The 71,661-nt window shown below is 34.6% G+C and overlaps 2 protein-coding genes across 2 annotated transcripts; both read right to left on the bottom strand.

The window, feature by feature from the left end:
* Window positions 1–880: 880 nt before the first annotated feature.
* LOC128554740 (uncharacterized) lies at window positions 881–3,551 on the bottom strand. Its single transcript, XM_053536054.1, has 3 exons — window positions 3,414–3,551; window positions 2,557–2,780; window positions 881–1,619 (listed from the first exon to the last, which is right to left on the bottom strand). The coding sequence occupies exons 1-3, from the start codon at window positions 3,529–3,531 to the stop codon at window positions 1,437–1,439; spliced, it is 525 nt and encodes a 174-aa protein (XP_053392029.1). The 5' UTR covers window positions 3,532–3,551; the 3' UTR covers window positions 881–1,436.
* A 29,407-nt stretch (window positions 3,552–32,958) lies between these two features.
* Window positions 32,959–64,934, bottom strand: LOC128554739 (uncharacterized). The gene is made up of 5 exons (XM_053536053.1): window positions 64,848–64,934; window positions 56,814–56,911; window positions 50,086–50,131; window positions 38,188–38,451; window positions 32,959–34,593 (listed from the first exon to the last, which is right to left on the bottom strand). The coding sequence occupies exons 2-5, from the start codon at window positions 56,814–56,816 to the stop codon at window positions 34,169–34,171; spliced, it is 738 nt and encodes a 245-aa protein (XP_053392028.1). The 5' UTR covers window positions 56,817–56,911; window positions 64,848–64,934; the 3' UTR covers window positions 32,959–34,168.
* Window positions 64,935–71,661: the final 6,727 nt, after the last annotated feature.

Below are 71,661 nucleotides of genomic sequence, written 5' to 3'. Positions count from 1 at the left end.
CTTATGCTTAATTTTCATAATTCGCAAATTATTATTTGGAGTACATTGCTGCTAATTTTACGTTATATTTTTTTAATTATTTATCATCAAAACCTATCAAGTTTCAATACAAAAAAAAAAACTCTGAAGAAACAATAATGCTACCCGTATAACGCATATTATGCTACAATATTATTCTAAGCTTTCCGCACAAATGTCGTTATGCCGTCACTTCCGGTGATCTACCAAAAGATAAGGATATGGTACTTCAGTATTTCCTTTGTCGCAACCTACTGTTATGAAGTGTCTTTGCATTCCCTTCGGAAATTGAAAAGTTATTACCCTAATCTTGTTTAGAAAAATATAACAAAAGGAGGAATAATTTGAAAACTATTCAAAATGGGTTTGGTCTCTCTGTCACTGCCATCTAGCAAAACCCCTCGGGCTATTATCCCCTTACCAGGGCAATTATCACTCCGGAGCACCACTCTCTTACATATTAACGTATACGTAATAACATTTCGACGTTGACGTCGTGATGTAATAAAAGGAATCTTACATTATTTGTGCCTTACCACATAGAATTTATCAAATCGTTAAATAAAAACGATAAAATGCTACATATGGCCACTCATGTTAATATTTCATTCAACCCCTTTAATTAATTCAATGAATAAGACACTCGTTTAATTAAGATCATTTATATCTGAATCCCGCTAGCACGGCGATGGAAATTTAACAAAATTCGTGTTGCATTGTACAATTGATAATGCTCGTTACTTACTTTAAAATATCCCGTCGCAGATTTTCTGGGACTTTTACTGGCACGTCCTCAATGTCTATCTGGTTTTCTGAAATTACAGCAAACTGTTTCAAATAACCATTTATCTCGAAAATCAGTCGCCGTATCGTCATTGAAAGACGTCTCATAGCCGAAAGTTTCCCGTCTGTCATTTCGAAAACCGATTTCATATCCGATTGAAGCGGATATAACAGGAAGTCGAATGAGTAGCGTTTGCTGGTATCATTTAGTTTGCGTAAGTGATGGCGTGTGCTTTTCGACACCGATAAACTTAAAGCCTCCTCGAATTGTATTTCATGCAAAAATGCATTACATATCCCCGGTCGAAGGTTGTGTTTCTTTGCTAATTGATTAACAGCTGCACTTTTAATGGCACGACACAAATGTTTAATGACTTCCTCTAGAAATCTTTCACTGTCTTTCTCTTCATGTATCATGAAGCTGATTTCACTGTTTGTATAAGGATTCCGTAAAAAGTCACGGATCGCGTTTACAACCACGTCAGTCTCTAAAATGTTATCTTTCTCCGATGAGCTTTCTTTGTCGTCCAGATCAAAGGACTGTAGGTACGCACTGATTTTCTGAAATCCTGCTATGATTATTTTTTCAAGTTCGTCTGATATCTTTGTCTTTAGACAGCTTTTTTCAGGTCCAATCAAGATATTTTCAGGCCGTATCGCCAATCGTTTAGCATTATCTGTAACGACTGACTTGAAATCTTCAATCTCTTTGTCACTAAAACCTTTTTCGATTCCACACGATATATATATATGACATTTTCCTTTCTTGAGTCGGCTGGAAAGTTGTCTGTCAGTGTGTGAAGCAAAGCGTTTATGTCCTGAAAATTGAGATTCAAATGTCATGTTGACACAATTGCACTAACTGATAGCAATACAACAATAGTTTCAAGATTTACTGTACTATTAATGAAGCATACATTGTCATTAATCATATAATCTCATATGATTTGAAACGGTACGAACTGAGTTCAATGAAATGCAATTAAGAGTAACGTTACAGTTTTTAAACATCTTTAAGATGATAAATAATCGTAGCCTGCAGATACGGGCAAAAGGATGTAGTAAATCTGCATTGCAATACAAAGTATATACTACTAGTATACAGTATTGCAGTGTCAATAGTGACTAAAACTATAAACACTTTTTAAACGACAATGATGTGCCCTAAATAGTTATTAGCAGAGAACAACTAAATCGGTTTTGATATGAATAATTACTAATGAACTGTTTCAAACTTAAACATAATAACAAGTCCTTAATAATCGTTTAATTTATTCAATCACATACCCTTATTAAATAGCAATAGAGGGCCTGGTGGTTAGCACGACTAAATCTATATTGCACGAGGGTGTAGTCCTAGTACCAACATAGGCTTAGGAGTGTCAATAAACAAGTAAAGAACGTCATTGCCGTTTAAACAAGAATTCTTGCATAAAAACTACTTTTTCACTGGATCTTCGAAAAGGGCGGGGGACAATTCATTATAAACCTAGTAAACACTATATGTTTTGGATTGTTTGAGTCAGTTCATCATATAAAATATTGACACTTATTATTAACATAACCTGACCTGAAAATCTACTGACACTCTACAAAAATATAGGGAGTCATCATATGTGTAATTCTGAAAGTTCATAAGACATAAACAGGTAAGTCCGTAAGATGTGCAAACATTGCGTAATTATATGATAGGTACGTTCTTGAATTATTCCGCGTTTTATGAAAACATTACTGAATCACGTTATTCCTTCTTACCTCAAGTCCTTCGAGATCAAGGGTTCGAATGTCAGTATGACATATGAAGACTACAACCCTGGGAGATCCACTTGAAACACTTTTGTCTGGTATAGAGAACACTAAATCTTTCAAACCCACTTCTTTTCCAATCACGTTCAACCTAACACCGCTGTCGAAATAATCCCGTATTTTGTCAAGTTCAGAGACTATCCTGTCGTCATGTAAACATTTTGGAAGCAACCCTGATCAAAAAGAAGACAAAAGGAATAAGAATTAATACTCCTTGTAACTTCCAGCAGGGAAACACTTTTGGGAGATTTTTCACAGCCATCATATTTATACTAAAAGAATTATCCTTTGCAACAGGGGGAGAATGGCTCGGAGATAATTATCGATTATTAAGAATTAAACCTATATAAAACATGTAAACACAATGATAGTTTATTAACAATAACTATAATAAACAAATAAATAAATAGTCATCAGCATTTAATATACCTCTCCCACCACCATTGCATCTATATATAGACAGGCGGGGGCAGGGGGAGCTCCGTGGCCGAGTGGTTAAGGTCGCTGACTTCAAATCACTTGCCCCTCATCGGTGTGGGTTCGAGCCTCACTCTGGGCGTTGAATTCTTCATGTGAGGAAGTCATCCAGCTGGCTTACGGAAGGTCGGTGGTTCTACCCAGGTGCCCGCTCGTGATGAAATAATGCACGGAGGGGCACCTGGGGTCTTCCTCCACCATCAAAGCTGGAAAGTCGCCATATGACCTATAAATGTGTCAGTGCGACGTTAAACCCAACAAAATAAATAAATATATAGACAGTGACATTTTAAAAGTGTATCTTTGCAATATTTTCAAAATTACATTACCTGTTACTCTTTTGTATCTCGTCAAAAGATCTGTGTATCGTCTGTAGAAATAATGTATCCTAGGATACACTTCCCAGGAGGGACACTCGTACACATGTGTTGAAACACTCGAGCTCATCTAAATACAGACACAGACATATGTAGACATTCATAGCTATTATAAACATTATATAAACATTTAACAAAAGTAGACACACAATTTGTGTTGGAATATATATTAGTTTGGTATTGATTGCTGTTTACATTATAAGATGTAAATTAACGTCGTATAGCTTTATGTATTGATTGCTTTTTACAAGGCGTAAATTAACAGAAGTCAATCAGACTTGTTTGGATTATGAATCTGTAAATAAATAATATGGCCCTAGATTCATACAGTTCGATTACTAGGTCATACTTGTTTACCCGTTTTCAAACCAAAATTTCTTTACTTACAAAATGACCTAAAGTTCTAGGGGCAATCCGGGTAAGTACGGACAAATTTTACAACGGGAGATCAAGATCTAGCTACACGCAAGTAAATGAAAAGGATGATTACAAACTCTTTTCCGGTTCATTCGGAAATATATTCACGCGCGTTTTACCGTTTACTCCTTCCATTTGGTTGGTCCAAGATATAGAATATGACGTCTTAAAGTAAAGTGGCAAAAACGGCAAAGTACGGACACGGCAGGGAAAGTTCGGACACAAAAAAGAAAAACTACGGACACCATTAAATAGTACGGAAAGTACGGACACTTCGAGCTTTTTAAAAAGGCGTTGAACAATTTTATTTTCACCTTAACAATAAATACATTGAAGATCTATTTCATTCGTTACAGATATTATTTCATGTAATTCATAAGAAAATTTAATTGTAATTTCAATTTACGAACATGATAATTAAACAAATAAACAATTATATCATAATAATGATCTTTTGTTAAGAAATTACATGTCTGTTGAAACATATTTTTACAACACAGCTTTAAAACTTTTCTAGTTAATTTATGAAGAATTTGTAATCAGTATGAGATGTTTTTATAAAGTACTTTGTCTTTACTTCTCTCTATATATATGAAACTAACTCTATATAACTTTGAACATTAACCCATTTGCATTTAAAATCTTAGAAGCATCTTGTATGCGACCATCATTGCAGAAAAAGCCAATGTTACATCTTTGGGAAGGACCAACTCCTTTTTTGTACGTCGGTTCAAATTTAGGCTTCAACATCAATGGTGATTGTACAAAGTTTTTTCGAATAAGTTCTGCAATAGCAACTGCATCTGATCGACGTAAGTATGCTACAGTGTCCTTGGAATCAGGGTACTGCAATATTGCTATAGCGTTTTTATCATAACGATTATCTGGTTCCGGTTTTGCAATATAGCCTTCGCCAACAGTCAATGCCCGGTTTCCATGGTGATGCATTCCTACAGCTTGAACGGCATAAATTATGACTTTCCTCATCAACTAGGATAAATCGTAAACAGTTATAGAAACGTTATCAAAGAATTTACACCGAAACACTGCTACAACTATGCACTATATGTAGCCCAATTTACTTTCAAGACAATGAAATTCAGTTTAGTTACTAGCTAGCTGTGCTATGTTTTTCATATTCTACTTCATTTAACAACATATGTATGCAGACTATGTTTCCTTTTCCTTTTTAACCCTCTTAGTAGGTAGCCTACTTTTTTCTTTCCTCTCTTTTTTTCTTTTTTCTTTTTCAGTTTTTTCGTTTTCTATACGTAATTTTTCATTAATAACATCTGCACTGGTCAGCAAGCGATGGTGAGTAATAGATTTTCTATTTTTATTCTTTTTTACTGGAATGCTAACTGGTCGTGGGACGTAGGTTTCCTCTATTTCTTCAAATAAGCTTTTTTCTTTCTTTTCAGGGTAACTACTGGCTTCACCACAGAAACTGCTGTGTACGAAAAACTCATCTCCGTTTATATCTGTGAGCGGATCAGTCACTATATTACCGTCTGATATCAGCTGTAATAGTTGAGCCGGGTCGCTTATATCAAGAACTTCATCTGCACACGCTTCATCGTTCTCTGCCCGGATAGACTTTGTACCGTTTTCGTTTGTTATACATTCAAATGATACAGATGGAGTTTCAATAAATGCCACAGAAAGAAAAGGGTCAGATGTTATCTTTGTAGAGTCATCAGGCAATGGAATAGCGGAGGCAGTGAACATCTCTTTTGATGCTTCTTCAGTCGGGCCGTGGGAAGTTTCCGTATCCAATAACTGGTTCTTTAGTTGTAATTCCGAGATAGAAACTTCAGATTTCCCTGTTTTCCGACCTTTCAGCTGATCTAGCTTGTCAGACACCGAAATGCTGGTTTGCTTAATGTCAGTCAGTGGTTTGTCAGTTGGTTCACTTGGACCGAACATTTGATCGGGGATAGCATTTCTGTTTAAAGGAAATATGCCACATGATCTGAAACCACTCTGGATATTTGAACTGGTTACTGCTTTATCCCATGATGTAGAAAACAATGCTGGAAAAGTCCACTTATTTATCTGGTTCAATGGACTTTCCTGTAGGAAACTTGAACACACGTCATTATACGCTCTATTAAGCGGACCAAAAACAGCCTTATCTTTATTTTGTTTTGTTTTAGCTTGAGCTCACGTTTTTCTTATACAAGACACACTAAAATATGGAACACTGTGTTAAGGTTACAAAACGCAATCTTTAATGTTTACAAACATAATGTTTACGAAAACGAACTGTACCAAACAATCTTTTTAGTATAAACTCAATATGAAACTGGTAAATAAATAACAGAACTTGGCTCAAAACAGCCAGCTCACCGAAATAAGAAACGAAAATGATTCAACGCCAAGACGAGAGTAAAGATTATTTATATTAATTAGTGCTTGATACATCGATCTGTATTGTACGGTAGTCTCAATTTTTCGACTGCATGACAGACCGATTTTACTGTACTCAGTATGTCTGCCTCTATAGGACAGATAGTGAGATACTGACCTGTGCAAAAATTATTACAATATCTATTGCGACTCGAGTACAATTTAATTAATTGGACAATATTGACCATATACTAATCATGTACCCATTTTGGTATTGTATCAGTTAGTCCAACTAATTTGACGCGATCCTAGGAAATATTGAGATATTTTTTTTCATATGGCCAATATCCCCACTCGTTTAGATTGCCCGTCACAAATATAAAACAAATTCTATCTGAACGTCGAATTATTTTGACTAATTGTATCAGTGTGCCAAAATTAGAAAATCTAATTCTCCATATTTAACATAGATATCTATACATGCATATCTTACATCGTCATGTAGACTGGTTCTGCTTATAAAATAAGTGAAAATATCACATACCTTTGTGTTCCTCTAGCTAATTCCCATTTCATTTCACCTAAGCATATGACGTTGTATTGTACGCTATGCTCGTTTAGAAATACGGTCATCTAAAATTAGTAACGGTTGTGTAAAAACCAATCTATATTTAAACAAATACGTATTAACATTATAAGGGAGGTAAACCAAACATGACTTCGCCGAGGCGAAATACACTGGCGTAGAGGCGATTCAAAGTTGGGGCGGGTAGCGGTGCAGAAAAGACTTGAACTATTCTTACCACCAAAATAATGTATTATGTCCCGGTTATCATTGACAAATAGTGTGAAATTCTTACGTGTGTATCTAAACTCTCTTAAGGATGTAAAAGCGAATTTTTTCTAACGTTAAGAATTTTTTTCATACTCTGTGAGCTTGAAGAACATTAGTTTCTAAGACAAACAAAAGAAGAAAAAACACAGGTCATCGAACTAGTTTTATTTTTATAGGGCATTTTCTTCACCCACTGTTTAAGCATTTCTGAAATTTTGTAAAATTGAAAAAATGGTGGTACTTTATAAAACATACAATATCCCATTTAATGTTATAGGGATTTAATGTCTTACCGGTTAATATGAATACAAGGTGATGTCAGTATCATATAAGCATAAATGTCACAAACAAATCTCTTTCATTTTTACATGTTGACATAATTACTCCACCCGCTTTATTTTCAATGGAAAAAAATGTATTTAGATCTACAAAAAAAATTTCGACTGTAAGATTTTCAAAATATTTTGCAGTTTTAATGACGCACAAAAATGCTTCAAAATGGAAAGAAAAAAGATCGGGGTCACCGTGCATCTAAGAGATTTATTAAGAAAAAACTGTTAAAATCTTGTGAATTTTGATATTTTTTGTTCTTTTTGTTTTAATATATATTTTCTAGATAAAATAAAGTACTATCTTGAAAACTTTTATTTCAATTATAGCTTATTGTTATATGTATCAATCAGGAAAATATCAAAATCAAGAATGATCTACTTTCATAGATATTTGAAATTACCTACCCCTGTCCCATTGTAAATCTTACGTCATCTTTCGGCAAATGTCAGCCAAAAATAAGGGTGAACATTTTCTTTTCGCCAAAAGTAGAATCTTTGTGGTTAAATGGTACATTATTGGTCATATTTTGATTATTTAGCGTTAATTTTTGGCAAAACTTTTGTTAGAAAGCAATAATAGAAGAAACATTTTTCAAAATGGCAGATATCCTGAAAAAGACGCTCGTACGTCCTTAAATAGGCTTATTTCTGTGCATAATCACTGTTTTTAACAAACAGCGCGGAGAGTGGGGGAGTTTGGGGATCGTAACAAAAACGTGTGTAATAAAAAGAAATAACACAATATCATACCCATTTACATAGATCTATTGTCAATAAGTTTTGGAAAATATCATAAAATGAATTACACACAGAAGGCGTGAAAACGGCGAACGCCACACGTTACTGACGTTATTGACGTCAGAAAACGACATTTCTTTCAATACGTAAGGGCAAATTTAAAATGAAACAAACCCTGAAAATTTTATTAACTCGTGTAACCAGATTTAAATTAAAATGCAATTAGATATAATACAGCTATTTATTTTATTGGTGATGATAGAACCTATTATGAATAGCAGGCAGTATGCTTAGTAATAGAGAGATAGCGACATCATGCGCATGAGCACACAAAATGTGAATTAAATTTCCACATTTACACATAATATTCAGCGTTTGCCAAAAACTATCAGATAATCGACTTGTACATTTACATTTTAATGTGAATAATTTTTACTTTTCTGATTTTGTCGCATGAGATTCTCTTTGAACCCACAAGCACAAGTACAAACTCGCAACCTCTCAATTACAAAAATATACAGCCAAACCTCTAATAAGCAGCCCACTAAGGAATTAATCTATGCGGCTGCCAAAGGCAGGTGGTTGCCCAAGTCTTGATGCAAGGACGAACTTAAGAGTGGTTACGACCAAGGTAGAACAAACAGAGATTTTAGGTTCACTTTATCTCTGACAGCCGTCGCAAGACGTCAGTAAAAATATTCTAAAACTTCATAAGTTAGCAATCACAAAACAACAAACACAAAGAGCTAGACTTTACTTCTTTGATATTATGTAGCATGTTAAAATTAATAGAAATGAATATAAACAGAAGAAAATTCACTAGATAAATTGCTTAGCAATTTACAGGCAACGCAAAGATGCAGAAGCCCATGTTATAAACGGACAATGAAGAAACTGGCAAAATACAGAGGTTTCTGCATTAATAGCTGATGAGAAAGCGAGGCAAATTATTCATTGATTGCGTTAAGTTATAAAATGCTATATATGCCATACCGAAATGCACATGCGGTCGCATGTGTATTGAGGGCCACTAAATATTTTATAATATATAATTCGTCAAATGAGCACACAGAATGTTGTTTATTTGTTGATTTTCAAGCTCTTTATCAAAATTATGTTATTTAAAATTATATGAACTCAAAAGTATATAGAAGGAATAACTCACCTTCACTGAATCAAGACTTAAACATGACACTTTTTATTACCATATAAAATGAAATTCCATCTGTAATCTTTCGAACAGTAACGGACACCTTTATATTTATGGCTGAAACTAGACTGATCGTCCGCCTTAGGTGTGATAGGTCCCGGCAGGCATGAATGTTTCAGCATGTTGCAAATATTTCAACCGGAGATATATGAATATTTGACTAAAGCTCCAGGAGAGGTCTATATTCATATTTGATTCATATTAATTCATTATACTGAAAACTTTTAAAGAATTAATATTTACAGGAAAATGAAAACTATTAGTTTAAAGATTTATTGAATAGACAATTAACACCATATACAATAAAAACAGTAAGAGTCTTTTCTAAAGAGCCACCAAAATTGTGGCGAATTTTCGTTAGCAATAGTGATAGGTCACATAATCTAAAAGTCCATACATTTTAGCTGGTTGCGCCAGAGCAGAAACCAACATCAGTAACATTCGAAAAAAAATCAGCAGTAACTTCTTACTTTTTAAACAAAACGTATGTGTGATCTTTCATTTTCTTATTTTATTATTATTTTCTATCCGATGATCATACTTTCGATCACAATTTGATAAGTTGTTCTCAAATGATGTTTTGTTTTAATTTCTTTTTTTCATTTTGCAGGGAGAGCATACCATTAAAAATAAAATAAAATGACAGGGTTGAAACATGCATGGATGCTAGTGTCAGAATAATTTGTATATCCGGTATATTGATAACGTAACACATAAGCACAGATAGTTCTTGACTCCCTTTTCATGGAGCCATTGCTATAATTATTGTTGAATTGCTGTTTATAATAGGGTTTAGGTCATTTCTGGCTAATTTGGGTTCATTATGTTGATAGCTGGATCCCGACCCCAGCATCAAACACTAGGTTATATACAACAGTTAAATGGAAGCAGATATTTTTTAGAGCAAGTACTCGTTGTAAAATACTATGTATAAATAGCACCAATCAGAAACAAGTTCTATAAATAGCACGTCTGCTGATGGATGACAGAGAGGGCATTCGGTATCCAGCGATAGAAGAAGACACATCGCGAATTCAACTAATAATTTATCCCAGTACCTTGATAAGGAGGTTATTGCAACTACCCTGTCGGGGCGGTTAAATTATTGAAAAGAAGACGTTTGAAGTTCATAGACTAAAGAAGAGTTGCAGAATTTCAACAAGGTTTCGAGCTATAGGACCAGCGCATATGAGTTTTATTCTAAGGGTGGTTCAGTGCTATAGACGATAGCAAATATAGGCTGAGCATCGAAAAGCTGAGACAGAGAACCAAAGGTAATTTACTGAGATAGTAGACGGGTTTCACCTTATAGACGATTCAGCGTTATTGGCGAAGTACAGCCGAGGCATAGGGGATATATAGGACTCGTATGTTGTTGATTCAAAGACATTTTCTGACGGAAACTTCATCAAAAAGACCAGTCAAGTGTAGAGGCTCCAGTCTATAGAAGTTTGAGCCTATTACTGTTAGTTTGAAACATTTAGTGAATATAGAGAATCCATCATTGGTGTTCGGTTAAGATAAAAAAACCCCAACCGAGGGCGCACCCCCAAGTTTTAAAAACGGGGAGCCGAGTTTAAGACTTGAGCGGTGCGCCCAGGGTTGGGATTTCCGACTTCCCCAAAACCCCCAATGAGGATTTTTTTTCCCCCTTCCCAACAGAAACGTAAAAACAAGCATAAAAATAGGAACTACTTAAAACGGGGGAAATTGACTCCTAAGCAGAAGGGACGTCTGACATTTCAGTGCGACAATAACAATTTTCCGTTTTAGTTTTATCGTTTGTAGCAAACGGTTCGTTCTTTCATAACTTTTTTGCAGATCAAATTTCCCCCCCTTTCGTCTTTTCTTAAATCGATAAACTTGTACCTTTCAGCGATGCTGGACTTTTTTTTAGGGAAATCCTGTTCGTGCCACTTAAATTGTCGCCTCTCCAACACCGACAACGCGATAATTATCGCTTGTCGCCTTGTCCGAAAACAACTTACATGGACATTTAACAACCTCGCGGGGTTAAGGGGGCGACAATTATCGTTTTAAATTGCGTTGTTTTTTTTTAAACCTCGCATCGTAAAAATTGAAACCCAATAGACATATTGCGAGAATTAGAAAAACCCCTCGCTTTATCGCTTGTCGCACTGTCGTTGGGGATTATTTCTGGACAAATTGTCGATTAATTCTTTTTTGGGGGTATTATTTATCAATCACCGAAAAAAATTTCAATGACAGCTTGCGGCTGAACCCACTAAACCCGACTGTACTTTATTTACACAAAAAAAAGTTTTCGACATTTTAGCTATCAGATTTTCAGAGATTATCGCTATTATTAATATCTGAACTTTTGGACAAAAAAGACAACATCTGTTCGTCCGTATGTAGTAATTTAGGGTAAAAGCTGTTTTTTGTACTTTCCATACGGAAAAAGTTGTATTTTTCATTAATTTAAAATAATTGTAGAAGTTCCAACCAAGAAATTTAAATAAATATCTTTTTAAAATAAATTTAAACATGGTCTAAGCAGATATGTAATTATAGTTTTTTACCCCCAAAAGGTTTCTTGGGGGACCGTCTAAAAAGGTACCATTTTTGGTAAAAAAATTGCATTTTCTTCATATACAAAATGGGGATGGGCCTTGAGAGAATATATCTTCTAAATTGATGTCTGATTTTTAAAAAATGCAAAGGCAAAGCCAGCCCCTCGAGGAAACGGGCCAAGTCAGGTTCGAAACCGTCGGTTTGGGGTCAAAGCATGGGTCAAAGTTCGGTAATTTTCTAAAAATATGAAGTTTTTACGGGCATAAGGCACCCTAAAAACGAAATAAATCTTCACTAATCCAACAACCCCCATTGGAACAATTCTCTGGGCCCCCCCGGCGGGCCCCGCTTGTCTTGGTCTGAAACCCTACGCATATAACATTTTGGGAAATTTTTTGATACCTGTCCTGAGCTTGATGGATCATTTTGACTTGTAAGTACTTAGACAACTACCAACATTCCATATATGGTTAGGTAGGTACCCAGGATGTAGAACTCGAACTCCCCCCCAAACCAGCGGCTACCCAGGTACTCGTACATGCATCAATCGATGAGGACTTTTTAAAAAACCTTTTCCCGCGTGGTCAAAATAAGCGATTTTAAAAGTTCGAACATGCGGTGACCTTTAAAACCTCCCTGACTTTTGGGGTTACACTAGGTCCTAAATGGGTCTAAATCTTTCGGGGACCATACCTACCGAGCATGTTAAATTTGTACATTTTAGGGTCACGGGGTTCAAACCGGTTAAAGCCGTAAGCATGATCAAATTTGAGTATTTCCAAATTTTTCAACATACGGTGACCTTATAGGCCCCCCCTGCCTTTATGGGTATGTCAAATATAAAACTTGATATATTCGATAAAAGGAAAAATTACTATCTTTGATATAAATAGAGATTTTCCGGGTCACGGGCAAAAACCGGGTTGAAAACCGCCCAATATTGTAAAAATAATGCGTTTTGACTCCAAATTTCCCCATAATTTTATTTATGTCCTGACCTCAGGGGTATCCAGTTCCCCAAATTGGATTTTGAACAGTAGCTATGATCCTAAAAGTCGATCATATGTAGTAAGGGTATATGTATGACACGGACCGAACCGGGGTTAAATTTGTTCAAGTTGGTTAAAAATGATGTTTCATTGTTTTTGCTGTAGTTATTTCCTTTTTCTTCCTGTGACCTCTAGCGGTTTATCCTTGCACTTCAACCTCCCTTTAAAAATTAGATATGTTATTTAGGTACAATTTAAGTCCCATTTATGTGAAAAGGGGGCTTTTCCCTTTCCCTCAGATGAAATTAATCAAAATAGGCCCGTTTTTATATTTCCTTTCCCGGAAAATCCATTTTTTTTTTTTTTCTGCCCCCCCTTGTGCGCGTGAAGTTAGCACCCAGCAGTCTAGGGGCCCTAGTAGCCTATACATTTCTTGTCCACTTTTTAAGACATGCGCATCAGAGATGTATAAAAAAATCTTCTGGATTTAGATCAGGCTGCACGACTGTTATCTATGTTTCAAAAAATTTTTTTTTTTTTAGAACATGTATAGGTTAGTTTGTGTAATTGATTGGGCCGCCCTTTGGGAACTTTTTTGGAATTTTTTTTGGGTGTTTTTTTTTTACATTTGAATATTTTTCCTGTAAATATACTAGATATATCTCCCCCTATTATTTCGATAATTCAGGGAAAAATTATGAAATTTAAAAAGAGTTTAAGTTATGAATTTTTTTATTTCACTTTACTTTTTGTCCTTTGTTTTTAATGAAGTGTTTACCTTATTTTTGGCTTTGTTGTAAATTTCTGCGGAGGGGGTTTGGGGGAGTGGGGGGGGGGTGCGGTGTGGGGTGAATATTGGAATTCTAGATGTTTTAAACCCACTGAAAATATGGTTGTGGGTTTCCTCGTTTTTTTGTTTGCAAGCTTATTTATAGTCGCCACTGGATATCTCTCCAGAAGATGTTCAAATTTTGTGGGGGATAGTGCAAACCCCATTCCAGAATTTTTGGGCAAATTGCGTGTTTAAATTTTTACATATGCTAAAATAATTCTATCGGGCTGCACAATGGGGATTCAGACAAATCAATTTTTGAGGAATACCTTAAAAAAAAAATATGACATGTATAAGTTGGCCCCGTTATTGTCGCAACCGTTATCGTTAATTTTTTTAAAAAATGGCATACTGTTCTGGAACACATTTTTTGCTTTTCAATGGTCTACACTATACATACGTTATTGATTGAATATTTACAGGGTTGAGCCTCGACGTGGTTGCGCGACAGAACTTAAATTTTTTAAGGCCCCTTACTAGGGAGTTCTTTTCGGAAATAGGACATTGGGTGTTTGCAACCCTCTATGTAGATGGGTTCTAAAAAAAAAAAACGAAACCCTTGTATAAGTTGAAAATACTTTAATGTCTTTTTATATGGGGGTATTTTGGGGCCCCTTTTTTGTTTAAGTTATCTCGGCACTCGACATAATATGTCGTGCGCACGAGATAAGTTTTTCGCGCGTCGAAAAAAGATGTCGTGCTCTCGAGATAAACTGTCTTTGCGATCGAAAAAAGTGTGCACTCGAGTTGTTTTGAGCCCCAGAGATAAGATCCCATTTCGAGCGTTCGAGTTATTTTTCGAAAACAATGGGGTCATGTGGTCTCTGATGATCACCTGAGTTTCCCGCCGCGTTTTACTACACACGCATGTTCAGAAAGTACGGCCACCCGGCCTCATTTTTACAAATCTAGGTAACTTTTCCCCTGAATATGTTTTCGTTAAATTTTTTTTGACAAGGCTTTTAGAGAAAAAAATTCTAGCGCCTTTTTTACCATTAAATGTGCCATAAAAAACGTATATAAAATTGAGGGGTCGAATGGGGTTTTTCCCCCCTCATGTAGAGAAATATTCCTAGCGCTAAAGGCCTTGTAACTTCCGGCGAATGTTTCAAATTCATCACTGTGAAAAAATACTTCACGTTCCCGAAAGTTGGTTCTAAGCAGGTCTTCGGGCTAACTCTTTCAGCTCGCTGAAAAACCTGGCTCCGCTTTGAGCTAGGGGGTTAAAATTTTGATAAACAATGATCAAGTTACCTCGGGAACGCTATCAAATGTTTTTGCTTTTACATACGTCACAGAACAAAAGGAGAAATAACCCACCATAAATATTTTGTATTTTATTTTTTATATGTTTTGTTATTAAATACGTAGCCCCGCAAAGCGGGGCAATTACGTTGATTAAAAGGAGGGGGGAAGAAAAAGTAAAATTTAAAAAAAACAGGGGCCCGTCGGTTTGCAGACAGACTCGAGTGAATGTACATGTTGAGGGGGGTTTTCCCCGTTTAGATTGTTCTTTCATAAAAATTTGAGAAGTACTAAGGCTTAAATTTTAATTTCCCCAATTACCTTGGATACATGGACTAGGTTCAATTTGATTTTGAAAAACAGAAAGAGGGATGTTTTAAATACAATTTACTTTGGGAAACACTAATTCATGTTGCAGACTCCCGTTAACCATTTAAATTTTTTATAGGTGGGGGAGGACAAAGAATGTTAATTGTCCTTTTTTTTCTTGACATTTCCCAAATGATATGGATTCTTTGCTTGCCTTATAGTAGTGTTATGATATCGAAAAACATCAAAAAAGCGGCATCGGAAATTATTAAATTTCCCAGTCTCCTTCATTTAATATCATTCGTGTTATTTTCACATGAATAAAATTAGTCTTTTAATTTTGTTTTAATGAATAATATTTCATGTTTCAGACTTATGTGTGCGATTACAAAAAAGTCCTACCTATGTAGAGTAGATGTAAAGGGTATGTACGGGGTTTTTGATAAAAAAATTACTTACCGTTACGTATGTAACTTTTCTAAGGGCCCCATGAAACTTGATTATAAGTAAATATTTCGAAAAAAGGAATGTCTCAAATAAATATTTTAAAAGGGAAAAAGCCAACCTTTTAAAAAATTCCATACAGCATTACATGTAGAAAATACATGTTGATGAGTTTGATGCGTTTCAAAAAAAAGAAAAGGGATCTTTGTACCTTTTAAATAGTTTTTTTAATAATAAACTTTTTGTTAAACATATAACTTCAAGTGTTATCACGTTTTAATTACGAAAATTTTCGTAACGGGCCCTCTTGCTTAAATTATTAAAAAGGGAAAAAAAAGGAAAAAAATCAGGTGTTATGTATGCTACATGGCAAATTTTTGCGAAAAGCATTGACATTTTAAATTTTATTTACCCAGAAAAAACGCATACTTGCAGGAACTTTAGAAAACACACGAAGTTTTCACATTTTTATTTTTTAAATCAAAATATGTTATCTTAAAATAAATTTAAAGGTTAATTTTTGTAACATATTTTAAAGGGGTTTTTTGCATAAAGGAACCAGGAAAGTAGAAAAATATTTTAAAAACTAAGAAACATTGTTTTTTACATATTTTGATCAGTTATGAATAAAAACTCTGTTGATAAACTCTTTAGAATTAAGGTATTGAAAGTGAAAACATTTTTAAACTACGTGATGAAAAATTCTACAGTACCTTTTTATGAAAGGTCATTTTCATAAAAAAAGATTCAAAGAAATATACCATATTTTCCTTACATTTTTTTATCAGCGAATCTTTAAAATTTAGTGTCATGTTAAATGCTTGTTTAGATCATTTTTTTACACAGTAGACAGAGAACTGCAATAAAACCCTGTATATCCCCTACTGCAAGGTTCGGCTCTTTTTTGTTATTCAAAAGGACTACTGTAATTTTTTCTCCGGACCAAAATAAAAGGACCTACTTTTTGGGGTGGGAGTCAGAGGGGGTGCATGTGACATTTTGTGTTTTGAGTGGCGGCGGTGATGGTGTGTTTTTTTGTTTGTGTGGGGGGGGGGGACTAAAAGTATAGTGAGGGATTTGGGGTGGGTTGCACACGCGTAAATCATCTTTTTTTTACCTATCTATTCCGAAGTTAAAAGTCAATACCTTGAATAGTTTTTAAGTTGTGATCGAACAAAATACAAAGGGGCAGCTTTGCCTTTAACTAGTTTGGACATTGAAAATTGACCTACCAGTATGTTTTTGGGCCCCCCCCCTAATCATCTCCCTCGCCTCCCCATTCATATGCCCAGTTTTAAGTCATATTTTGAACCCGGGGGTTTGAAGTTATGCTTGGACTCAAATATAACAGATTGCCTCTTGGGCGGTAACCCCGGGGAACCCCGTTACTGCCCGGGTGCTAGGTTCCCCCGGGACGGTATTTCTATCCCATTAGTAAAAACATGAAGATTTATATTCGGGATTTTCCCCGGGGTGGAAAACTCCGTCTCCGTGCAGTAAATGAGTATTATAAAAATACTCTGTACAGAAGATTTGGTGTAGTAATAATATGTTTTACGTAAAAATCAAAACCTTGATAGTTTTTCGTTTTTCCTTATAACATATTTCTCCCTTCAAAAATGTCCTTTTTTACGGAAAAAACATAAAGTTTTATTGCAGTGATAAACTAAAACGGAACTATTTTGTTGTTTTCGGTTTGTAAAGTCATGACGTATTCCCGTTTTTTGACGTAAAGTTCCGGCTTTGTTAAAACGCTACTATAAGAAAAAAATGCTATAAAAATAAATGTTTGAATTTATTTTTTCTACTATTTGTTGAGTGTGCATGCAAGAAAAAAATTCAATCAGGTGGTAGGGGCGAGGGAAAATCCGGTCTTAGGTAACTGATTAAGCGGTAACTCGCAAAAGCCCCGTTATCGCCCGAAACACTTACCCTCGAGCCGGTTTCCCCTCTGCACCCAACCATGAAAGAACTTTATATAAAAAAAACCAATCGTATGATTAAAATAATAAAATAAAAAAAAAAAGGGAAATTTGCAGTTAAATGTTAAAAGTGAAAGTCATTGTTTTCATACCCCCCCCGTTTTTCAACTAAATTCTTACCCTTTTTTAAACGCTGTTTTTTGTGCTGTTTAAAACAGACTCTGAGCGGTCACGTGCGGGGACCCGGGTTCTAAATTTTGCTAAAAATTTGGAAACGGCACCCATACATATCAACCCAGTTATTATATCATCCGGATTTGTTTCAACTAAAATTTAAAATGACAGGATTTAGCATCTTTTTCAGCATAATATTCACTTTTTCGAATTTGAAAAAAAAAAAATCACAACTGATAAAAAAGGTGGGGAAATTTCTACCTGAGTGTTCAATTAAACGGTCAAAAGCTAGATGGCGCTTTCCCTTCGGTTCAACATTTTCGCAGATGAGATTTTTACGTAACGTTAACTAAAACATTAAAACACCTTTTAAGTCCCCTTTTGGGGTCAAACGTTTTAAAAAATTATGTATGTTATTATTTTTGTATGTTTGTTTTTGTTATTCAATGTCTTGTCGTCTATTCTAAAAGTCTTATGGTTTTTCTATATTTTTCGGTTTTTATTGTATTTTGATATTGTATTCAATGTCGTGTATTCATTTCGAAGTCTTACCATTGTTTTTTTATATGTCGTTATTTTTTTGTTGTTCGATTTCTTATGGGAAAAGCCCTTATTTTTATTCTTATTTTCGTTATTCTTTTGTTCTTTGTATTTTTTTCAATTCGTGTCATTCATTTCTAAAAATTACCATTGTTTTGTTATGTCGTTATTCTTTTTGTATTTTGATTTATTTTGATAAAAGTCATCATTGTTGTTTTAAATCCGTTTCTATTTCAAAACGTGTCATTCTTATTTTATGTTATGTGATTGTTTTGTATAGCGTCGCTTTTCTTTTATACGCGGGGGAAACGCACATACAATAGAATATCAAGCTTTTAAAAAAATAATGTAACAACAAAAATAACGTCTTTTTCAATAAAAATTGTAAAATTGTTAGTAAATTTGATGTTATCAAAAAAAGTTTGGCCTTCTAGTGCATAAAAGTTTGCTTCTTTTTTAATTTTAGCCAGGTTTTTCCCAAAACAGTTTCTTTAATTTTTTTCATCTACCCCTTTCCTTTTTGGGGCCAATTTATGTATTTGATTTTTAAAATCACCCTTTTTTAAATAAATAGAGAGTTAGGGTTAAAAAAAGGGGTAATTCGGACGTTTGGGGGAACGCCAAAAAGTTACGATCGCAAAGTCCGACATTACGTTTATAAAGCTGGTGGGGAAGAGCGATGCAGGAGGGGGATACACCGACATTTGTTTTTTTATTTTCGGGTGGATAAACTTGGTGGTTAAGCACTATATATGCTGGTATGTGCAACTTTTCTATATGCAATGGGTACATTTAAGAATTTTTAAAGGGATTTCAAAATTCATATAATTTTTTAAAACAGCTGATGGGATAAATTTTTTTTTATATTTGATATTTTTTAAATTGTGTTACATAAACCTAGAATTTCAAGCGCATTTTCATAAAAAACATGAAAAATTTTGAAACATTTTATGTTTGTGTTTGTTTTTTATTGTAGGTAGTAATTATATATGACAATTTAACTGTTTTGTTTCCGAATTCGGAACTCCCCACCGGTATTAACTTGCTCAACTTTGTTATGACAAAACTCAAAAGTAACAAAAGCGGGGACTTCAGTTGTCCCCTGTTCAAAAACGAAAATTTAGGGTGGGGGGGGGGGGGGGGGAACATAAAAAGAAAATCATTTCATATTGTAACATTCTCTAGCAAAAAAAATCGTTACCCCCATTCACCCCTTTAAATTTATTAATAACACATCTTCTTAAAATATGTCCCAACATTTTATGCAGGAATAAAATTTCGGCTTTCATTTACCGCGGAATTGCCCCAATTTTAAGTAAGTAACTTGAAAAATTTCCACATATTTTCACGTGATAAAAACAACTATGAAATGTAATGTTTGTAAATACAAGAATGAAAGTTGTTCAGAAAGTATTGGATTTTTTTAAAGCGGGTTGGGTAAATAAATTTTTTGCAAACAGCATTCGCCGTTTTTGTAATAAGCGTTTGCTTAACGTCAGAAAAAAGCGGGAAAATGCGCAACGCCAAACGCCCTCCGTCGCCATTGAGACTTTTTATTTTTTTTGAGGGCTTGTGATCGCAAATAAAGTCGGTAGTCAAGGACTTTATTCGTATTTTGCTGAAAAATGCCTTTTAAATAATTGGTTTTTTTTTAATCTATGGCCCCTCATCATGCTCCCCAATTTTTACAAAAAAGTCACTTTCCCTAGAGTTCAGATTTGGAACAAACCTGGGAAATTTTTTGGCTACAACCTTTTAATCGAAAAGGGTCAGACTCAAAATTATCGTTTAAAAAACTCTGTGCAATCAATGCGTATGGGCTAAAAAAATTTTTGGTAAAAATGTTTTCATTGATTTTCAAATGATTTTTTTATGTCTTTTTTTTTCAGAAAAATGCAAGAAAAAAAGGGGGGGTAGGGGGAAAAATTTTGAAATACTGCCAAAAACGAAGTCGGTGACCCCTATTTTTTTTTGCCATTTTACAGTAAAAAAAAATTTGTAAGATATTGTTGTTTCGCTCATTTTCGTAAAAAGGTGCTTGACCTTTTTAATAATAATTGTAATCGGGTGAAGTCAACTTTGCGTTATTTACGTATGTTTTTCAACTTGCAACTTTTTTTTGAAAAACCCCCTCATTACCCTTCTTATCTTTAAATTGGGCTTTTTGGGAGTACCCAAAATTTATTTTCAAATTTTTGTACATCTTTCAAGTATCCAAATTTTATTTCTTTTTTTATGTCGAGCAAAAACAAAATTTTCTCCCCCCTTTAAATGGACGGTATCTGTTTCGTGCTCCAGTTTTTTTTGCGTGTACACAGGGGTTTTTTTAGAGGCATTTTACGCGTTATGGTTTGCGCGAGTCTTTTTACGACATTTCCGTATTTTGTTGTTTGAGTTACTTTATTTTTATTATTTAAGAAAGAAAGATTTTTTTTTCGGGGTTCAGCGAAATGAACGACAGAAAAGGATCGGCAAATCCATGTTTAATTTGCCGATTTATTCCCTCGTTCATTTCGTATGACACCGAAAAAAAAGTTCATTTTTTATTTCATTTTATTTCATTTCCCTTTGTAGCAAGTAAATTATAAATTGCACATTTTTGTGGGATTTAACATTAAAATCAGCTTCCCGGCCCTTTTGTTCACCAACGGAACAAACCCCGACGTCATCTAAGGAAATTTCCCCCTTTTAAACCGGGCTCGTAAAGAAAAAAGCGACAAAAAGATAGATAACGCGATATACGATAACGGAAAAGGTAAAAGCGCAGTACGATGGTGAAAAACGCGTATCACCATGTAGTATCGTATTATCGCGTTATCATCATGTGTTTTGCGTTTTGTTATCGAGTTTGGTGATTTTGCGTTTTAAAAAATCGTACTACCCGTATCGCATTTTTCAGTCAAAAATTCAAAGGCGTGGCCCTAAAGGAATTCTAAATTTTTTTCAATAAGGATTCGGTGGCTTTTTGTATGATTTACTAAGGTTTAGAATTCAAATTTCTTTAGCGTAGGCTTTTAAAAATTTTATTCTTTTTTTACCCATTTTTAAGTTTAAACTGCATCGGAAAAACCGGATATGGCGTTTTATTCGATGACGGTTGACAACGCTGGCGATAAACGCCGTGCATCTGATTTAATCTATGTTTGTTATATATTCCCAGTCCAATGACTTCAATAATGTACAAAATAATGTATAGGTGCTAGGCCGCAACTTACGCTGCTAGCCGCCGGGGTGCTGACCCCCAACTTCACGCTGCTAAACTGTAACTTTTTTCCTGTGACCTCATTTCGTGTTAGTTCATTTTGTAGTACGCATTTATTACTTATATTTTTAATTATAATGAAAGTCTGCGCCTGGACTTAAAAAAAATAAAACCGACCGAATTTGATTTTTTCCCCCCCGATTTTTTTTATATTTTTAAAAGGGCAAAGGGCACTTTTGTTGAGGGCCCAAAATATTCCATCATTTTGTTTTAAAGTTTGTGCCTAGCACCACTAATAATATTTTTTTTTAACCAAATTTATTTTCGATTTTTTTTAAAGGTTTTTTTTTTAAATACCCCCCCAAAAAACATTTAAATCCCCCCCCACCTCCCCCGAAAATTGTTTGGGTAAATATTTTTTTTTTGAAAGGGAGTTCCGTCGATGAAATAGATTAAACTGTTTTCTTGCAAAAAAAGAAAAACAACAAAAAACGGAGACAAAAAAAATTTTTTTCGAAAAAATTTAACAAAGGGACACTTTTAAAAAAAAAAAAAATTTTCCGTTTTTTTCCCCGGAAATCAAGTTTTAATCCCTTGATTGAGACATGTTAAAGTACTTGGGGAGCCCTATGGTAGGGGAGGTGTTCTGGAAAACGGTATTGTTTTTAAAAGACACTAGGTTGATTTTAACCGCTTTCGAGACTCTTAATCCGGGTAAACTACCTATACCTTAATTTTAATGTTTGGGGGTTTAAGCTTTACATTTAAGCTACTTACAAGTCCATATAATGCCCTCAAGCCAGGACAGGTTCAGTAAATGACCAAACTTGTTAATGCGGTAGGGTGTGGCAAGACTAAGCGGTCCCAAACCGGGGGGCCGTGAGAATTGCTCCAATGGGGTCTTGGACCCGTGAAAATGTGCCTGCCTTATGTCTAAAAAATTTATATTTTGAGAATATTACCGACTTTAACCTTGACCTTGACCCCTACCCACCGGTTTGAACCCAAAATTGGCTGTTTTTTTTAGGGCCCGGTTGCCCTTTGCATTAAAGGATCTTTTTTTTTAAATAGGAGTAGTTATGAAGATAGACTCCTCTACAAGGCCAAACCCCCATATTTTAAAATATAAGAAAATTGCATATTTTCACGAAAAAAGGTACATGTTTAGACTGTCCCCGCGAAACCGAGTTTTCAAAATATACAAATTCTGTCGTTAGACAATATTTTCTTTTAATTTTTAGAAGTTATTTATGAAATTTTCTTGTGTCTGGAATTTTAGAATTTTTGAATTCACAAATTTCCCTGCTAAATTTTTTTAAAGAACTTTTCCCCCTTCATTTGACAGTACCATTAATGTTAAAAAAGGGGATCAAAAAAGATACATAATGGCGAACAGTGTAGATCTGACCAAATGCACGGATATGCAGGGGGATCATGATCTCCCGATCGTAAAGGCAGAATCAATCTTTTCCAGCGGTAAAGGGTTTTTGAAAAAAAAAGGACTTTTTCCGTACGGAATACAGCTGATAACCTAAATTACTCAGACGAAAAACAGTAAAATTGTCTTTTGACAAGGTTTTAGATAGTGTCAATTTCTATACAAAAAGTTTTTTTTGCAGTTATTTACCCCCAAATAAATATTTCATAGCACTTTTTTTTTTTATTTACGGCTAAATTTTAGCAAAAAAAGCAAAGTTTACAAATTTTTTCCCCGGGGGTGTAGAAAAAATTTTTTTCTACTTTTTTAGTCAATATTTCGTCGGGATTCAATGGGACACTAAACCGGATTCCCTAGTTTCCCTTGTCAACGGTGTGGGGAAAAATTTTCCAACGGTGGTAGAAGAAAAATCCCCATCACCGGGGGACAAAGGGCAATGCGACAATGCGGGTTTTTCTATTTTTCCAACTTGTATATTTGGGTTTCAATTTCACGTGCGAGGTTTAAAAAAAACAAGCGCAATTAAGACGTAATTGTCGCCCCCCTTAACCCCGCAGGATTGTTAAATTGCTGTAAAATTGTTTTTGGACAGGCGACCAACGCGATAATTTGCGTTGTCGCGTGTTGGGGGAGGCGACAAATTTTAAGTGGCACGAACCCGGTTCCCCAATTTTTTTGGGTCTCGTCTATACGGTAACTCGCCTTTCGATACGAGTAAAAAAATTTCTGAATGAACTGTTTACATAGACTGCGTTTAACTGGATTGTAACAAAAGTACTAGAACAGTTTTTACTAATCTTCATTTAAAATTTAAATGAATCTTGCCACAATGCAAACTACATTTAGGTAGCGTGGATATGAAAAAGACACTCTCTTGTACATTACAGGCCTTTTTCAGCCTAAATTTCAGTACCTTTTGCTGCTACTTTTAAATAATGCACCTCGTGTTTTTTTTTTAAAAATTTAATTATAAAACGTTACGACTCGAGTTGTTGGATTCGCTCATCGTTGTTTTGAAGGGTATAAATTCGATTCCCGGAACCGACCATGCTTCCTTTAATGAAAAAAAGTGGGCCCAATTTCTTACGGAATATGTGAGTCTTATTTAACTAATTTGACGCGATCCTAGGAAACAGTTACGAGTAGTTTTCTCCACTCGAAAGAAATTGTCATTGCCAGATTTGGGTTTAAATACTGATATTGTTGCGAATATAAGATAAATTCAAATAAAACTTACATGTATCAAAAGGTAGTCCAAATAATTTTACTAAAGGTTGAATATCTTTTATTTTTTGACTGGTTGATAACAACTATCTATCATTTCCATACACAGGTTTATTTTTAGGTTACACGCCACGCCTATGTCATCGACATTTTTTTTATTTACTCCGTGTACTTTACTATTCGCCATTATGGTTAACAATTTCGTTTTTACTGTATGTTTTTAAATTGATGGCATTTTCTTTCTTATTAAAGATTTTTCTATTCTGTTTTTGCCTTTTCTAGCCGAAAGTCCAATTTATTTTTCGCATTGATTTCAATTTATTTACTTTTTAAGACATAATAGCTATTTGCGATCGCGCTGTATAAAATTTGCCCGGTAAATTTATGAAAAATCGGCCGTTTTTATGTAATTTTGATTAGTTTAAAGTTTGTATCTTAATGAAAATCCCCTAATATTCTAGCTACATCTATCTTTTATCGACGTTGAAGTTTGAAGCAAATCTGTTGGATATTAAAAGCCCCACACGTGTTTCCTGTGTACGGGACACCTAAATTTCGCGGTGTTATTTTTTATCTAAATTTACCTGGTTACCTGTTTTCGGTTGCCTGTCGTCGTCTGCTTGTTTATTGTACGTTTTCACTATGGGATTTTCCTATGGTGACTTCTTTCTGATTTTCCATTATTGCTCTGTATGTTGTTTATGCCCCCATGGTCCCTAACATCTATTTACAAATGCTTGCCTAACTTTACTGTAAATGATATTTTCTTCCTATGTTTACTATTTGATATCTTATAGTTGTCTTATTACCTTTGTTTCTGTTCTATGTAAAACATGTTAAAGTTGTTTCAAATTTTGTTTTTAAAACTGTTAAAACTAGCTAAAATATGATAAAATTTTATAAAATCAGAATCGGCGTGTGCAAGCGATAAACCAATAAGTACTGTGATTTATCCTCAATTATTTTGGTCCCTTTTTGAGTGACCCTTCACAAATATTTAAAACAAACTACACGTCGAATTATTTTGACTTATGTGAGTCTATAACTGGTTCTTTCCATGAACGAAGACGAGGCTTATCAACTGCCTGTATTTTAATAACTGATATAGCAGGGGCGTACCTGGATGATTTTGAATTGTACGCCAGATAGACGAGCTGCATAACTATGAGCAAAGCAGCAATGCTGCGAGTATGGGGTAGGTGAGAGAGAGAGAGAGAGAGAGAGAGAGAGAGAGAGAGTCTCGATTGGATTGCGTAAGGGTATTCTAGTTTTTGTTGTTATCGTTTTTGAAATCATCGTAATGTTTCAATTTTATGCAGGACTTCTGCATCCGCATTTTGAAAGGTTTTTGATAAATGTGTCTACCCGTACATTTATCAAAAACCTGTCAAAATGCGGATGTGTCGGGTTTTATCAAATAATCATAATCTTTCTCACACGAAAGTAAACATTTTATAGATATCGTAAACAACATCAATTTGTTTTGCAAACGAAAATTCAAACTGCGTAAATTGTTTTGGTATTTCGGTATCCTGATCTGGATGTAGATTGGAGATTGATAGATTGAAATGCACATTGATATTGACGTTAAATATCAAGCGCAAGCTTTTTTTTACTTGATACCTCGGATGACTCAAGCATTTTTAGCTCGACTATTCGAAGAATAAGTAGAGCTATCCTACTCACCACGGCGTCGGCGTCGGCGTCGGTGTCGGCGTCGGCGTCGGCGTCACACCTTGGTTAAGTTTTTCGTACCAGTCCACATTTTGACAAAGTCTTTTGAGATAAAGCTTTGAAACTTTCAACACTTGTTTACCACCACCATGGCCAGTTATAGGCAAGAGCACATAACTCTGTCAAGGATTTTGGCTGAATTATGGCCCCTTTTGACTTAGAAATCATGGTTAAGTTTTTCGTACCAGTTCATATTTTGACAAAGTCTTTTAAGATAAAGCTTTGAAACTTTCAACACTTGTTTACCATCACCATGGCCAGTTATAGGCAAGAGCACATAACTCCATCAAGGATTTTGGCTGAATTATGGCCCTTTTTGACTTAGAAATCTGGGTTAATATTTCGTACTAGTTAATATTTTGACAAAGTCTTTTGAGATAAAGCTTTGAAACTTTCAACACCTGTTTACCATCACCATATCCAGTTATAGGCAAGAGTACATAACTCCATCATGGATTTTGGCTGAATTATGGCCCCTTTTGTCTTAGAAATCTTGGTTAAGTTTTCCGTACCAGTTCATATTTTTTGTAAAGTGTTTGACATATGGCTTTGAAACTTTTATCACTTGTTTATCATTATGATTTCCATCTGTAGGCAAGAGTACATAACTATTTTGACTGAATTATGGCCCTTTTTGGACTTTGAAATTGGTTCTGTTTTCATACAAGTCCACGTTTTGTCAAAACTATTTGACATATGGCTTTTAAACTTTGAACACTTGTTTATCATTATGATTTCCATCTGTAGGCAAGAGTACATAACTATTTTGACTGAATTATGGCCCTTTTTGGACTTTGAAATTGGTTCATACATTGCCATTTAGTGCAAGACTTACCGAAATCAAAGAAATACAGGAACATTGTTTGTCTAATCTATTTATTTCTTTTGTCTGAATATCTGTGGAAATATTTTGACCCCATTCTTCAATCAATTCTTCGAATAGTCGAGCGCGCTGTCATCAGACAGCTCTTGTTGTTCTCCCTTTGCATGCTTGAATACCAACGTTTTACTTGGGGCCTCTATGGCCGAGTCGTTAAGGTCGCTAACTTTGAATGACTTGCCCCTCACCGATGTGGGTTCGACCCTCACTCGGAGCGTTGAATTCTTCGTAAGAAGAAACCATCCAGCTGCTTTACGGAAGGTCGTTGGTTCTACCCGGATGTCCACCCATGATAAAATAATGCAAGGAGGAGTATCTGGGGGGGGGGGGGAACTAAATGAAATACTGTCAATAGGACCAGCTTTTATCTTTGTAATCACTATATGATTTGGAATGATATCGAAGGTGTTACCATTTCCCGTTCCTGGGCGGTGCCAGCAGTGTTCTTTTTCTCATCGCTGTCTGTTTATGTGCGTGCGTGCATGCATGTGTGCGTCTGTCTTTCTATTTAAGGCGGGCCTATTTGGCGATGTGTGGCTCTGGCTGTATTTGCCGAGCCTTATGCTTGCAAGGAATCTACCCTTACCATTTCCAAGATAATTACAGGAACAAATCAATCTATTTCAAAAACGAACTTAGTAAGTCTCATGCAGATGATATTGTTAAACTAAGAACTTGAAATAGCCTCTTAACTCTCTTTAGGCTTAACATTTTATTGTATTTTTTTCACACTTTAAGCTTTTTTATTTACCCGGCGTCGAATTTAATTTTACGCACAGGCGTATCGGCGTATGCCCAGGTACGCCCCTGTATAGTGTTTAAACGACTTCAAATAAATAGTAGATAAATTCACATAAGTTTACACGTAAACCCCACAAAAAAATCAAATAAATCAGTTTTTATGGATATAACAATTACATTTTCTACAAGTGTTGCGGAGCTTGAAGGTTCAATGATCAATGACGATACCTTTCTATAAAACCATGTATACTTTTGCATGGTTAGAAATTTCGTTGATAATAATTGTCATAACAAACAAAAAAACGCTGTTTTCATTTGAACGTAGTTGAAATATTCTATATTCTACTTTTGAAACAATATATATCTATTATCTCCTTATTCATTGCACTTTACAATGTATGCAAGTACGGCGATACTTCAAAGATAGAGTCAGAGCGCGCGCTTTGTGTGACGTCAAGATAAAGAAAAAAGTTTCACCACAAAGTGAATGAATGAGGCGGGGTTAACCTGTCAGCATTGCTCCAAAAATAGCTTCAGCTTCACCGTTTTTGTGACGTAAAAGAGTAACTCTATCGATTTCAAAAAGGAGGAAAGGGCAATTTCATCTGCAAACAGTAGTAAAGTAATGAATTTTGAATCGAGAAATACACTATAAGGAACGGAGAGAAAAGATAAAGGTACCTGATTTTTAATTATTTTACATAAGTAATATGAATATTCAGTGCATGAAGTAGTCCGTCACAGGAGTGTGGGATAACCCATGTGAGATAAGATTTTCCAGCATTGCTAAAAATAGAGATTTTTCTGTCCGATAAGTGAGAAAGCCTGATCCCTGAAATTATGCGCAGATATCTAAAACAGCACTGCTGCGCATGTAATATGAAATTCTAGATCATTAGCCTATCACATGCGTTATTTTCTGTTCTGCGCATGTGACATGATCCTTAATTTTACAGCACCTAAGCAACAGCGCTTTTTTTTTCGCACTTGATATTATTTTTCATATCTTCTATTAAGAGATTGGTACTTCCGTATTCGATTCTATAAAAAGACTGTAACGATCATAATTGACGAGGCGGTTACCATTTAGTATAAAATTCCTTTTTTTTTAATATTCATGCATGTGTGGACCCTGTCGATATTTCTTTTTTAAAATAATGATTTGCCGTCCGTGTTAAAGTTGTTTCGAAAACAACTACCAATTATTGAATCGAAACTTTAATCATCGAATTCGAAATGATCTAAGAAAATGAATGCTCACACTTATATGATTCGTTTAGAAATAAGAAGGTTATCGCCATCTTTCAAATGTTACTGCTGTTTGATATGGTATCTAGCCTACACATCGTTGATGTACAAGCATAAATATAGGGGCAAACGGTATGTAAAAGGTCTTAGCTACAACTGTCTTATTGCTTGAAAAACGTCTCGGTCGATATTCATATATCTCGCGGTAAACATTTTCCATATCACCCTCTCATGAATGAAATATCTATAACATAATAACTGTGATATAAGGTTATCACGTTAAACACACGGAGCACTTTAAACGACAAAATACCTTTCCAAAGCATTCCCTTTCCGACTGAATGCGTTTTATATTCATAAAAAAGGTATATGCTCGTACACCAGGTCGAGATACACATAAACACCATTGTTCAGACATGATTTCTCGCTGATCAGCATAGACAAAAGGATAGTATTATGCGTTGTGGTTAATTGTTTAAACGCACATTCTAAAAGAAAGACTGTTTCATCAGTATGTGCCCGTCCTGATGCTTTTGGTGGAAATTAAAGATAAGTACGCGGGCTCGTCAGTTTTAATCTTTTTTGAGCACAAAACCTAATAACAGCACGTTGCTCCCTGCATTTTGACGTCAGATTGTTTTGAATAAGGTCTTGTTTTCGTCTCTTATTTACTTTTTAATGTACCAGGTTATACCAAATAAAGTGTGAGTGAGTGAGTTGGGTTTTATGGCGAATCGACACAAAATGGTCATATATCGCCAAGAAGGTAACCACTATAAACTCCTAATACTTCGTGTGGCGCTTTAATCTTATGTGTCTTGTCTTGTATGTACCTTCAAGTAAAATTACTTAACTGGAAGTATTCGACACGCTAAAGGTATTTCGTTCAGTTTTAAGTCTTATCCGTTCGGTAGCAGGTTGCGTTGCTGAGTATCTAATTATCTAGTATTCATTTTAGCTTTCTAAAATGAATGCAGCTACACATGAACCACTTCATTTCACTTTTGTGGTAGCTAGCAACCGGCTATGCGTTAGTCCGATTTCCCGGCACTGCCCCAGTCTATCCGGCTTACAGTCATTTTCAGCGGACTATACTACTAGTACTTAGTTTAATCATATTTTATTGTAATTATCACGCAGGACATTATGGTAAATGTACATCAAGACAATAATATACAGATACATATGTAAATATATGTACAACAGCAAACTACTATCAATACATCAAGACATATTTAATACTCCTGTACATTAAGAAATATTCGGTAACGTTGCAAAGAAGCGATAAAACAAAAGGGTTGGACCACAAGTTTTGCCAGCATTAGAAATCGGTCCGTCCTATACTACAAATAATATATACTAGTACTTCCGTGATATAAATTTGGATAAACGTTTGAAATTTTGTGTTTATTAACAGTGAGGGAAGAATATAGTTCAAGAAATATAATTTGCTTTCTTATTTAAACAGGGCAAAAGAGGAATCAATAAAGGTTGGAAGTTCTTTTTTTAAATCTCGCGGAGCGTTCGTTTGTTTTAAACCGGCCAGATTTTTTTCCACGTGATCAGCAAATCCCACGTCGGGAGGGAAACAAATTGACCAAAAAGAGAATGGGTGTTTTTAACGGCAATAGCTCCAGAGCGTATTTTTTTAATCTTTAACAAACAACGTAGCTAAAACAACACAACAGTCATCCTCGTCTGCCTTTTTATGGAAAAATCATGTACAAGTATATGCGTGCAGTTATATTTAACACATGTACCACTGTGAAATACAGTTAAAAATGATGAAACTGTGTTCCTTAAATAGACCAGTACTTGTATAGAAATATGAACAAAATTTGCATAATCTTTAGTGAATTTAATTTTACCAAATTATTGATAAGAAGGTCTTACGTAACGTGCTTAACGTACTATTCCGTTTCTATTTGAAAAAAAAAGCCGTGATCTTTAATTAACATAGCATCCGCATATTTTCAAAATACAACTAAGGGCTCGACAAAAATAAGACGGCAAATAGTAGCTGTTTGAAGTCGTTTGAATAAAATAAGCCCTCAAAATCGCCTACTTTGAAGATACCAGCTATTGATTTAACATGGTTACTGTCAAGTAACATCGTGAGTTTCTGCTGTGATTATTCATTATTTTTGCACTATTGAACAATTAAGTATCAAATCAGAGACAGGTTTACGTAGCTGGTCATGATTGTGTATAAACAAACACATTTAGTTGTTGTTGTTACACGCCACGTTCCGTTTTTTGATTAAGTCTTATTGCATACTACACACTTAACTCGATCGCAACTTACTACTGAAAGAAACGATCATCCCTAATTCCTCATTTTAATTTACTTTTTCATTAATAAAAGTTTGGACTCCAAAGTGACATAGCTTTTTTTTCTTTTCTATTCCCTTCTCCTTCCTTTTTCCTTACCTTCCAAAAATCTTTGCAATAATATGCGTATTGAAACTGACGTGATATATCATTGACGTTGTATATGACATTGTATGTCATATGTATGTTATGCAAAGGAAAATACACGGGGTTACCCAGGTGGGGCCTAAAACAAACTCAATTGCATGATAACGTTCTTGATTATATTCAAATACGATAATAAAAAGACATAACAAATTTAATAGGATACTATTCGCCAAACACGACATCTTTTTATACGGACAACAACAACAAAAATAATAAAAAAAAAGTTTTTAATAAAAGCTTCAATTGGAACTTTTCCAGTTTTTACAGATTGGAAAAAAAAAATTAATTGGATTTTATTTCCAATCGGAAATTCTTCCGGGCGGATATTTTTCCATTAAAAATGTTGGGAAAAAAAATCCCAGACGATTTTTAAAAATTTCTCAGGAGACTGCTATTTGACACAAATTACATTCTTATATACAAAATATACAATAACAAAATTCTTATTACATACATTACACTTTTTTATTTTGTTAGGTTTAACCTCGCACCGACACAGTTTTAGGTCATATGGCGACTTTCCAGCTCTTCATGGTGGAGGAAAACCCCAGGTACCCGTCCGTGCATTATTTCATCACTGGCCAGGCACCTTGGTAAAACCACCGACCTTCCGTAAGCCAGCTGGATGTCTTCCTCACATGAGGAGTTCAAATCCCCGAGTGAGGCTTGAACCCACATTGATGTGGGGCAAGTGATTTGAAGTCAGCGACCCTAACCACTCGGCCTCGGAGGCCCACTTCACACTTAACTTGATCGCATGATCCCAGAAAATTTGTTATTTTCTTATAGCAAATTTATTTGAACGATGATTTAAGAATAACGTTCATTATCAGATTCAAATATCATAATAAACAGACATAACAAATATATGGGGATAATATTTAACAAACCCGACAACTATTTTTAAGACAAAAGTAATTTTAAAAAGTTTTTAATAAAAACTACAATTGGAACTTTTTCGAGTTTTTTTAGATTGGAAAAAAAAATAAATTTGAATTTTTTTTTCCAATCAAAAATTCTTCCTGGCAGATATTTTTCCATTAAAATATGTGGAAAAATCCCATTGGATTTTTCAAAATTTCGCAGGAGACTGCTATTTGATACAAAATATAATAGGTAAAAGGGTAGATTTCTCGGAAACACAGAGCACCAAAAAACAGCCCCAGAGTCACGCATTTACATAGTAGGCCCATAACAAAAAGACGCTGTAATGGAAAATATTTCAGACGGGTTGCTTCAAACATCCAACAAGTACATAATAATTTATGCTAAATATTGATGGAGGGGAAGGAAATGGCAAGGGGCGAAATGGGGGGCGGGGGTGGGGGGGTGGGAGGGGGATGGAGGGGAGGGGAGGAATCCGAAGGGGACAGTTGAACAAGGACAAACACACAAGGGAACGCCATGCTCTTTAAAAACAGTCGCACCGCCACGCAAACCACATCAGCGCAGAAACGCATGCACCAAAGACAAACACACAACTACGATCAACCAAATAACATAGAAAACCGAACAAGCAACACATAAGAAAACAGTAGGGCACCGTTATAGACTCACAAGCATACACAAGAAGGGAAAAACAATCAAGTTCTTATATACAAAATATGCAATAACTAATTGTTTTTACAGACTTTGAAAAAAAAAATGTTTTCCGCCGGGAAAAAAAACCATGACTCCAAAATATGGGGAAAAAAATCCAATTAGACAAGTTTATTAAATCATCTTTTTTGTACATAAGCAGATTTAAAAAAATGCAACACTATATCATTTATTGCTCCTTGGTCCCCAATCTAAAACAGAAGTGTGTAAGCCACTTAGAAATGGTATTTAACATTGTCAAAGTCCTGGTTTTGCAAAGATAACCTGGTGACTGTTTGACTAATTTAATAGATGTTAGATTGTTAAAACTAGCATAAAAAAGTTAACAAAAACTGATTCATTTTAAGCGAAATGAAGCTGTCGCACTGTAATTTGCGGAACACAGGAAAATACAAATGTTACACGATTAATTCTTAATACTTGCTCTCTTTATTATGTTACTCTTTAACAGCTCAATATAGTATTTCCTTTTATGTAGCGGAACGAAATAATAATCATTATATTATCATCATGAATATTATATGATATGATATGTAAAATGAATTTTTCTTTTCTTTTAGCGCGTGCTATACCTGCTTAAGATTAGCTCTGCGTACATCTAGTACTGAATCACTGTCACATTATCCTTAAGTTATTGGTAATTAATACAGACTATGTATCTAAAAACATTTTTAATTGATTAAAACTTTATAAAATATTCGAGAATTTGGCTTTTAATAAAGACGCAGTGCTTCCGCTGCTATCACCGAGATGATTCTTATCTGTGTAATAAATAACATGATCACCTCTAGTCCCCCAATAAAAAGGTGTGATAAGCAATAAACTTGCAAAAAGGTGTTGATTGGTAATAAAGTGTCAGATGCTCTGAAAACAATTTCCTCAAAATGTTTCATCCTTAAGTTCTTTTTTTCATGTATGGCTAAAACATTTGGTATATATATTATATAATTTGGTAAGTGTTCAAAATACGAAACAGTGGCTATATCGTATGGCTGTTTTTGTTGTTGTTTTTTTTTTGCTTTTTTGTTGTTTTTTTTTTTTTTTTTTGAGAAGAAAAATGCAGATATAATCCATAATGCGTAGCAAAGTTGCTTATCAAGTAATTATCCACTTGCAAAGTGCATTATATCTTATATCTTATAAAATATAATCATTTTTATCAATTATTCTAACACGATCCGATTCATTTTTCTATTAAACAAAGAAGGCAGAAAACAGTGAATTATTATAAAACAAATCACTGTTCTGACGTCAACATTATTACGTCATGGCGTCAAATGGCGTCAAGTTTTTCATTTTTCATTATCCAGTATTGCAGATACTTGTGGATCCATAAACGGTGTATCAAGAGCAATCGACCTCCCAATATACTGCTCAAAGCCTTCAAGAATTTCTTTAATAGTCTTTACAACATAGGTTCCCGTCGATGACCTTCCAATTAGTACTCCAATGCATGACCAATCTTTTGCTCTTCTATGAAATACCAAAGCACCTCCATCTCCAGGTGCAGCAAACGGCTTTTCTCCTAATGACCTCACTAACATATATCCTTTAAGTCCTTGTTCCTTACTGCCCAAAGCGTCCCGTTCCATATAACCATATGTTAATCCCGTTCCGGCTCCAACTTTGAAGACTAAAGCATTTTGTAAGTCCTGCAACACCATCTTACCTGAGGCAGTCTCATCTTTGTCATCTATGACCTCTTCCTTTTGTGGCACTTAAAGTACATATTTAAGAATATCATTTATCATGTTTATCATATCTCTTTTCGTCGATTATATTTCAATGGCATGTTAAGACTGTTTTATCCTACCTTCATGCAAAATAAAAGCAAAAATCAAGAGGTCAGATAAATTTCGCTTTATCAGGTCAGTGACTTGATAAAGTTTGGCGGACTACTTTTTGGATTTTTTTCTTAAAACTTTGCCATCTTGGTTTTGAGAATAACTGCAAAAAACATATTTATGAAATTATTTTTATACACGAGCTTTTATTAGGTATGTGAGACCATGGTACAAATGTATAGTGTATGCATACCGTTTTTGCAATTATTACAAAAATGTTTATAACGAAAACGCTTGGAAAGAAACGGAAAGTGACTCATGTAAGCGTTTGTTCAGGATTTTAGATGTCTGCACTTCAATCTAGGAATATAGTGCATCTGCAATGGATTGTTATTAAATAAAGTCATCGAGGTCCTCAGGAAACGGGTTGCCTATTTGTTCTGTCAAGCGGCGTTTTGGTGTGTGTTTTAGTCACGTCTTTCGTTTGCTTGGTGAGGATGGGTAATCCGGCATACAACTGAACTTCGGACAAAATTTCACTTGGCAGCAATTTAAAATAATGTTCAGCAGAACAGAGAGGTCGGGCACAAAGCAAAACAAGGTCAGCCTTTGTTTTTAAGCTCTTAATTCATAATGTTTTTGATTAATTTACCTATTTGTGTTATGGTTCGGCTTATCACTTTTTAGATTTCTATACAAGGCAGACTCGGATCAAGTTGGTTGTAAATTTTGAATTTAATTTAAGAATGAGTTTAGATCAGAAGGTAGGATAAATAGAACATTTGATTATTGTCTAATAAATTTGAATTTATTAAGTTCGACTACGAAAAAATAAAAGTCTCGGCAGACCCTCAGACTTTTATACTTTCTCCGACTCGCTTAATAAATTTAAATTTATAAGACAGTAACCTAATATTCTCTATATAATGAGATATAAATTTTGTCTAGACTAAGTCCATCATAAACAGAAAAGTTTGGGCAAATTTCATAAACTGCGAAATATAAATCCACTACAGATGACTGAAACATACTAATCATAACCAATAGGCTAGCCTTAGTTCTACGTTAGTGAAAGGTTCAATATCTAGATAAAATGCGGATGTGGGGTAAGGGGACCCAGTGTTGTCGATATATAATAAGTCATTTTTGCCAAACTAGTGATAAAATGGTATAACAAAAAATAATATCTCAACATGAAATATCTGGTCAGCAAGTAGAATTAGGAGGTTGTAGACTTCGGAATCCCGATCGAAAGTTCTAAGTTTCTTCGTACTCAACTTCTGATGATACATATGGATGAATGGTTGTTAAGTAGCAACATAAAAAGAATCTACGTAGACTGGTTATGTTTACTGATTACCGCATTTAAGTGAGATACATTTAAGTAAAACATTACATCCTATTTTATCAAAAAGGCATATAAATCAAATTTACATTTTGAACTAAAATGACGTTTAGACATTTGATTCGAGAAATTTACTGGATAGAAGAGACTTTGGCGTAAGAACTATATGCCTATAAAGCTACAGTTGATACTCTGTTTTTCGAACTTTCTTTGTTTCGAAATTTCAGCTATTCCTAAGTTATAAAGTCATGTGAACACTTCTAAATGTTTTTGAATCGATTGTCTCACACTCGATCCAAAGTAAACAATGTAGAAATGTCCTTACTGCAGACCGAACAAAAGTAGTGCCATAGGTACAAACAAATAGTTCCGTGCCATACATTTATTTTACCATCAAAATATAATTATTTTGCCACGATTGTATCTTCAGCTGTCGAACGTCAATTTTAACGTATTTTTGGTCAATATATAATATACTCTTCAATCTGTTGTTTTTTTTGTTTCGATTGCAGTAACGTATTAATGCGGAAAAACCTAGGTCACCAGACAAACGCCGAAGATATAAATATATCTACTGGTTGATATATTAACGACTATTTTGGCTTCTGGCTAATACATTTACGATTATAGTAGCATTGCATATCGAGATACGGGAAAGTTGTTAGTTATAAGTATTTGTGAATGAGAAATATTTGTTCGATTTTGTAGATGCTTTTGTGCCCCACATGAGTGGAGGGGGACCTATAGATTTGGTCTTGTCCCTGCGTCCGTCCGTCCGTATGTGCGTGCGTCCGTACGTCCGTTCGTCTGTCCGTCCGAAGTTGCGATACGCCTAGCTCAAAATGTATGTGATAAAAATTGATGAAACCTTGCATGAGTCTTTATCATGATATGAACTGGCGCACCTCCTATTTCTTTGTCTGGCTCCGGCCCCTATTTTCAGAGTTATGGCCCCTGAAGTAGTCAAAAATGCACATTTTCACCTTGTGATGCGCCTAGCTAAAAAGTATTTGATATAGATTCATTAAACCTTGTTTGAGTCTAACCATGATATGAACTTGCGCACCTCCAATTTTTCATTTGGGTCCGCTCTCTATTTTCAGAGTTATTGCCCATGTAATAGTCAAAAATGCACATTTTCACCTTGTAAAGCGCCTAGCTCAAAAAGTATTTCATATAAATTTATTAAACCTTGCATGAGTCTTTATCATGATATGAACTTGCGCACCTTATATTTTTCATCTGGGTCTGCTCCCTATGTCCAGAGTTATGGCCCACGAAATAGTCAAAAATGCACATTTTCACCTTGAGGTGCGCCTAAATCAGAAAGTATTGCATATAAACTTATTAAACCTTGCACGAGTCTTTATCATGATATGAACCTGCGCACCTCTTTTTATGTCTGCCGCCGCCACTAATTTTAGAGTTATGACCCCTGAAATAGTCAAAAATGCACATTTTTACCTTGTGACGCACCTAGCTCGAACAGTATTTAATATAGATGGTTTAAAACTTGCATTAGTCTTTATCATGATACAAACTTGTACACCTAATATATTTTGGCTGGCTCCAACCACTATTTGTAAAGTTATTACCCCTGAAATAGTAAAAATGTGCACATTTTCACCTAATTATGTGCCTAGCGCAAAAAGCATTTGATGTAAATTCTTGAAACCTTGCTTGGGTCTTTAACATGATGTGACCTTGCACACTTGGCATTCTTCTTGAGAATCTTAGCGCTTATTACAGAGTTATGGCTCTTGAAATAGCCAAAATAGTGGATTTTTTTGTTTATGTTGCTCATAGCTCAAAAGTATATGGCATAGAATAATGAATCCTTTTCATAAAATGTTTGTTGAGGCTATGCCCCATTAGGACTGCAAAGATTTGAATTATTGCCCCTTATTTGTGCCAAAGTACCAGTGGGGGCACACCCTGTGTCCTACAGACACATTCTAGTTTTTAAATTATTCATTTCGTCAGTACCGTTTAAATACAAATGTTGAAAACAAAACACCTGCAACAAAATATAAATTAAACTTTTGGCGGTTCTTTGGAGTTCAAGGTAACACGTTTTAACTATATCTAAGAAAATTTGCCATGGATCAACAGCAACTGAACATGGTCAAAGTACTAGCTAGTAGTCTAAAACCAGGTTCTATAATAATATTATGTGACATACCTCTCTTATAATTCCCCATAGGCAGATTATAACCTACTGGCGCTATCAAGATGAACATGCCATTAAAAATTATAGCCAATATTTTCAACGCCTCATATCGTCCATTGACTACAAAACTACAGTTGTTGTCGATTTGACCATTACCAGTTGTTATAAAGCACTTCTCATCACAACCGTCCAAGGTGACTATTGGCCCAACTGAAGACCTGAACACTGAAGCTTTAGTAGACTTCTGTACATCCGTTCCGATGAAAGGTTTAAAACCTGGGTATATAAAGTAAAGGTTATTTTGGCCAAAATGCTAAAAGGAAAGGAAAATATCACAGAAAATGATTTCTTGTTGAAGTGTTATACAAGATGTGTGTAACAACATCTAAAAATATAGAAAATCATCATGATGCAAAATGTCTACGTTTTGGGTAAAAATATAAATGAAACTGAGGATTTCTCGAATCTATCTATACCAATAGACTTATGCATCTAAAGAGGTCCCAATTTGGCACAATATTAGATTACAATATTGTGCGAAAAATTAACTAGTTAGAAATTTAGAGCAAGAGGGCCTTGAAGGCCCTGTATCGCTCATTTGACCTATGGACCTAAAGATCAGATATTCAAGATTAATATTCTGACCAAGTTTCATTAAGATATGGTCATAAATCTAGCCTCTAAAGTGTTAACTAGCTCTTCCTTTGATTTGACTGATGACCTAACTTTTTATCCCACATGACCCTGATTCGAACATGACTTAAAGATCATAATGATTAATATTCTGACCAAGTTTCATGAAGATACAATCATAAATGTGGCCTCTAGATTGTTAACAAGTTTTTTCTTTGATTTTTTAGCTCAAAATATAGAGCATTAGAACTCTTTTTGATCCCAGATAACCCAGATTCAAGTTGTTCCTTAAAATCATCAAGATTAACATTCTGACCAAGTTTCATGAAGATACAGTCATAAATGTGGCCTCTACAGTGTTAACAAGATTTTCCTTTGATTTGACCTGGTGACCTAGTTTCTGACCCCAGATGACCCGATATCGAATTCGTCAAATATTTTATTAAGGGTAATATTCTGACCAAGTTTAATTAAGATTGGTCTAAAATTGTAACCTCTAGAGTGTTAACAGTCAAACTGACCCCAGATGACCCTTTATCAAATTCGTCCAAGATTTTATTGAGGGTAACATTCTGTCCAAGTTTCATTAAGATTGGGCCACAATTGTGACCTCTAGAGTGTTAACAAGCTTTTCCTTTGATTTGACCTGGTGACAGAATATCGAACTCGTTGAAGATTTTATTAAGAGTAACATTCTGACCAAGTTTCATTAAGATTGGGCCAAAATTGTGACCTTTAGAGTGTTAACAAGCTTTTCTTTTGATTTGACCTGGTGACCTAGTTTCTGACCCAGATGACCCAATATCAATTTCCTCCAAGATTTTATGAAGGGTAATATTTTGACCAAGTTTCATTAAGATTGAGCTAAAATTGTGACCTCTAGAGTGTTAACAAGCTTTTCCTTTGATTTGACCTGGTGACCTAGTTTCTGACCCAGATGACCCAATATCAAAATCATCCAAGATTTTATTAAGGGTAATATTCTGACCAAGTTTCATTAAGATTGGGCTAAAATTGTAACCTCTAGAGTGTTAACAGTCAAACTGTTGATGACGGACGACGGACGACTGACGCTAACGGACGACGGACACAGTGCGATCATAAAAGCTCACCTTGAGCACTTCGTGCTCAGGTGAGCTAAAAAAACATGTATACTTGTTATAACCTGGAAAAGAAATTCTTATTTCATGTTTGAATGATTAGATATTACATAGTCTTAATATGGTGAGCTTTAATAAAAAAATAAAATATAAACGTTTAATCTGCAAGTGTGATCTTGACCTTTGATTTCAGGGTCTAAGTCTTGCACAAAATGACTGTGTGAATATTTGTGTCAAGCAATTTGTGGAAAAACTTTGCGACAGACAGTCTGACGGACAGCACTAAATCAATATGTCTAAGACATGATCAGGTAAAATCTTTGATCTCTAAGCATGACCTCGACCTCTGAATTAGTGTTTATCTCTAAACTCTAAGCACATCATCTAGTAATGTTAATGTTTGTACCCAGTTATATGAATATTCATTGATTCATACAAAAGGGTAAAGAGGTAAAATCTTGATTTCTAAGGGATAACCTTGACCTTTTAGTGTGTGTTTTATCAATATGCCTAATCCAGAACACACCAACTAGTTATGTTCAGTTTTTATGTGTGGTTACTTGAATATCCATCCACAACTCGAAGTGAGACATTGACTTTTAAGCTAGGGGGATGGGTCTATCGAATAAACTTGTTGTGATTAATGTTTGTGCAAAGTTATCTGAATATCCATGCCTGCATAAAAAATGTTACAAAAAAGACAAAAAAAAAAATACTTACAGGCAGGACAAGATTTTGTTCAAACACAAACATACAAATCTTTGACTCTTAACAGAGACCTTGACCTTTGAGCTATCAGACTAGCTGTTGCACATGGCATGTTGTCTTATGGTGTTTGCATGTGACAAGATATCTTAAAGTCCAACAATGAAAACACAGTTAACAGTTAGACATGATTTTGTACACACGCACACACAGACAGGGGTAACACCTTATGCCCCCGCCCCAATTTCTTACGGCAGCAGCATAAAAAAAAAGGTTCTAGCAGAAGAAGTATACGTGAATAACAGAAGTTACTGGGTGATCTTCAAAGACAGTTCCATTTACCTTGTGAAAACAGTTAGTATTGTTTACTACCAAATTGAACAGCGAAATACATGAAAACATTTAAGAATATATTAATCTAAATTAAGGAAAAAGAATTTCCACAAATTCTTTTGTTTGTTGTACTTGTTGCTGTTGCTGAAGGTAATTCAACATTGTAAGTATGGTGTGTTAAATTAAGTAAAATCATTCAACAATTATGTATGCATGTATTCTTACAATTAATATAGCATACTCAATCAAAATAATCACTGACAAAACATTTCCATGAAGGAACATGTAGTTTGAAGTTACTGAACATCCATACAAGACAAACACAAAGTAAATGATGTTGTTTTCAACAATTCTGCTTTGTTTCCAACAACCCTTATCTAAACTATTTTGACCACAGGTTTTTAGCAGGCATGCATTTAGTGCAACAGGAGTCAAAACTGACCATAATGCACAACAACTTCTTGTTGTGAAACACTTTTCAAAGTTACCCCGCCCTGTGAAACACTCTTAAAAGTTAACCAGCATTGTGAAGTGCTATTCAAAGTAACCTGTACTGTGAAACACTAATTAACCTTAACCAGTACAGCAAACATGCATAGAGCATATCAGGTGTTTTCTTTCATTCTTCAAATTATAATTCTCCAGAATTAATAGTTTTATTTTGGGAAGTTTCTAAAATTGTGCCAAAATGAACAAGTCCAATTATGTTTTAACAACTCAAATATATAAACATCTTCCATCTTTGTTTAAGCTTAAAAAACCTACAAATACTAGATATGCTTTGGAGAAAAGCGCATGTCTCCCACAACTGCCCCATTGATAAATGTCTAGTTTCTCTCGATGGCTTTGATGAATGGACCAAATCAGTAATTCAAGGGCCATATTTCAAAAGTGCCTGGGCGGATTTGGCTAGTTATCGAACTTGGCCGAGATGTTATGGTCAAACACATTTTATTCAAGTTTGGTGAAAATCGGATGAGAAATGTTCGACTTAGAGTGCGGACAAGCTTTGTGACACACACACGCACACGCACACACACACACACACACACACACACACAGACTGGAGTAAATCAATATGTCTCTCACACCACTGTGTGATGGGAGACATAACACAAGAGGGTCATGATGACCCTGTATCGCTCACCTGAGTAATATGAGCTACATGTTTCAAATGTCAAACAGATGATTTTTAGATTTTTTTTTGAAGATTTTCCGATGTAAAATCAAGTAACCCCTGGGGCGTCATGATTTGAACAAAATTTGTAGAAGTCTACTAGGCAATGTTACATATCAAATATCTAAGATCTAGGCCTTCTCGTTTATTTTTAGCAAATTTATGAAGATTTCCCAATGTACAATCAAGTAACCCCTGGGGCTGGGTCTGGGTCAATTTGACCCTGGGGGTCAAGTTTGAACAATTTTGTAGAGATCCACTAGGCAATGTTACATATCAAATATCTAAGATCTAGGCCTTCTGGTTTATTTTTAGCAAATTTATGAAGATTTCCCAGTGTACAATCAATTAGCCCCTGGGGCTGGGTCAATTTGACCCTGGGAGGTCAAGATTTGAACAAATTTCGTAGAGGTTCACTAGGCAATGCTACATGTCAAATATCTAAGCTCTAGGCCTTCTGATTTATTTTTAGAAAATTTAGAAGATTTTGCTATGTACAATCAAGTAACCCGATGGGGCGGGGTCAATTTGACCCCGGGGATCATGATTTGATTTTTTTTTTGTAGAAGTCTACTAGGCAATGCTATATGTCCAATATCTAAGATCTAGGCCTTCTGGTTTATTTTTAGAAAAGAATTGAAAAATTTTCTATGTACAGACAAGTAACCCCATGGGGCGGGGTCAATTTGACCCCGGGGATCATGATTTGAACAAATTTTGTAGAGGTCTACTAGGCAATGCTACATGTTAAATATCTAAGCTCTATGTCCTCTGGTTTATTTTTTGAAACTTTTTGGAAGATTTTCCGATATAAAATCAAGTGACCCCTGAGGCGGGGTCAATTCTGACCCCGGGTATCATGGTTTGAACAAATTTTGTAGAGGTCCACTAGGCAATGTTACATATCAAATATCTAAGATCTAGGCCTTCTGGTTTATTTTTAGCAAATTTATGAAGATTTCCCTATGAACAATCAATTAACCCCTGGGGCTGGGTCAATTTGATCCTGGGGGATCAAGTTTAAAAATATTTTGTAGAGGTCCACTAGGCAATGCTACATGTCAAATATCTAAGCTCTAGACCTTCTGATTTATTTTTAGAAAATTTTGAAGATTTTGCTATGTACAATCAAGTAACCCGATGGGGCGGGGTCAGTTTGACCCCGGGGTCATGATTTGAATAAATTTTGTAGAAGTCTACTAGGCAATGCTATACGTCCAATATCTAAGATCTAGACCTTCTGGTTTATTTTTAGAAATATTTTGAAGATTTTTCTATGTACAATCAAGTAACCCCATGGGGCGGGGTCAATTTGACCCCGGGGGTCATGATTTGAATAAATTTTGTAGAAGTCGGATAGGCAATGCTATATGTCCATTATTTAGAATCTAGGCCTTCTGGTTTATTTTCAGAAAAACTTTGAAGATTTTTCTATGTACAATCAAGTAACCCCATGGGGCGGGGTCAATTTTGACCCCGGGTGTCATGATTTGAACAAATTTTGTACAGGTCTACTAGGTAATGCTACATGTCAAATATCTAAGCTCTATGTCTTCTGGTTTATTTTCTAAAAAAAATTGAAGATTTTCCTATTAAAATTTATGTAAAATCAAGAGACCCCTAGGGCGGGGTCAATTTTGTACCCGGGGTCATGATTTGTACAACTTAAGTAGAGGTCTACTAGGCAATGCTACATGTCAACTACCTAAGCTTTAGGGCTTCTGGTTTTTGAGAAGTAGATTTTTTAAGATTTTCCTATGTAAAATCATATGACCCCTGTGGCGGGGTTAATTTAAAACCCGGGGTCATGATTTGAACAAATTTGGTAGAAGTCCACTAGGCAATGCTTCACACTAAATATCTAAGTTCTAGGGCTTCTGGTTTTTGAGAAGAAGATTTTTTAACCTTTTCCTTTCGGTTGCCATGGCAACCAGAGTTCTGCATGGAATTCAATTCTTTGAACAATTTTTGTAGAGCTTCATCAATGAAACATTCCTGTGAAGTGTGTGTGTGTGTGTGTGTTGTTCGTTTTGTCCTGATGTGTAAGCTTTGTGTGTGTGTGTGTGTGTGTGTGTGTGTGTGTGTGGGTGCACGCGTTTGCGTGCTGGGGGGTTCGTTTTGAGGAGGCTGCGCTTTTGGTGCGTGGCATTCCCTGTTTGATATTTTTCTTTGTTTTTTTGGATGAAATTGGCCTAGCGGTTTATGAGGAGATGTCGTTTAAAGTAAAGTTTACGGGCGGACGACGGACGAAGGACGACGGACGGTGAGTGATCACAATAGCTCACCCTGAGCCTTTGGCTCATGTGAACCAAAAATTCAAAATGGCATCCTAAATCCAATATGGCAGCCATAAAAGCGACATTTAAACCAGAATTATCGTCGATTTTATGTTAAATTGTCTGATATCATTGTTTTTACTAATGATAAGCTGGTTATTGTTAGTAACCATATGCAGTTTTTCAAAGATGGAAAGCATACAGCCAGTAGATTTGATACGGGGCAATAGTGAAGTTTACAGATAGAATTGCCTGGTCATTCAACTGTAGAAATCGTCGTTAAGCAGTGATAAATTCCTTATTTATTACTACAACATATGAGTATGGGTACTTTTTTCTTAGTAAGATCAGCAGAATTACATCAAAGATTGTTTTCAGTTTTCTTTCTTTTTCACTAAATAGGACTAGAAATGTGTCACAGACACGAATGCCCCCGTAACATGAGAAAGGTCACAGGCATGGTACTGCTCACATAACTAAAAGAAGGACCCTTGGCCCTATTTAATTGCAAAACAAATATTGTTGGAAAACCAGAAAATAAGATTTTCTGTATATGCAGTGAAAATTGGCTAAGTTCAGCCATCGACTATGACCTTAACCTTTGTGTCAAATAATTTTGCAATCGGACCATGCATGTCAAAGTCCTGGCCCGGACACGAAGACCACTTATGTTGTGAAAATTGGCTAAGTTCAACAACAGACTCTGGCCTTGATCTTTGACCAAGCGAAATGGTTGTTGCACATAACACATTGTCTACCTCCGCATGTACATGTATTTGTGTGAAATTATTCTGAAACTGGATGATGCATGCCAAATTTATGGCATGGACACGAACTCCGCCTTTCCCTAAACACACAAACACATACACCAAAACACAAACACACACATGAACAGGGGTAGCCCTATATGCCCCTCATCCCCACTCCATTTTATGGTGGTGGAATAAAAAAGTCGCAAAAAATGGCTGATGCAAATACTCTGAGTTCTAATGCTCAGCGTGTAGGTAGCATTTTCACAATGAAATAATAAGATAATAGAATCTGTCATGAAAGCTTGAATTAAACACCACGACTATAATTTGGGTATCATTTTTAGATGATTTTGTGTTTGACAGAAAATATTTTTCTTGCATCAAACATGACCCTAACTTTTCTTTTGTTTCTTATTCAACACTGACAATATTCTTCAAGAAAATGTAAGTTAAAGACATTTAAAATTCGAAATATTTCAATTTTATTTAGAATGAATAAGAACAGCTATTTAGTGTGTTGTAACCTTACGGACGACAATGATAGCTGGATCTCAACATCACAAATTATAATATATAGAGTAGTTAAAGGAAACATACTATTTGTATTTGTTGTAAAATATGTTTGAAATTAGACCATTCAGAAACAAGTTCCATAAATAACACCAATAAGAGGACACCTCTGCTAGGGTAGATGACAATGAAGTCATTCTGTATCCAGGGATTGATGTAAACACATCTAGGATTGAACTTCTTATTTATCCCAGTGCCTTAATATAAGCTATTGCAGCTACACTGTCATGTCAGATATATAATATAAAAGAACACGTATAAGACTTAAAAAAAGTGTTTCAGTATTGTTACTAAGTTTCGAGCTTTCGACCAGTGCATCGAAATTAAATTTTAACAGGATGGACGAAAGCAAATACAGGCTGAGCATTGGAAAGCTGAGACATACGTTTGGCTTGGTAATTTTCTGAGTCCATAACTTATATAAGCATAAGTATTACTAACTCTGGTGAAGTACAGCTTAGTCCCTGCAAATTAGCTACACAATGACATACTCAATTGCAGTAGAGGTATATGATTTAAGTATACATGACAAAGTCTGTAGAGTTAATATTTCATTACGAAAATGCTACCTACGTGACTTCAGCAAATATTTACACAAAATAAGGAAAATAGCTCTACAGAGCAAATAAGAAATAACGACCATTTGAATCCGCCATTTTGTTTGCTCCATTTTCCTATTTAGTGTCTGTATGCCTAAATAACTTTTTTTTTCTCTAAGATTGTGTAAGTTTCATTTGAAATGTTCAAACAACCTAAAAGCATGAAAAATAAAATGTCTTTGTGTGACACCAACAGTTTCTTAAGTATTATTGCAATTTCAGTAACGTCTGACAACTCGCCAAATGTTAACAAATATAGCTGTCATGACATAATGTCCAATCAGTAGTCATAACTGTAGCCTAGTTTTGCCCTATTTTGCAATTTTCTACACTGATATGCATACAAAATACACATTTAAACTGTAAATAATATTATGTTCAATTTTACCTCTAACAACTAGCAATTAGCAATCTCTATGCTGCCAATATGCATGACAAAGTCAGTAATGTTATTGTTTCATTATGAAAATGCTACCTACATGTCTAGAAAAAATGCAAAAAAAAAAGAAAGAAAAAAAAAAATAGGAAAATAGCTCTAGAGAGCAAAATCTCTGAGAACTATTTGATATGCGAGTACCATTGTTTACACACGATTTTCCTATTTAGTGTCTGTATGCCTTAATTAGTAAATAACCTCATGGAGGCCATTTTGGAATTGAGCAGCCATCTTGACGTTTGTGTGTTTTGAAAACAAATGTGTGTATCTCCTATGATACCGGTCATCATTCATTATACTGTTTCAGCTTTGTGAAATACTCAAACGGTTTTCCTGTATAATGAGAATTTAATGGCGGTAATCTTCGCTTTGGTGGCCATCTTGGATTTTTTGAAATAGTCATTAAATTGAATTGTTTGTGAAATAATTCTCTACTACCATGCAAAAGTTCGCCTTCTTAATAAAAATGTTGACCATTATTAGGGGTTGATTCCAAATATTCACATTTTCAATTATATTCTTAAATGTTTTACCAAAAATACATTTTGCACAATTACACTTTCCTTTACTTTTAGTATTCTGTTTCATACATCTTGTAAAATGATTTCACCAAAAAACAATTCTTTGCGATTTTCCCCCAATTTTCATAAATTGCCGTTTACTATTACGGTTTCTCGAAAGTTTTTTCTTGAAAATGTTAGTCTAGTCTAGTCTCATGGTTGCTGTGTCAAGATAAGAAAGTTTTAAACTTTCATTTCATGAAAAAACACAACAACAACAACAAAAGAAGAATTCTAACCAGGCCCCTGGATGATCGAAATGAAAATAAAGCATATTGAGTGCTTAGGTGGTACTCTATATATTGACCAGATGATCTGGATTTTGATGTCAGATAAGCAAATTTTTAACTAAGCCTAGATTTTATAAAGACATTTTGGCAAAATTAATGAAGATCAGGCAGTTTCATTTAGTGTACACAAGGACTTAGTATCACTTACCTAGTGACTAAGGTACCTACATTTGATCTCAGACGAATACACCTGTTCGTGATTATTTCGAAGGAAACATTCTGACCAAATAATGAAGACAGTGTCAACGTTGGATTTTACACTTGTTTTTCAAAAAAGAACATTTAAGTTCCAAAACTGACCTAGATTTCATGAACAAAAGCATTTTGAACAAACTTCATACAGATCAGGTAGAAAACGTGATCTAGAGTATATGTGAACATAGATTTTAAAGTTTTAACTTGACCTTGATATCATAAAAGCTGTAATTCCGATAATATGTTTGTTTATGTTTAGTTTTGTGTCGTTGTTCAACAGTAGGTAAACTGTCAAATTATCTTTATGATTCCGAGGTGGTTGACGAAAATATGCCAGAAATAATGTCCATCATCAAATCGCCACGGAAAACATACGCCTCACCCGGGGATATAACACACAATCAATCGTACATGTTAACTTTTCTTCTCGAGCTAAGCGGACAGTCATGCATTCAAACAGTGACCAAAAATAATTCATTTTAAGCTTTACCTTGATTTTGTAGGGACAGACATTTTGACCATGTTAAATGAAGATCAAGCAAATTTCATTGATAGTAAGCAGGGTGTTTCTATTATTTGATCTGGTGTCTGACATGGTATATGAAGCTGAAATTTTATCTTGAAATTATCAAGACCAACATTGTAACTGTAACAATATGCGTGTCATCATGTTTTCCTTAATAATTGTTGACCTGTTTATCTAGGATTTGAACCCAGAAATGCAGTTCCAAACTAATATGACCGTGTTTCCCCAAAATCAACGTGCTTATAAGATTTCCTATGATTTGATTTAGTGGCGAGAATTTGGATCTCAGATTTTCAAGATTCTGTGTTGACGTTAATCTTAACTCGTTAATATGTGTTTAGTTTAATAAGAAAATGTAGCATCTTGAATGTTAACATTTTTTTTCTGATGTCTGATGATCCAGCTTTTGACCCTTAATGACCTATGATTAAACTTGACCTATATTTTATTGACACTTAAAGTCTTACCATGTTTCATGAGTATCGGGTAAAGGTGAAATTATGACGTGTACGTTGTTAATAAGATGTTTCAAATATTATTTACATAACTTGTGTTTCATACACCGCTAAAGATAATTACTGCCAGGATTGGAAAATTTTCATAAAATGCAGACCAATTTTCGGTGAATACGTTTTCTTTACTTATCATGACTTATCAATTCAGTAATACACTTGGATTGTGTCAAGATCGTTAGGTACGAACAAAACAATGTAGCTCATTTCGTAATGTATTATAATTTGCACTAACAAAAACATGTTATTGTTTTTCTGTACAAAAGATATATCGCATTCAATATGATCATAATGTAATAAAAATAGGGGTATATAAAAATATTTAAAACATTCACCTAAGTAGTAAAACATTGAACTGGATCTTTATAATAGTTCCATCTCCTTCAAGCTTTCAGAAGTATTTTTGCAAAATAAAATATTTTGCTTAGGGTTCGAGTCCTTCTTGGAAAGTCATTGTGCTATCAGATACATCATGAAATAGATTCGTAGCGGTAGTGCATAATATTGATTTTATATTACTTTCTGTTATTGACTTTGCATACACAGCGTAGCTATGGTCACTGTTACATCATGTTTATATTAATCAATTAACTGGTAGCAAAATGTTGAAAAGCCTTTTTCTGAAAGTTTTGAACGGAAAGGAAAGTAACTGAATATCATCAAATTTTAAAGTTGTTTGTATAACACATATGTCCTCAGGATGGCCTCAACGTCAGCGGCGCCAAGTCCTTTCATCTACTGATGCCGTGGGAGGGTGTTCAGATACTGACCATCCACAGTAGTTTTATGACTTTTCATGGTCTAGTGCTTATGCTATTGACCAGTCACTACTTATAAAACCGAGGTAATTGTGACAAACAGCTTAAACAAACGGAACCCAAGCAATAAAAGTCATATACAGACCGAAATGTTAGTTCTCAAGCCAAACGTTTTCACGCTATTGATTAGAAAACATTTTAACATCGATGATATTGAGGTCTTGACCTTTAACGAACCGTTTTTGGTACGTGGCATTCCCTGTTTGATATTTGTCTTTGTTTTTTAGCCAAATCGCGTCATTTACTGAAAATTATGCAATGATTCTATGAGGAATCTTTGGTGAGACCGATCTTTAACCTAGTTATTCTTGGAACGATAGGGGTTATTAAGTAATAGTTTCTGCCACTGTCCCCAATTACTGATCGATTAAAGGTTATTATAATTGTCTCTTCTATTAAAAAAATAGTTAAATATTCGTTTACTTTACCTTCCATACATTCGTCACGTCCTTCAGAAATGTTTGACTGCCCATCCTAACAAATAGAGTAAAACAATTTCTTTAGTTCTTGCATTCTAACCAAAAATCTTTTTATGTGTTAATAAGTATATCCTTTCCAAGTACATGTTACGTGTATTTGCAAAAAGTGTCACATAGCAGCTCTAGGAAACAAACTATCAACAGTTATCAGTCACCGACAGAATATTACATTTTACGTGTATACTTTAAAACCGAAAGTATCTACTGTGTGTATTACACATGTAGTAATGTTTCTGGTGCAAACATCTAGCCTCGTTTTCAAACCCGACAGTCAGACTCTGACAAGAAAGTGTAAGGATACGCCATAATGTCAGGGTAAAAGTGTAAATTGTATGATAAATATGTTCTTCAAGCAGCTTCAAGCAGCTCTTTGGGGTGTTAAGAAGGGCAAGTCTGCTTCTAAGGTGTCTAGATGATGTGGTATACCTGGAATAACACTACAGGGCCACTAAAAGGGAATATTACAGATACAAGGAAATGGTATATTTCCCGGAAGCACAGAACGCTCCAACATAACTATAGAGCCATGCATCACAAAGTAGGTCCACAGGGTAACTTTAGAAACACAGGCATTGATCCTTTGGCTCATTGACTGGGGCTGAAGATTGGTCTTGATAGGCTTTAAGAAATATACGGCAGTTAGGGGTCAGCCACCTACAACCAGCATATTCCACCATTTGGTACAGCAATCATCCAAAAAAGTGGCAGGAATACACGTTTAAAAACAGTTAAAGGGCAAATAAAAAATGATGCCGTCAATGTTTGAAACGTCATCCTCAAATGAAATGTAGAATGCTTGATAAAGCTGATGATTGTAGAATAAATGTACCTGTAGATCAAGTTAAAGAGAACTTTAGCTTTTATCACAAACCATAACTCATTTAACCTAGATGATTCACTAGAATGTATATTTAATTGTGATTAGTCAGGTTTAAATGAGTATGGGAAAATGTCATTATTGTTGGTAAACAACATCTATACCAGAATATGATTTAATTAGAAATGATGGGTATATAACATTACCGCTAAATGTTTCTGTAGATGGGAAGATACCCCACCGGTGTTGATATTTTCAAAGTGTTTACTACATGACTTTGGTGGTGTGCCAAACACATGGAAATGTGCCACCTCTGCCAAAGAATATATAAATTCAAATTATTTTTGCTCCTGGCCGGAGGATACCTGTATCCTTCTTGTTGTTATCCTGATAATGGATAACCATGGGGTACATTCAATCGTGCGAACCATAAATGTGGCTCTTGATTATGAGATGGAACTACTTTGTCTATCCGCGCACTCAATTCATTTATTGCAACCTCAAGATGTTCTTACCTTTCAGTTACTCAAAGGGTATTTTGCAAAGACTGCTTCTACGCTTTGAGCTCAGGTCAATCTAGTATCACGAGCACAAACGCCTATACTTATAAAACATTATTCAAACATGTTTTCTGCTTGGGATACTACAAAAGCCTTACGGCTTATCACAATATTATAGTTTCTTGCCGCAAGAGAAGAAAGTTCTTGGAGCGAGACTTCTTACAGCTGCTCCAGAAGAACCTCAGTCTATAACTGCTCCACTGTACACTACATGGATGGATTATGAACCTGGCCAGCATCTCAACTTTGATTCAGTATTTGATCAAAATCAAAATGATGGAAAGGATTGTATAGAACATATCCTAATTTGCTTCATTACGAGTATTAAAATATAAAATATAAAAGATAACAAGGTACTATTTAAAATATAAGTACACTTTCTAAAGAAATAGTATAAGTGGAAACTCCACAGTTCGCCAAACACGACAAACACGAAAATGTTACAGGCTCGGTTTGATTTACCCTGTTCATGGACGGTAGTGAAAATGCATTCTACCGTCCAAGCCCTCTAGCCCCGGATTGAGGGGAACTCAATATTCACACATGCTACAGGTACAAAAATAATATAGAGACATCCGCAGATGTGTTCATACGGCGGTACACCTGATACGCTTCAATGATACGCTTGCATGTAATTCCATGAAAAGCAGCGTATGAGTCATGGGCTTGTTTGTTCTGTTATGATGAAGCATAAATTGGCCCAATGTGGTGACATACTTTGCATTTGTTACAAAAACAGTACCAAGTAATATTTATAGGTTATTAACTTTGTATGTGGATATATGCACTCGTTCTTTCGCGGATAATATTGCGCTCCTAAAGTCGCGCAATATTACCGCTACAGAACTCGTGCATATATCCACATACAAAGTTGATAACCTTTTTATTACATACCCACTATCAAATAATTAAGTTATGTTTAAAGTATCGTTCTGTTACGAAAGACAGGAAAAGTACAAAAAGACTTTCTCCGAAAAGGTGATAAACGAATCAAACTGACGCGCATTACTATTTTCCGCAAAAATGACGTCAATTTGTTGTCGCAACGACTTGCGCGTGGACGCCAAGGACGTCACGCGATTCTTTCCATTACAACGTTAAGAAAACATTCTACGTCCGAAATGAAAGCGTTACACGTCAATATGGAAAAATATTGCACGATCGTGGTCTATTGAAACTCAATGGAAAGTAATTTTAGGTATGTAATAAAGTGTAATGTTACGCAACATTTGGACTACAAATACATACTTCTTCGCAGACACACGAATCATAAGTAACAATGAGGTTACGTAAACAAGAGGGTCATTGACCCTAAAGAGCCTATATTTTATACATGTCACACACATTTTTTAACCTAAGGCAATAATTTAAAAATTATGGTAAACATTACAAATCTGTTATCAAACGCCAAATATCAAGTCTCTAGCTATTACTGATTCAGAGGAGAGTTTCAAAGTTTCTTAATATATAAAGCCTACAGTAAGCACAAAGGCGTAGCCATTTGTTTGACCTTAACACAATAAAAATGTATGATAGAGAGTCAAACCTTTATTTCAATTGCCAAATATCAAAGAGGAAGAAAAAACGATTTTTAAACTCTGATAGCTGAAAACTTATTTTTAACAGGAAAGACCCGTATACAAAATGAACCGGAAACATTAAAAAAAAACTACAAGAGGGCCACCCAGAGATCTTTTGTGTAAAGTTACATTAAAATCCATTCTGTGGTTTTCAGATGTTGTTTTAAGGAATTGTTGGTGAAAAGAGACCAAGCCTTCTGGTGGCCATGTTTTTTACGATTCAGCAAAATGTGAACAATATTTGTAGAAGGTCACACAAGGACATTTTGTGTGAAATTATTTAGAATCTGGCTGACAGTTTTATACAAGAAGATTTTCTACCATATACATGAAGGGAAAAGTGACCACATCCCCATGACCGACATTATTTTGACGAATATGAATAATTTAAACATTTTAAATTGAAAATTTTATCTTGATAGAGGATCACACAAGTACCATTTCTGCACAAGGGCACGACATGAGGACCATTTGCTTGAAATATTTCAAAATTGGACAATGGGTAAAGACAGAGATGTCGTTTAAACATCTTTCTAGTTTTAGCTCTGGCGACCCTCTGTGCAACCGTTTGGTAGAGGATCCAAGGAACATCCAGGCCAAGTTTCATTTAGAATTTTGGATGTTTCGACAGGAAAAACTAACATGTGATAGAAAGAATATTACATTTGTGATTCTCCACATTAAATTTATTAAACTCGTTGAAATAAAAAAAAAAATCGGCAAAATCTCGCATTTTATTTTCTTATTCAGCTCGTTTAATATATTCAATATGAAAAGACATGTAATATACTCTATATATAACACTACTCAAGCCGTTTTTTGTGGAATTCAAGAAACATAACATAGCATTTACATACGTAACAATGATGTAACATCCTTTTTACATCTTTGTAACAATTATATAACACCACTATTTTAAAAGCCAAATTTTGGTCAAATTTAAGAAATAAGGTGTAACATGCGTAACTTTTTTACTACAAACAGAGACCACTTCTCAGACACACGTAGCATAAATGTCATCATTGTACATGTGACATGCTTGTAACATTTGTACTGTATAAACAAGCAAATTCGAATGGGTTTGTTGTGAGGAATTGCAAAACTATATATCCGGCAAAAAGTTAAGGATATTACTAAGAAGCAAATAATTTCATTAGTCAGGATCAATTTAACAGAAAACGAATGTTTTAAGTGTACACAACAAATGTATGTTAGGTTAATCCTTTATTAAATTATTTTGAATGGAATATGTTAACTGTAACAAGCTTAGCTTTAGAATTATAAGGAGTTATTTGAAATGTGAGCTTGAAGTGTAACTAGAACGAAATATTTATTCGATTAGTTTTGGACCAAGTGTCGCTGTTTAACATGTACATTTGAACTTAAAATAACAGATGTCTTTAAAAGAGTAAACTCAAGTAAGAAATCTGGAATGTGGGTGGTGGCGGGTTAGAGGTGTGGGTGTGGTTACAACTTCACATGTTGATAATTTTTCATGGAAGGTTTTCAAAATAAAAAGGAATACATATTCTTTTCGGGGATAGGGAGTGGTGAGGGATGAGGGTGGAGGGTTGAGGTGACCGGGTAAGGGTATAAAACTTCACATGAAAGGTTTTAAAAATAATCAACAAAAAAGTAAAGAAAAACAATTGCGGAGTTGAGGAGGGTATGTGACCGAGGCAAAGGGGGTGACCGTGTGTGGGTTCACAACTTCACATGTTGATGATAAATGTTCATGGAAAAAAATATAAGGAAGTTTAATGAAATTCTACCAACTGGTTTGTTTGTTATGTATAAATAGGGAATGTGGATTTCTAAACAATTAAAGGAAGGGCAATAATTCTGAAATAACTAAGGTAGCCTGACAAAATTCAATTTAAATTCATAGTTCTAGGTAAAATATTTCACAATTTATGAAGCAGAAAATGCTATATTTATAGTACTCTAAATAGTGAATAATAGAAATTTCTAAGGTCCAAAACTCTGGTGTTACTTTGGCAATCTGACAGAAAATCGACATTTCTGTATAGTGGTTAAAATACGTTTGAAGTTATATTTAAATATTCCCAACCACTTCCTAGATATGGTTCCTGACGGACGGACGGAAATACGGATGGACGGACAACTCAAAAACTATATCCCTCCGACGAAGGAGGGGTATAAAAACGCCTTTTTAATTTTAATTGATTTAATTCTTTTAAGAAGAATATGGGAGAAGAATGATTATCCAGGTCTTTTTTGTAAAAAAAAAAAACTGATTTGGTCATAAATAGCAACCAAAAATCGTTATTTGTTACTCAAATCATAGTTACATCTTACTTATGATATTCTTAATACGATGGTAGAGTACCGCCTTAAAATTGTTTTTGTTGTCAAGATGATTAAGTTAGGCATACAAAAGGGCAATGACTTAATCTATCCAGTCAAGTATTCCTGACTTTTGCAAAGACAACTTCCCAACATAAATAGCGTCTGCTCAACTCTGTCCGAAACAAAAATGTATTATTCTGGTCCCGTGCACGTAAAATCAATGTTTGCTAACGACATATCGAATGGTCTAATTGTATGAAAATAAAAAAGGATCTAAATTTTGCCATTAAATAAGAAGTTAAAGCCTTCACGTACGCGTACCGTACATATATCAAACAACTATCTTATATTGATACATACAAAGAAATGCAGGTGACCCGTGCCGATTCCGAATCATTAACAACACAAATACATTGTAGCTTTAGTTTACCAGGGTCAATTACCTTAACATGAACAATATCATGTTTGCCTGCACAGTATGATTTTGTCAAAAGTGTTGAATATGGAAACTTATATATAAAAGACCAAATTACGTTTGACGTAACATCAAAATGACGTATAAAGGGATATTTTCGTTTCGACGGTAGGTTTGAAGACCGGCGTATACAATGGACACTCCTAAAGATTTTATAATATCTTTTGCAGTTTTATAATTTAAAAGGGTGATTTTTTGACATGTTAATTTTACCAGTTTGCATAAAAGGCCATTTTTTTCAATGGAATCCGTACATTTTTGCTAAAAGTTACATCATACAGTGACTGTTACACATTTATTTGAATAACAAATAAAACACATGCTCTATGAAAATTACAATATGGAAACATAGCCAGCCTCTTAGGTCTTAAAATGCATCTGAGTTCTTAAAATATGAGTAATGAACATTGCACAATAGTACAATTTTAGTCGAAATTTATTGTTCAATGTATATGCACAGGGCGATGGACGACAGTCAAGACAATATTTAAGTTCAATTTGGGATGGTTTATAACTCTGCGGAAATAATTTACATGCACACGAACAAACATCTATGATAAACTGTTAGAGATAAGCAACTTTTAGAAACATTTCAACCTTGGAGAGCAATACATGTACATGTAAAAGGTTGCAAATTTCCTTGAGGCAAGAACTCCTTAATTTAGCAAATGTAAATATTGAAGTTATTCAGCATACACTTCATATCAGTATCATACTGAAAGTTTTAATACTTTAGTTAATATGAATATAATCCGATGGAAGCTTTCGGATACAAGAAAAATGCTAAAGAGTCAAAGTTGTGATCTCCAAGAAATTCTAGGACAATAGACATGCTATATGGACAAAGATCACCTTATAAAAATAATTTCTATTTTCTGACTTATAACAAAAGAAAATAATCAATGGAAGAAGCTACAAAATTCACAAATTCTTACCATGCTTGACGCTGCACCGCTACAAAATCCACTGTCAGATGCCTGCTTGTTACTGTAACTCTTCACTTCAATTAGACTTCGAAATAGCTCGTTTGTTTCTACAAAATAAAAATATATTTTCTTTTTTGGTAGTTAAATATTTACTATTTTATGTCAAATATGTAAAGTAATCGAGTCATAGTGTTTACCAAATCTTAAGAAAGACAAACTTCCCAGTTAAAATAATAGATTTGCCTTAAACGAGAACACAATTAGCAGAACTACCCAATTTGGAAATTAGAATGGGGATCTAAAGTTATGAAGCTTGCATATCACAGATAAAAGACAAAAAGCAGACACCATATCCAAGGTGTGATTATACAATACCTAAAGGCATGAAAACGGGACAGGAGTATTGCCGAAATGTTGGTTTTAAAATATTCATTCCAAACAATATACATAATTATATGTATATACTAACATGACAATTCCGTTGGTAGAAAATATTAGAACGAATGAAAAGTCTTACAGAGTTCTTCCCCTAAACGTTCAAGATGAGAAACTAAACAGTACCAGTAACACGACATTTAAGTCGTGCTGAAGGATCAATGAAGATCAAATATAACAGCCCTAAAGCTAATTTTATAAGTTGCATTATTAAACATTATACATTCCGTTTTATTGAATATTTTTTTTGTCAGTTTTTGGAATTCAGCCTTTAGACAAGGTATAGGTATTCCCGTGGGGAAAAAAATCACATTACCAGCTCTAGCTCCAACCACAATAAAGTGTATCTGTGGATTCCGCAATCTGACCTCGACAAGCGTCGACATCAATATTTAAAGGAATTCTTATTTAGGTCCTTCAAAGAATAGATTGCGAATACCCTTGTCTTTGATTATACGAAACTTACCAGTGATGATATAACCGGTATCTGAATAGCAAAATTTTGAGTTTTTACATTCTTAGTAAGAAGGGGTATATGTTTGAGCATATAGATCGGTAATTTTATTGGAATTGGATATGCTATTTCTTAAAGATGTTTTTATCATTACAGGAACTTCAGGGGTTTTTTTTGAAATAGTAGGAATAAAATCAAAGACACGGTTATTACAAAAATAATACTAGATACATTGATGACGTCAAATAAATAAATCTCTAGAAAATGTCTGTCATGGTCAGGTTGAGTGTCAATACGTGGACGGAGAACGTGCTGTGTGTAACTTTGAATAAGATAGGATCTATTTGAATAAAATACTTGTCCGCGTTCTTGTCAAGAGACTGAACAGATAAAGATGTGAGACGAGAAAACATTGGATGTCTACAAGATTTTTTAAAAAATCAAAGTTTGTAACAGATATACTGACTTTTGCTTAATATTACCATTGCGTCTAATTCCATGAGACCAAGACTTACAAGCCCTATATTTATATAAGAAAAGATATCAATAAAGGGTTTTTTAGAGATATTACCTTCTTGATAAATTTTATCGTTAAGCCCAAAGCATTTTTCGTATAAAAACATAAAAAACGACCCGTATTTTAGACCTTTAGAAAATATGAACGTAAATAAGTCAGCGAAACATACGTAAATATGCATGATCTTGTTTTTAGTTGATATATGAATCCACAATATGAACTTTTAATCAAAGAAATAGGTTTATTTCTTTTAAAAGTAACGGCTATCTAAATGAATGTAGGTAAAAACATATTTCTACTCAATAATAGCAAATTGCGGCTAACAACAAACTTTGCATGATGTAATTAGTATACTAAATGTCTTATACTTCATTCATTTTACTCTCTGTTTTCAAAAATTGGTAAAGTGAATACTTTTAATCAATAGGACAACATTTGGAACCCTAACAGAAGCCGTAATAGTACTAGAATCATATCACAGTATCTGTTTTTATTTCGTTCCCCCATTTTTTCGTGCGTTATTTTCAATGTTTTGGATCAATAGCGGCACTTTGAAAAGTTTACAGTTTACGTATTGTAATCTAATTTTATTCGTTTCATTCATTTTTAAAGTATTATTTTATTCCTATATTTCATAAAACTATTTTTACTGAAGAAGCAGTAAGAACATAATGGATGAAAACATTTTTTTTTTCTCTGCCGCTCGGCAAATTTCATATATAGATCTACATTCCCCTGAAAAATCTTACAATTTCTTATCAATAAAGACAAAAACATTAAATATAAGACTCTTTCTTTAAATTATTATCGATATTTTTAGTCAGTGTTTAAGAATCCTCTAAACAAGGCCATGTTCCAAGTTAGGCATTTTGATAAACAAGTTAATAGATGATATCTTTTATATACATTCTTCATAAGCTCCGATATATCTCATTTAAGGTATATTGTAGATATATAAATCTTAATTTATCATTGCAGGAAGTCTAACATAGTTTTAAAAAAACCAAGAGGGTCATAATGGCCCTATATCGCTCACCTATTATCATTGCACTTGAGGACAAGAAGGTCAAAAAATCATAATCAAGATCAATCAAAAGAATTATGAGAAAATATAGCTGAAATTTTCTTAAAGCTACTTCAAATAAAATTATTTTAAAATCAGGCCAGTAGTTTCATACCAGAAGTTTTCTGTAAAGCCATATGGGAAAATGAGCCCCTCCCCCAGGCGGCCACTTTTTCAATGAATCAAAATTATTTGAAGGAATTTGGTAGAAGGTCACCCAAGAAACATTTGTGTAAAATCATTTTGAAAACGGACCAGATGTTTCTGAAAAAAAAAGAGTTTCAAAGTTCTATATAGGTATATAGGGAAAATAAGCAAAACCTGTTGGGGGCCATGTTTTTCGCTGAATCAAAATTATTTGAAGGAATATAGTTGAGGGTCACCCAAGAAACATTAGTCTTGTGCAAAATTGTTTTGAAATCAGTTTTTTTCTATATAGCCATAAGTCCAACGGACATGAACAACAAAGGGCAGAAATGTAACCAAATAGAAAAAAAATTCTTACAAGGTACAGATATGTCAAAATACACCTAAACATTGGAGGTACCATCCATGTTGTACCACAGAAAAGGGGTCTCGGTTTTTCCCTACGGCCATTAATAAAAAGGTACTAAATAAGCTATTTATAGTAACATAAAAGGGAAGTAAAAATATTGTAAGTGGACAAAAACAAGAGCACTTCAATGCAACGCAAATGCAGAGCAATATACACACAATACAAAGTCATGTGACCTTTGACCCCTATGTGTGACATTGACCTTGAAGTGAGCCATCCGAAACATGCGCTCTGCACGTCGTTTTGATGAGGTGAACATTTGTGTCAGGTTTCTTAGAAATCCTTCAATGTGTTCGCTAACCAACAGACAGACAGACAGACAGACGGACACCGAGGCGATAATATATTACGTCCCTTCGGGCGTAAAAACAGGAATCGAGATCTTATTGTGATACAAGTTGTGTGCAAGTTTGGTTAAACTCAAATCATAAATGAAGCTGCTATTGTGCAGACAAGGTCAAAATAGCTTATTTTGGCCTTTTCAGGAGCCATAACTCTGGAACCCATAACGGGATCTGGCCAGTTCAAGAAAGGAACCAAGATCTTATGGTGATACAAGTTGTGTGCAAGTTTGGTTAAAATAAAGTCATAAATGAAGCTGTTATTGTGCAGACAAGGCCAAAATAGCTAATTCTGGCCCTTTCAGGGGCCTTAACTCTGGAACCCATGATGGAGTCGGGCCAGTTTAAGAAAAGAACCAAGATCGTATGGTGATACAAAATGTGTGTAATTTTGATAAAAATCAAATCATAACTAAAGCTAGCTGCTATTGTGCAGACAAGGTCAAAATAACTACTTTTGGCCCTTTCAGGGGCCATAACTCTGGAACCCATAATGGGATCTGACCGGTTCAAGAAAGGAAACAAGATCTTATGGTGATACAAGTTGTGTGCAAGTTTGGTTAAAGTAAAATTATAAATGAAACCACTATCATGCAGACAAGAAATTGTTGACGCACGCACAATAGCAAATTCTGGCCCTTTAAGGGGCAATAACTCTAGAACCCATGATGGGATCTGGCAAGTTTTCAAAAGGAACCGAGATATCATGCCAATACAAGTTTTGTACAAGACTGATAAAAATTGCTTGCAAAATGTGGTCTCTATCGTGTTCACAAGAAATTGTGGACGGACGGACGAAGGGCGATCACAAAAGCTCACCCTGTCACTACGTGACAGATGAGCTAAAAACAGATATTTTAGTATTATCTCATACATTTATTTTTCACCCTGCTACCTTAGAAAAATACCGAATAACCAATTAAATGCGCTCTGTTTTTATACATGTATAACCACCATTTCCTTCTTTCAAAACATACCAAATGTTACTCTTCTGGTTAATAATTTCCCCCGACATACATTGCGCTTGAAATGATGGGACATTTGTATTACATAAAGAAGCATATGATGGGTTTTGTGTACCAATGCCTTTTATAAACGATTTCAAGGGACATTACTCTGAACCATATAATTTACCATAAAAGGGTGGGTAGAGGTGGGTTCTACATCTAAAATGTTTCGTTATAGATAATAGTAATATATCAGTAAAGACCTAAACTCTAAAAGTGCGCAATTCAAGCCTATTTTCAGTCTACTTGAAGTTCGCTGTTGATTAGCTTGTACACAACTCATAGAACATACAACGGTTTTAATTACTATCACTTATTTAACAGTTTTTTCTTGTAATTATAACCTCATAGGTGCAAAGATGATGTTGATCATAAATTAATTACCAATTAAATATTTGTTTTCACGTTCACAAGATGTTACAGTATTATGTAATATATAATAATTATATGTTTCCGCATACCTTTTACGGACTTTTTATTTCACTAAATAAGCTTTTATCGCTATATTAATAAAACTATTTGACAACAGAATTTATTAAACTGAGAATATTATAATATAAGGGATAGCTTTTTCCGGAAATATTTTCAAGTATTACATCTATCAAGTATCTCCTCAAGCAAATGCTAATGCAGTATGTTAACAAATGACACAATTTAAATTTAAACACTACGATTATTATGTTTTAAAACACCATATATGAAACAATCTGGCTTTTTCGTGTGCGTTTTATACTGTTAAGCGTGCAGAAAAAACAACAACAACAAAAAAAAAAAAAAAAAAAAAAAAAAAAAAACAACAAAGGCACTGTATTTAATAAACCACAGGATAAATGGAAATTAACATTGTTTGCAAACTGGAGTTCCACTATCAGTTTCAAAGTGTCATTCCTGTCTGTTTTTTTGTCTCCTAAAAGTTATGTTGATACCAATTCCTCGCATATTACTGCGCTGTATTTGGAAAACAGCTTGGTATTACCTCCTACAATGTTTATACAATCATCTGTCAACTATATATGTAATCATATATATTTGTTCAAGAGAAATTAAAAGCGCAAAGCCGAACAATTTTAAAACATATTTATTCTATGAAAATTAAAGACCGCATAAAATGTAACACTAGTAAATTAACTAAATGATGCTATTCTATACACATCAAAAACAAAAAAAAAAAGTACAAGGATTTAACTCCAGCACGTTCAGGGGGTCGAACGTGTTTTGGTTCGTTAATATTAAAAGCGATAACAAAAGGTTAGTTTAAAGAAAATGGCGGATAAAGAAGAAAGTGAAAGTAGGTAAGTACACACTTTACTTGTTTTAACTCAAGTTTGCTTACTTAAAGAATAAAGTCGTCCGTACATCTTGTGACGACCACGCTGGAGAGTATTTTTCAAGTAACAACAACGCGCGATGAAGCGTGTTAAAAAAGTTATTGAATGCATAAGTTATTGTGTTTGTAAACAAAACATGGAGACGCCATCTGAAAACATGAAAGATTAACCGTTAAATGATACATAGAGATTATGATTTAGTGAAGAGATGCTGCAAACAAGCTATATGACAAAATGAATTACAAAAAAGTGACAGTCACAGCAAACCTTTAAACAAATATTTCACACAAGTTGGGACTAGAAGCTTGAAAACATCCCGATTGTATTTATAAGATTTACATAGGAATTCATCTTAGACGGCATAAAAACAAAATTGGAAAATAACAGTTTTTCATTCTATGGAACATTTTATAATCAAATCAGGGGAACAGCTATAGGAACACAATTTGCACCTACATATGAAACATTAGTATTAGGATACCTGGAAGAAAAACTTGACAAAATCTTAGAACATGTGACAGACACAAAATTTGCTACATATATAAAAAGGACTGGAAACGATTTCCAGATGCCCCTTTGTCATTTGGACTAAATCACAATATCTACTTGAGCAATTCCACATCCTGTTGAATAATTTACATCCAGATATAAAATTCACAATAGAAATAGGGGAAACACAATTATCTTTTTTAGATATTCCGATTAAAAAAAATAGTTGCAATCTTTCAACAGCCATTTCCTTTAAAACAACAGATACAATAAAATCTGTAAAAAGATACATTACTTCTAAATCATGCCATCCTGAACATACGAAATTAAGCATACCATATAATTTAGCAAAACGTATTTGTACAATTGTTTCAGATACTAACATTAGGAATATACGCTTTAAAGAACTTATGTCATCTCTTCTTAACTGAAATTATCCTAAAACTATCATCCAAAAATGGAATCAGTAACGCACTTAAAATTCCAAGACAGACACTACTTCAAACACAAATCAATCCACAAGACACAATACCTTACGTATCTACATTCAACCCTATAAACCCCTGAACTATATACAATTATCACAAACAATTTACCTATAATAATGTCAGACACTAAAATGAAAGAAGTACTCGCAAATTCAAAATTTATCAAAAGCAAGCGGCAACCACCAAACCGCGAGAAACTTTTGACAAAGCTGGATTTACAATAAAATCTAATAAATGTTGAAATTTTGCCGTTACAAAATGCAAAATACCAAACTGTAGTTGATGCAAACATATACAAGGTACTGTAAAAGAAAGCAATTGCTACAACTTTAACGGTAAACATGTTATGTAAATGAAAATTTGTCCTGTGATGTAAAAATTATACTATATGTAATCACCTGCAACGGATGTGGAGAATATTCTATAGGCCAAACTGGCGATGAATTAAGAACAAAAAGAACAATTCACGCACAATAAATAAGACACCCTCCAACTAGACAAATTCCACTAAGTAACCATTTAACTATTTGCAGTAACAAAGATCCAAAGTTTCAAATGTTTCAGTTTTTAAAATGAAATTAGATAGTACTTGAGCTATGTAAGAGAAAGAAAGTTATTTTATAAAATGCTTTAAACTAAAACTTCATAGACTACAGTGACAGTTAAATTCTAAATTAATTACGCCTCTTTGAGACATATAACGTCAGAATTACGTCCCTTTATATTGACGTCGCGTTATTACATAATAACGTCACGTTACATTTATATATACACTGATGAGCCGATTGGCGAAACCAGTTTGTATTTTCTGTAATCAATTACTGTTAGAAAGATATGTGAAATCGTTTTATTTATTTAATATATATATAAAACAAGTGTTAAATTGTATAGCCAGTTCCTCGTTCCGGCTACACACACGCACACGTTCAGTCATACACCTGTACCTCGCTTAGTCTTTACACTAATTCCCCGTTTTGTAGAAACACACAATTCCACATTTCGTCTGTACACAAACACCCGGTTTGTTACACATGTACCTGAGTTGGTTTTAAACACAAAATTCCTCGTCTTGAATGTGAAATATCTCATTGCTTTACAAGTTAAGATATTTTCAAGCTAAAGCCTCTCATGATTCAAAAATATAAGAATAAGACTTGACAGAAATTTGACAGCAGTAGCTAGAGAAATAAAATAAAAGTTCCTAGTTGGTAGGTTTATACCTTAAATTTCCGATTGGTAGCATTTTACGTGTTTGCGTGTGTACGTGTGCGTGTGTGTTTGTGTGTGTGTACTCGCACGCATGGGGGTGCGTGTGTTCGTGTATGTGTGCGCGAGAATTTATGAAATAATAAAATATTTTTTTACCTGCAATGACATCTTTCTCTTTGAAGTGCGTATCTTTATCTTTGAAATCAAAATCTTCATTGGAAGCATTCTGCCGTTCAGGACTAGCTGTTGGTCAGAAAAGACATTGCCTTATATGAGCCGCGCCATGAGAAAATCAACATAGTGGGTTTGCGACCAGCATGGATCCAGACCAGCCTGCGCATCCGCGCAGTCTGGTCAGGATCCATGCTGTTCGCTAACGGTTTCTCTAATTGCAACAGGCTTTGAAAGCGAACAGCATGGATCCTGACCAGACTGAGCGGATGCGCAGGCTGGTCTGGATCCATGCTGGTCGCAAACCCACTATGTTGATTTTCTCATGGCGCGGCTCATACACATATCATGTAGAGCGAAAATGAATAACAGTGACTCCAAATACAATCCAAAGCTAGTTCTTCATAATATGCTCTTTGAACATCAAGTTTGGTGACAGCATGTCATCTGTAACTAAAGTTGTAAACTTATGGCAACCTTTTAGATGATTTCATTAAACAAATGAAATTAAATATATTCTAGTAACTGTGGCTTTTACCTATGACATCTAAATGACATATTTATTACCGAAAACGAAAAAACGTTAAGCCCGGAACGAGATTAGAACCACTACTCGTCCGGCGCACTGTAAAATTCCAACATTACAAAAGTTTAACAGTCCAACGCCTTAGACCACTCTGTAACCATGGAATTTTCAAAGTATGCACACTGAATAAGTTGACCTAGACTCAACTTACCCCCAATACTATCTTAACCTTGTTTTAACTATATGCAACCTTTAGACAAAGTTTCATTCCAATATCTCAAGCTAAATTATCGTTATTGAACTGAAACCAAATTTTGATGGCGATTTCATTCAAAAATATATTTTTTGTGCACCTAAAATTAAAAATAAAAACGAGAGTTATAATTCTTGTCCAACGTGCTAATCTTGTAATGAATATAACGGCTGCAACATTTTGCGAACTCTTAATAACGTAAACATGTTTATACTAACTCATATTTGGGCAATTGTACATGTATAAAGAAACGAGTACATGTATATCTTATTTAAAAGATGGTCCGTATAATATCAAGGCAGCACATTTATCAATTCATCTAAACAAACATGGTCACTGACAAAATCTGTTTCATTTCTTTTGAGAAATATAGTTCAAAGTCTGTATGCCCGTATTCCCACTGGTTTATAGAATATGAGGAGCCCTGAAGAGAAGAGTGCAGAAGCATGTTTTCTTGCACACCGGACTGGCGTTTCCGGTGGTTTTACCCATGCTGGCAAAATCCATCTGCCTTCCCCATGTCAGATGACTCTTGGGCTGTTAATGACAATTAGTGGTTCATGCACTGACAAAATATTGTTTATATAAAAATACGAAAAAAGCAGGTACCTTGATAGTTTCTCTCTGTTCCTTATAGTATATTTCTCGATTCAAAATACGTTACTTTACTGTAAGAACATAACGTTACGCTACAAACGATAAAACTAAAGTGGAACTTTGTTATTGTGCGTAACGCAAAACATCATGGCGTCAAATCTGCTTACGGACGTTAATTTCCCGCGTTCTACTATAAAAAAGAGTGCTACAAAGAAAGTATGTCTACCTGTTATTTGTAAAAACCGGTATGCAAGAAAAATAATCTGCCAGAATAAATGCTAAGATGTATACGATATGCAAGTAAAATATCATTGATGTGTTTACGAATCGGATGGAAATATCCGTCCCTCGGCCACCTGCGCATGGGTTGTAATTCGGCAAGCCTCATTACCGCCCGATGCGCAGGTGCCCTCGGGACGAATATTTCTATCCGATTCGTAAACACATGACAGATATTATTAATAAAAACCATAGAATGAGATGAATTGATCTTCGTGACCGGTACAAATGACGAAACAGAACAAATTTTAACTATTAATACAATTCTGCCGTGTTGCTGTTAATCTTGCAAAATGCTTTATCGCTATATATTTGTTTTATTGTTTAAAAAAGAAAACCTTCCATAAAGCATATTACAATGATGTAATGTATTCATTATATTGTGTTCAATACTTAAATTACGTTCTCGTCGAGAAAGACAATATAAGGATCTTACATGCTTGCCTGTGTAAGACAAGTTTTTCCCTACACGAGGGACAGTATGGAATAAAAACCCGAGACAAGAATATTTTCCCTGGTGCTCGGAAAAATGTGTACTTTCCCTGCTAGGTAGGCAACAGTATATACTTAACTGATAAACAAATTATGACTTTTTATCTAAACCCTTGTGATAATATCCGATTTATTTAAAAATTTGCACGAAAAAAAAAGACATTAAAATTATGAAATATTTCATCATATTAAAGGGAGGTTATTGATAAACAAATGCAAGGGAAGGCACTTAATGGTACTAATGAAACTTGTTCTTTAATTACACACCCAGTACAAGTTAATACCATTCTTGGTCAATGCAGAGCTACACTGCACATCAACCTGATGCATTGCAATCATCCTAATGCTTTACTTATGCAAACAAAGAAGTTTAAACTTGTTTCTTGGTTAGCAGTTATAATTTCATGTTCGAAGAAAACCAAGGGCGGCCACAGAAGAGAAAGCGTGCGTTACTCTTTCGGTGCTGGATAGTGAAGCGAGGCCCATAAGAGCATGCTAGAACTGTCATTGGAGTGTTTAATAACTGCAATGTGGATGAAGATATTTGACAATAGTTTGTCTGTGCCAAAAATATTTAGTAGTTAAAAGAGACAGAGGTAAAGTGTATCAAAACATTAAAAGTGTATAAAAGGCATATAATTCATGGAAAGTGTCTGTAAAAATAATGTACCATGAGCAGTAAAATTATCATTATCTTAAATTTGAACCAAATCCATTTTGTAACATCAGAGACAGAGTGAAAGTGCACCAAAATTTTAATATGAAATTCTAAATGAAATATGAAGGGAGAGTTATGGTCACTGTGCCATATGATGTGGGTGATGGTTACTATTTTTGTTTAAAGCAAATCCATCAAGTAATTAGAGAAATAAAGTGAAAGTGGATCATAACTTTCACCAAGATGAGGTTAGCTTCCTACTCAATCCTCTATGTTGATATATGTAAGATTGTAATAACTGAAACTATGATGAATGAATTATTGTTTAAAATCAAGGTGAGGACGCGGAACGGACGCCAAAGTGGACTCCGGGTCGGGTAAGATAGCTTTCCATGTATTAAGGAGGTAGGTTACCTTCATATTTGCATGTGCGCATGTCCAACCGGAAGCTAACGTGACGTTTACGACACACTAGATGTGTTTGTATATCAATTCTTCTGAAAACAAATCATGAACCTGTCTCCGATCTGATGCTTAATGGTTTAATAATGCAGACATAATGAATAAATTGCAGCAGAAACGCTTCAAAACATTGTAACCTTAAAATGACGTCATTGATGTCATGACGTTACGTGTCAGCTACCGCGTAAAATTAATAGCTTTTATTGTGAAAGTACGTAATTCTGGCATTTTCTTTATTTGAAATATTTTTTTAACATCTATTATTTGCTGAAATATTTTTATGAGTCTTTCGCTCTGAATAATGATCAATATTTTGCTTCTTTTATGTAGTTTTATTGAAATGTTATACGGAATGTAAGAAAATGGTTGATGGTAACTGATTTTATTGGGAATATAGCTCGGTGAAAGGTTACTTATTACGGTCATTTCCAAATAGAAATGGGGCAGTTTGATTTGTAATACCTATTTTTCAGTTTCCGTTGATAATTTGTTACTTATATACTACAATTAAGCTCTAAAATTATTCAACTTTCAGTAGAAAATTGAGGTTTCTTGAAATAAATTGATGTTACCATGGAAACGAAGCCCGTGACCTATATATTTAAATGTAAAATTCAGAAACGTTGCCACTGGTCTTTTTGAGGAACACAGCTTCGGCTTTTTATTTGCATTTCAACAATATCCATGAAAATAATAGCAGCATGCATAACGATTTTCCATAAAGAAATGTCAGACAAGGGGTACTGCTGTAAATATTTTAAGCTGTGAAATTTGTTAAAATAAATGCAAATGACACGAAAATATCACTTGCGTTAGAAATAAAATGTTTTAAAGCTACATTAACAAGAAAGATAAGTTTAATTATTATTTTTCATGGTCAGCTTTTAACGAGAATTTGCAAGAATTCTCTCCCTTAATTATTGACTGTGTTAAACCAATTCTCTTCAAATTGGATTGCCTCCCTTACATTAGCTAAGGTCGTGTCATTCATATTCTTTGTCATGGATTTTGCATTGACCTAAATTTGTGCTTTAGGTAATACACGGAAATTAAGCTCGCAAGTTACTCCATAGAAAGCAACAAGTAGCCAGTTTTTTTATATAAATCATGTTTTATAGATTCATATAGAAATATTATTCTCGTAAAGATATAAAACATTTCTCTAAAAAAACATTATATTAGCTTATGATATTGCAAAATACGTGTTTTCATGAATCAGAAAATGAAAATATTTAAATAAATATCTTTTCTTTTCTTTTGACACTTTGAATCCCGTTAAACACTGAAATCTGATAATTATTTCATAAACGAGCTTTCCCACAAAACATGTATAATAGTTTTCCTAGAAAAACGAAACTTGTGTGAAGATACATGTATTCCCATTTTGTCTGATTGTTCTTGTCCATATAACGGTATTTTTTGTTTTGTTTAACTTTCATGCCTAGAAGTTTACTCTTTAAAACATGATAAAATAAAGTAATAAACTAAGCAATACTGTATTTGACAGGCAATGGCAAAGAAAAACCCGAGCAATTTAAGGAATAGGTCCATGTTTCGGAGAAAAAAGTTCGAACGTCATCAAATCATAGAAAGAAAGCATTGTTTTACATGAAAATTTAACAGCATATAAAACATTTATATTATTCTACAAAACCATTGTCAATTTACTAATATATGTATTGAATTCCGGAAAGGGACTGCATGAAGGGGCCGCACTTCTGGACAGTTCAGCGTCTTTAAAAACTCACCATTTTTTAAAAGGTGTTACACGTCTTCGTTTTTATGCATTTGCAACATCGTGCGAGTGTTTAAACTTTACATAACTAGGTAAAAGATCGTTTTTGACAATTGTTTACATTTATTTCTTTACAAATGGCATTCTAATTTAAAGGGGGACAACTCATTAAGAATATTTTAAGTATCCAGCTCTGTGGGGCAGAACAGTAAAACATGTATTGGACAAATAAGTTGTGTGTCAAGATGCTGTTCATTCGTTAAAAAAATCTGTTGTTTTGTGATATACTGCTAAACCTTAACAAACCTTAAAAAACATACATGGTACCAAAACGCGCACAGTCATGTTTTATTAACTGGCCTTGATGCAAGGTTTTCCATAGAAATCAAAGAAAGAAAGAATCTATTTAATTATGAATCAAGTTCTGATTTTTCTTATCAGCACTGGTGTATGTGTATCAAAGAGATTCGGACTCATTTTACCTCACCTGAGCACTTCGTGCTCAAGGTGAGCTTTTGTGATCGCCCTATGTCCGTCGTCCGTCGTCGTCCGTCCGTTCGTCCGTCCGTTCGTCCGTCGTCAACAATTTGACTGTTAACATTCTAGAGGTCACAATTCTGACCTAATCTTAATGAAACTTGATCAGAATGTTACCCTCAATAAAATCTTGGATGAGCTTGATATTGGGTCAGGTGGGGTCAAAAACTAGGTCACCAGGTCAAATCAAAGGAAAAGCTTGTTAACACTCTAGAGGTCACAATTTTGGCCCAATCTTAATGAAACTTGGTCAGAATGTTACCCTCAATAAAATCTTGGAGGAGTTCGATATTGGGTCATCTGGAGTCAAAACTAGGTCACCAGTTTAAATCAAAGGAAAAACTTGTTAACATGCTAGAGGTCACAATTTTGGCCCAATCTCAATGAAACTTAGTCAGAATGTTACCCTCAATAAAATCTTAGAGGAGTTTGATATTTGGTCATCTGGGGTCAAAAACTAGGTCATCAGGTTAAATCAAAGGAAAAGCTTGTTAACACTGTAGAGGTTACATTTATGATTATATCTTCATGAAACTTGATTAGAATGTTAATCTTAATGATCTCAAGGTCCAGTTTGAATCTGGGTCATGTACAATTAAAAGCTAGGTCACTAGGTTCAAAGGAAAAGTAGTTAACACTCTAGAGGCCACATTTATGATCATATCTAAATGAATCTTGGTCATAATGTTAATCTTGATGATCCATAGGTCAAGTTTAAATCTGGGTCAGGTGAGATCAAAAACTAGGTCACCAGGTTAAATCAAAGGAAAGGCTTGTTAACACTCTAGAGGTCGCAATTTTGGCCCAATCTTAATGAAACTTGGTCAGAATGTTACCGTAAATAAAATCTTGGATGAGTTTGATATTGGGTCATCTGGGGTCAAATACTAGGTCACCAGGTCAAATAAAAGGAAAAGCTTGTTAACACTTTAGTGGACACATTTATGACCATATCTTAATGAAACTTGGTCAGAATGTTAATCTTGATGATCTATAGGTCAAGTTTAAAAACTAGATCACTAGGTCAAATCAAAGGAAAGCTTGTTAACACTCTAGAGACCATATTTATGACTGTATCTTCATGAAACTTAATCAGAATGTTAATCTTGATGATCTTTAGGTCAAGTTTGAATCTGGGTTATGTGGGGTCAAAAACTAGGTCACCGGGTCAAATCAAAGGAAAAGCTAGTTAACACTTTAGAGGCTACATTTATGACCACATCTTAATTAAACTTGGTCAGAATGTTGATCTTGGTGATC

Source organism: Mercenaria mercenaria, unplaced genomic scaffold (genome assembly GCF_021730395.1).
Source record: "Mercenaria mercenaria strain notata unplaced genomic scaffold, MADL_Memer_1 contig_701, whole genome shotgun sequence".
Classification (NCBI taxonomy): Eukaryota; Metazoa; Mollusca; class Bivalvia; order Venerida; family Veneridae; genus Mercenaria; species Mercenaria mercenaria.
The sequence above is the reverse complement of the archived record's forward strand: the minus strand, read 5'-3'. Positions and strand labels throughout refer to the sequence as shown.

Bases quoted from the DNA above. Each gene is read 5' to 3' on its own strand.
- LOC128554740 (XM_053536054.1), bottom strand. From the start codon at position 3,531: ATGAGCTCGAGTGTTTCAACACATGTGTACGAGTGTCCCTCCTGGGAA. The intron at 2,781-3,413 runs GTAATGTAATTT...CTTTTTGATCAG, and splicing joins GAGATACAAAAGAGTAACAG to GGTTGCTTCCAAAATGTTTA. The intron at 1,620-2,556 runs GTAAGAAGGAAT...CTCAATTTTCAG, and splicing joins TTGATCTCGAAGGACTTGAG to GACATAAACGCTTTGCTTCA.
- LOC128554739 (XM_053536053.1), bottom strand. The intron at 38,452-50,085 runs GTAAAGTAAACG...TTATATACCCAG, and splicing joins ACGTGACGAATGTATGGAAG to GTTTTAAACCTTTCATCGGA. The intron at 34,594-38,187 runs GTATGTCACATA...ATGTACTTTAAG, and splicing joins TATGGGGAATTATAAGAGAG to TGCCACAAAAGGAAGAGGTC.